General features: G+C 46.1%; 1 protein-coding gene, 3 non-coding genes and 1 pseudogene across 6 annotated transcripts; all 5 read right to left on the bottom strand.

Annotated features, from left to right (window-relative positions):
• Nucleotides 1–3,979: 3,979 nt before the first annotated feature.
• LOC129819061 (uncharacterized) lies at nucleotides 3,980–10,581 on the bottom strand. 3 transcript variants are annotated; one of them, XM_055875587.1, is made up of 10 exons: nucleotides 7,895–10,580; nucleotides 7,441–7,502; nucleotides 7,289–7,363; nucleotides 7,118–7,156; nucleotides 6,932–7,006; nucleotides 6,515–6,619; nucleotides 6,292–6,426; nucleotides 5,822–6,109; nucleotides 5,541–5,680; nucleotides 3,980–4,828 (listed from the first exon to the last, which is right to left on the bottom strand). In XM_055875587.1, the coding sequence occupies exons 2-10, from the start codon at nucleotides 7,492–7,494 to the stop codon at nucleotides 4,783–4,785; spliced, it is 957 nt and encodes a 318-aa protein (XP_055731562.1). In that variant the 5' UTR covers nucleotides 7,495–7,502; nucleotides 7,895–10,580; the 3' UTR covers nucleotides 3,980–4,782. The 3 variants fall into 3 exon arrangements, with proteins under 3 accessions (XP_055731562.1, XP_055731560.1, XP_055731563.1); XM_055875585.1 differs by having other exon boundaries at nucleotides 7,441–10,581; XM_055875588.1 differs by lacking the exon at nucleotides 5,541–5,680 and having other exon boundaries at nucleotides 7,441–10,565.
• A 43,246-nt stretch (nucleotides 10,582–53,827) lies between these two features.
• Nucleotides 53,828–54,001, bottom strand: LOC129819220 (U2 spliceosomal RNA; annotated as a pseudogene).
• Nucleotides 54,002–63,428: 9,427 nt separating this feature from the next.
• On the bottom strand, nucleotides 63,429–63,545 carry LOC129819235 (U5 spliceosomal RNA). The gene has a single exon (XR_008754067.1). It is a non-coding gene; the product is annotated as a U5 spliceosomal RNA (small nuclear RNA).
• A 3,029-nt stretch (nucleotides 63,546–66,574) lies between these two features.
• Nucleotides 66,575–66,692, bottom strand: LOC129819236 (U5 spliceosomal RNA). Its single transcript, XR_008754068.1, has one exon. It is a non-coding gene; the product is annotated as a U5 spliceosomal RNA (small nuclear RNA).
• Nucleotides 66,693–68,088: 1,396 nt separating this feature from the next.
• LOC129819212 (U2 spliceosomal RNA) lies at nucleotides 68,089–68,275 on the bottom strand. The gene has a single exon (XR_008754055.1). It is a non-coding gene; the product is annotated as a U2 spliceosomal RNA (small nuclear RNA).
• Between the last annotated feature and the right edge of the window lie 3,814 nt (nucleotides 68,276–72,089).

Below are 72,089 nucleotides of genomic sequence, written 5' to 3'. Positions count from 1 at the left end.
GAGTATAGAAAAAGAAGTACACAATGTCCTCTTTTGAAAGGCTTGTCCAATTAACCCTAATTAGAAGAGGGAGTGGTTACCAAATTGGACACACCTAGTAAGCAATAACATACACATGAAAAGGTGAAATACTGTAGCTATGTTATCATGAGCATACAACTCCAAGCTAGAAGCATCAGAACACCCAGAGAGGCAGTTCTAACCTTAAATATGACTGGGAGAAGTGTCCAGAACAAGAAAGCAATATATTCCACAGTATACTAGAACACAGCAAAACATGAACAACAGTCCAAACATAGCTGAGGGCAATAGAGCAAAATGTCCACTAGATGACAGCAAAATGGACCCATCACAACCCTACAGGAAGGGTGAGAAATCCATATCTTCATTTAAACCAGGGTACTTAGTGGCCTGTAGTTTGTAAATCCAAAAACTTTCCCTTTGGTTTAACTGTTTGAGACGGTCCCCTTTTCTAATAGAGGCTGGAACATGATCAATACCCATAGCTTGTAGGGAGGCAGGATTGCCATGGTGTAAGGACTTGTAGTGCCTAGCCATGGGGTAGTCTTCATTGCCTACCCGTATGGCGTACTTGTGTTCCGCCAAGCGATCTTGAAGGCGTCTCTTTGTCCGTCCAATGTAGAACACCTTGCACTGTGGACATTCTAATCTATAGAGGACATGAGTGGTTTTGCAGTTAATAAAATGCTTGAGGTAATATTCCATTTTAGAAGCTGTGTCAACGAAATACTTTTTCTGTACAATATTACTGCAATGGTTGCACTGGTTACATTTAAAAGAGCCCTTGGGTTTGTGGTCAAGCCAAGTTTTTTGAGAGTCACCCGGAAGATAACTGTGGACTAATTTGTCATTTAGGGTAGGACATCTCTTAAAGCTTATGACTGGTGGTTCAGGAAAGATTTGGCGTAGTAGCGTATCACTTTGGATGATTCCCCAATTGTTTTTAATGATTCTTTTAATGTTCTCTGCTTCAGTGCTGTATTTTGTAACAAAATACACTCTCTTTGATGTATCACGAGGCACTCCTCTTTGTAACAAGTTCCCTCTGTCAAGTAATCCAGCCCAAGTAATCCAGCCCTTTCACAGCATGTGAAATTTATTGTCAATCGGTGTTGCTTCCTAAGTGGACGGTTTGATTTCACAGAAGTGTGATTGACTTGGAGTTACATTGTGTTGTTTAAGTGTTCCCTTTATTTTTTTGAGCAGTGTATAATAGTCCAAACACACCAAGACAGTCGTGAAGAGGGCACGACAAAGCCTATTCCCCCACAAGAGACTGAAAAGATTTAGCATGGATCCTCAGATCCTCAAAATATTCTACAGCTTCACCATCGAGAGCATCCTGACTGGTTGAATCACTGCCTGGTATGGCAACTGCTCGGACTTTGACTGCAAGGCACTACAGAGGGTAGTGAGTATGTCCCAGTACATCACCGGGGCCAAGCTTCCTGACATCCAGGACCACTATACCATGTGGTGTCAGAATAAGGCCCTAAAAATTGTCAAAGACTCAAGACACCCTAGTCAAAGAATGTTCTCTCTGCTACCGCACGGCAAGCGGTACCGGAGCACCAAGTCTAGGTCCAAAATAAGAATTTTTTACTTGACACTTATTTTTCTTAAACTGCATTGTTGGTTAAGGGCTTGTCAATGAGCATTTCACCGTAAGGTCTACTACACCTGTTGTATTCGGCATGTGACAAATAAAATCAGATTTGAGATGACCTTAGCTGATGAAACAACTTTGTTGACGTCTGGTTTGATGGTAATCACTCCATTTCCATCTGCTCTTATCGTGCTCAACAAGCATTCCTTCTCGTTTTGGCCAAGTCTGAGGAATACAAGAATGCAATGCCACTTTTCTATTCCTGAATTGGAATGTACTTCACAGTTACATACAAAGCAGTGTAATAAGTGCATAGGCTACATAGTGGTTTTCCCCCTTGTGCTTCTCACTTGCCTGGTGGTCCCAGGTCCCCCATGATGTGCATGGTCTGTACAGGTGTGTTGACCACGTGGCTGGTCTTCATAAAGTCCTCCGAGGGCTCCCAGGTAATCAGCCTGGACTTGGGGACGGTGCTGTCACTGCAGACCAACAAAATACCACAAACACATTGAACATACCGGTACACTGTTTGTCTTCAAAGCAGCACATCACACATCAATGTTGCTTCAATTACATTCACTTTAATAATAATTCACTTTGGTGAGTAACAGGGACCTACACTGGGTGTCTGTCATGTCGTCTGTGTCTGACATTGGCCTTCCTATGTGCCAGGAAGGTAGGGTTGGACTTTACCTGCGTCACCATACTCTGGGAATCCTGTAATGAGTATATCAAAAACAGCTTTAAAACACTAATGTTTCTTTGGGACAGAAATTAGGTAAATGCTTTGTTTTGAATAATGAAATTGTCACATCTGCTCCCGCTCCCCCTCTCTGGAGCACGAGGTCGCCAGGCTGCTCATCGTTACACACATCTGTCACCATCGTTACACGAACCAGCGCTTCATCGGACTCACCTGGACTCCATCACGTCATTGATTGCCTCCCCTATATCTGTCACTTCCTCAGTTTCATTCCTGTGTCTGCATTGATAATGTTTTGTTTCTCTTGTCCAGACTCTGTTCTTCTTTAGTTTCATGTCTATTTATTAGTAAATCCTCAGCCTGTACTTGCTGCCCCTCTCCCAGCGTCTGTGGTTATAGAACCATTACAGAAAAGGAGATTCAGTAGAAACCCACCCCTTCCCAATTGATATAGCAGTCAGAATCAGTGTAGGTGAAAATCCTGCAGTTCCGTCTGCCCGCTCCAGAGCCATGATCTCTGTGTGGTATTGTCTCTCCAGTGGAGTCTGGCATACTGACTCACTCTGGAACAAAACCACTTCATATTGCACGTGCGTGCGTACACACACACACACAACTTACTATGCAACATCAAACTATCCTAAACAGTGAAGTCTTATTTGTTATAAGGACACTGGTAGAGGACCTACCTGACTGAACAGCTTCTCCTGCCTGCCTACCACTAACTCCTCCTCACCATCTCCAGGCTGAAAACTAAACCAAGAGGTTCTGGTCCATATCTAGCCACCACGAAAATAACATCTACTCAACTAAGAAGCATCTAACACCTTTCTTTTTCAAAACATCTAACATCATCTTGCTGTTTCAAAACAGTGTTAATACCTGATTGAGCCTGTGAGTTGAGGGTGTCCAGCTCAATGCCTCCCCTCTCCTGTTGAGTCAAAACCTGCTGCTGAAGGTGTTGAGAGAGGGCTGCTGTGAAGGTGACTCTCTGAATACGGATCCTGTAAACACCATTGTAAATATAAACAAATGCCATGTTTTCATGGCAAACTCAGGGACCAGGTCAAGCAATATACTGGGTGTTTATCATCATCTGCTTTGAGAGCTAACATTAGCTAAAGACAGTGTCTTGCTTGTATGGCAATGCAAGGAATAAAAGCCACACAAAGGCCAACTGCAACTTACTTAATTGTAAGGTTTTTGACAGCATCACGGGAACGTTAGGCAGCCTCTCTGGTGTCGGGCTCCAGCCGTCTGCCATGTTGTAACGTTAGGAACTTTATTGATGGCTAACTAACTAGCTGGGTTACCAACATACACACACGCGCGCTATGTATACAGCAGCAGGCATTTAGCCAATCTTGTAGCTAGTACTTTTCACAAGCGTCTGCTCGTTGCATGGTAACTACAGTCTGCCTGCCTGGTTGGGTTTCTGGCGAGCAATCCAACTATTTATTGGTTCACTACCGCCACCTACCGTGGGATACATTCCAGAGCAGCAGAATAACCCCCATCCACTGATAGCAGGTAAGATAATATCAGTACAATAATATTCCCTTGCTGTAAAAAGTTTAAGAACCCCTGATGTAATTAATTAAGACAAAAATCTCTCACAAATAATTGCAATTTAAAAAGCTTTATTGGCAATGCACGTTTCAAACAGCACAATTCAAGTACAGATAAGTGTAGCTACATCAGATACATGCTAATTTAGTTTAAATGTGATCCAGTCCTCCAGTCCCAGTTCTTTGCACTCTTTTGACATGCTTCAGACCAGATGCATGCTCCACTTCAGTGTACAATGGTTCTGAATTTGCATATCAATGTGTTTGAAGCTTTTACTTTCTGCATCTCTCTGCTGTCTTTCATCTGAAGCCATATCCTCCAGGGTCTAAACAGGTGTAGATTTCCATCTCTGTGTGGGAGACCAGATATTGCAAGGAGACCAGTAAGGGGCCCTCACCTCTTCACTTTGGCCAAAGGAGACCTAAGACCCCAATACCAGTGACACTGCTCTAAGGTTGGTGCTGTCCTTTGGATGAGACTGTGGAGACAGAGGTCTTATCTGTCTGGTTACTAAAGATGTCATGGCACTTATGGCATGAGTAGAGGTGTTGACCCTGCTTCTCCTGGCTATATTTCCAAGCCTAAACATGTAAATCCAACTCATTATCATAGGCTGTATGGGGATCAATATCATTTTTGTTTTGTTAATAATGCTGCATGTCTCAAAAGATAAGAATGAGACCAATATATGTATTTTGCTAATCATAGTTCCTGTCTCTGAAATTACATTTGTGTGTGTTGTAGGAGTAACCAATACTCAAAATCTGTGTGTGTGTCTGTGTGTGTCTGTGTGTGTGTGTGTGTGTGTGTGTGTGTGTGTGTGTGTGTGTGTGTGTGTGTGTGTGTGTGTGTGTGTGTGTGTGTTAGAAACAGTAGTTGGCCATTATTTCTTTGAACATCTCAGTTTGGGCAGCAGCCACTGAAGAAACCTGTCAATCAAAAACCACAGGAGAATAAATAGTATTATAAACTGGGTTGTTCGAACCCTGAATGCTGATTGGCTGAAAGCCGTGGTATATTTAAGCAATAAGGCATGAGGGGGTGTGGTATATGACCAATATATCACGGCTAAGGGCTGTTCTTACACACAACACAACACGGAGTGCCTGGATACAGCCCTTAGCCGTGGTATATTGGCCATATACCACAAACCCCCAAGGTGCTCTATTGCTATTATGAACTGGTTAACAACGTAATTAGAGCAGTAAAATGAAATGCTTTGTCATACCTGTGGTACACGGTCTGATATACCACGGCTGTCAGCCAATCAGTATTCAGGGCTCGAACCACCCAGTTTATAACAGACCGTATACCACGAATATGGCACAACATTTCTTTTTACTGCTCTAATTATGTTGGTAACCAGTTAATAATAGCAATAAGGCACCTCGGGGGTTTGTGGTATATGGCCAATATACCACGGCTAAGGGCTGTATCCAGGCACTCTGTTGCGTCGTGCTAAAGAACAGCCCTTAGCCGTGATATATTGGCCATATACCACACCTCCTCGTGCCTTATTGCTTAAGTTTGCACTTACACATCAGATAGCTGCTCTTTCTCTGCTACCTCATTCTATTTCTCTAACTCTCTAGTCTAGTATTCCCTGGTTATGTTCCACTTCTCCCTCCTCTATTTCCTCACCTCTTCCTCAGACTCTTCTTTTCCTCTTCCTTGTCCTCCTCCTTACTTTCTCCAACATTTCCCATCAGTTGTATCTTACTGGCCTCTTGTTTTACTACTTTTTTGGCCTTGCCCTTCTTTTTCTTATTGACCTTCCCTTCCTGAATATTTTGGACAAGGAGATAAAGTAATGTAAGCTTATGGGTTTTCTCTTCTCTTGAGCTATACTATACTATAGAAGGACTTATGCTATACTATAGAAGGACTTAAGGCCAATATTCCCTTCTTGTATTTCCTCTCACCTGTGGGGCCACTCCAGCCATTTCCTGGAGCAGCTTCCTGCCGGTCTCGCTCAGGTTGGTGATGGGAGCCAGGCGAGGGCTGTGGCGGTATGGGAAGTTCTCTGTTCGGGGCAGAGCGATAATGACAGGGCTGAGAGGAGTCAGAGGCCTTGGGACATTTACTGGGTAGGGAGAGCCTACAGCAGAGGGCAGGGCCCGTAGGGCTTCAGCCAGTGTCCGGGGTGCTGAGGTCACAAGAGGAGAGAGGCCATTCTTGACAGATACAGGACCTGAGACCTTCCCTGGGCTCTGTCGGACCAGAAAGTAAAGTAACATATAGGAAAGTGCTATCTTCAACACAATCTGTAGAAATACCTTCTAACTACTCTATACACATTGCAGATACATGACTACACTCAATAAGTAATTACCTGCATCATTTCCAATCCCCCATGTATATATAAAAAAAAATATATATATGCAGAACTTACCAGGAAGTCTGACTCATCGAAGGAGTGGAGAGACAGATCATCATCCTCGTCCATATCCCTCACGTCAAGCTTTGTCACTTCTCCATTCTCAACTTTCAGAGGTGGTGTCCTCCTTTCACGATCCTCATCATCACACTGTGTATCAGAGTCAACTAGTCAGAGACCATCCTCCTCACAGTGATGTCACTCAACAAAGCCATGGACGGTAGGGTACAACTCTTACCTCCGATTCACAGTCAGTGAAGGAGTAGATGGAAAAGTCATCAGAACTGGAGGATGAGATCACGTCATCATTTTTTCTCTCTATCAGCCGAGTCACCCTTCCAGACTGAGTAGACAGAGAAAGGCATGTACTCATGGCAGCCATAGAATACACTGGCATTAACCCTCAAGGAAATGTAGAATACGTAGGCAATCCAACATGGTTGAACAAGTACTGAGCAATACATGGGTAACTGAAAATGCAATAAATGCAACTCCCATAACATTAGGCGTGGGGCTAAAGACCTTCCATAGTATAGGATTCTTTAGCATCTCAAATGGATGATTGTCAATTCAACCAACCCAACCAAAATGGCCATATGAATCAACAGATTGATCTATCTGTTGTGTCTCTATGGGAACAGCAGAGATGTCTGACCTGGCTGAGAGGCTCTGGATTGACGCTCCATCCATCCCCAGATGTTTGGTCCTGCCCATAGCTCACAATGATTGGCTGTTAACAGTAAAGAATGAATTCAACATTGCTTTGCTCATTTTGGCCTTGAATTGTGTATCAATAAATAATATAAGTACTGTTATGTGGTTGAATTTGAATGTAACTTACAGGCCTTTTGTGGATCTGAGGGGTCTGCACTGAAGTAGACTGTCAAGACAGCATTCAATGAGGATAGATAGGGATATCTGCATTTGCTTTAATTCTGATAACTGCAGTTTGTACATGCAGAATGCATAACTAATGTGTATGTGTTTTTGTTTCAGGTCAGATATGACTTACAGGCTTTGGCCTTCTGTGCACCTTGCCGGTTGGCCACAACACGGAATCAGGGCTGTTCACCCTCACTGGTTTCAACTGTCAACACAACACTCAATTTAAAATGTGATAATATAACAAAAACAGGACAAAACAAACAAATATTTTATATTTACCACATAAGGGCGGCGTCTTAAAGCTCTTTTTATTCTCTCATCATTACGATCCATCTTTCTTTCTGAGGGAAACATTTCCATCAATTAATTGACACAAAACACATCCTGACTCACACACACAAAGATGGCATCCCAAATGGCACCCTATTCCCTATATATGTATATTTATGTTGGGAAGGAGGTGCCCCAAAAGGCCAAAGATTACCTGCAACAACCTGAGTGAAGAAAACTATTGTACAGATTAAATCAATCTGAACAGTTTATGTAGTGAATGAATGCATGGTTACGTCATTTTAGGTCACAGCTTTATGACTGCGCATAATACGTCACAAGAAAAAGGCCTGTTTGGAGCCGGACTGGTGGCATCATCTTCTCACTGGTTGTAGCTCAATAACGAACGTGATGTGCTTAACCAGTTATACTTTTGATACCTGTTAGTATTGAACGCCCTCACCTTCTTCATGAAACTGATCTCAAGCAGAGGTCGACCCTCGCTTTTAATTCGCACCTTTTCCGTGTACCCCAGAGAATGAAAATGGTTCTTCAACCCAAAAAATCCACAACATTTTCGACAGCTTTGGCCATTCTACCATTCTGGAGGAGATAAATGCACACTCGCGCTGGTAACGCTAGCTACTGGAGTTCGTGTAATTTATTTAAATTTGCCTTGCTAACTACAAACAAAAATAAAGTTCTAAAACCAAGAAAACTATTTGTAATATACCTCCTCGCTATCCTGTAATTTGAAAAAACGAATTTGAATTGAATAATATAAAAAAAATGCTCAACCATCATTCTTCACTTTTAATCTATATCCAACGTCACTAAATTTCTCACCACATAGAACCCCCATAATGCTCTGTGGCATAACCCCAATACAACACACTAGGGCTGCATTCCCAAACACTTAAAATACACACCTTCTCCCCTCAGCCCTCAAATAAAGTGGACACTTCTGATTTTAAAAAACAACAAGTTTTTCACCTTAATTTAACCAGTTAAGCTAGTTGAGAACAAGTTCTCATTTAAAACTGTGACCTGGCCAAGATAAAGCAAAGCAGTTCGACACATACAACAACACAGAGTTACACATGGATTTAAAAAATATATATATTTCACCTTTATTTTACCAGGTAGGCAAGTTGAAAACAAGTTCTCATTTACAATTGCGACCTGGCCAAGATAAAGCAAAGCAGTTCGACACATACAACAACATAGAGTTACGCATGGAGTAAAACAAACATACAGTCAATAATACAGTAGAAAAATAAGTCTATATACAATGTGAGCAAATGAGGTGAGATAAGGGAGGTAAAGGCAAAAAAAAGGCCATGGTGGCGAAGTAAATACAATATACCAAGTTAAACACTGGAATGGTAGATTTGCAGTGGAAGAATGTGCAAAGTAGAGATAGAAATAATGGGGTGCAAAGGAGCAAAATAAATAAATAAATACAGTAGGGGGAGAGGTAGTTGTTTGGGCTAAATTATAGATGGGCTATGTACAGGTGCAGTAATCTGTGAGCTGCTCTGACAGCTGGTGCTTAAAGCTAGTGAGGGAGATAAGTGTTTCCAGTTTCAGAGATTTTTGTAGTTCGTTCCAGTCATTGGCAGCAGAGAACTGGAAGGAGAGGCGGCCAAAGGAAGAATTGGTTTTGGGGGTGACCAAAGAGATATACCTGCTGGAGCGCGTGTTACAGGTGGGTGCTGCTATGGTGACCAGCGAGCTGAGATAAGGGGGGACTTTACCTAGCAGGATCTTGTAGATGACCTGGAGCCAGTGGGTTTGGCGACGAGTATGAAGCGAGGGCCAGTCAACGAGAGCATACAGGTCGCAGTGGTGGGTAGTATATGGGGCTTTGGTGACAAAACGGATGGCACTGTGATAGACTGCATCCAATTTATTGAGTAGGGTATTGGAGGCTATTTTGTAAATGACATCGCCGAAGTCGAGGATCGGTAGGATGGTCAATTTTACAAGGGTATGTTTGGCAGCATGAGTGAAGGATGCTTTTTTGCGAAATAGTAAGCCAATTCTAGATTTAACTTTGAATAAACAGGCGTACAGTCAATAACACAATAGAAACAAAAGAAAGTCTATATACAGTGTGTGCAAATGGCGTGAGGAGGTAAGGCAATAAATAGGCCATAGTAGCGAAGTAATTAAAATTTAGCAAATTAACACTGATGTCATGCCCTGACCATAGTTTGCTTTGTATGTTTCTATGTTTTGTTTGGTCAGGGTGTTATCCGAGTGGGCATTCTATGTTGTAAGTCTAGTTTGTCTATTTCTATGTGTTTGGCCTGATATGGTTCTCAATCAGAGGCAGGTGTTAGTCGATGTCTCTGATTGGGAACCATATTTAGGTAGTCTGTTTTGTATTGTGGGTTGTGGGTGATTGTTCCTGTTTCTGTGTCTTTTTTTATGTCACCATACGGGACTGTTGCATTTTTGTTGGTTTGTCCATTTATTGTTTTGTAAGGTTATTCAGTGTTATTCGTTAATAAAAGTAACAATGTATTCATATCACGCTGCGCATTGGTCCTCCGATCCTTCTTACTACTCATCCTCAGATGAGGAGGACGACGAACGTGACAACTGAAGTGATAGATGAGCAGATTGTGATGTGCAAGTACTGGTGTGCAAAAGAGATACTGGTGAGAGATACTGGTGTGCAAAAGAGCAGAAAAGTGATGACGTATCATGACGTCTGATGAGTTGACACTTGCAGGGCAAGGGGCGAGGGAAGAATTATTTAATTTTAAATGGACCGCCCAGAAATGTGTCACTTGTTCATCCCACGGTTGTGTTTTCAGTCATCATGGAACTGTTGTGTGTGCCTTATATGCACTACAGTCAATTATGATTGCATTTCATATCTTGGCTAGAAGACAACACCTTCGCAGACATCCAATGTTAGCCATCCTACTATATCAGGTAAATCGAAAATTACAATGTATATGTGTGATGTCAGCGAAAGTTATATGCTTTCGTGTTGTTGACTATCATAAAATGTGAAGACTGTATATTATCAAACCAATTCTCCATGTGTAGTTTAATTACGCAATTAAACTAATCATGTAACTTTAACGAGGAAGTTGGGGCAACACGGAAAATTGTTGTTTATAGAGTGTCAATTTCCCAAATATAACTCCCCAGATATTTTCATATCTTATCAAAACAGTCTCTTATTAATGAATTTTATTACCTCTTCAGTGTCATTACTGAATGTTGCAAACCCTTGGATATCTGCACCAACCTTAGCATAGAATCATGAATCAGCAAAATATAAATTGTCTTAATTATTTATTTACCAACTTAATCAGAGAATTACATAAAACACAATCACAATTAGTTCATACATGGGTTACTTAAACAGGTCAACATACACAAGGCTGCGGGGCCAGACGGATTACCAGGACGTGTGCTCCGGGCATGTGCTGACCAACTGGCAGGTGTCTTCACTGACATTTTCAACATATCCCTGATTGAGTCTGTAATACCAACATGTTTCAAGCAGACGACCATAGGCCCTGTGCCCAAGAACACAAAGGCAACCTGCCTAAATGACTACAGACCCGTAGTACTTACGTCGATAAGAGCTGAATGAGTCAGGTTACTGGCAGAGAGCAATTTCCTGGTTACGCGCATTCCACATGATATCGACCTGCGTTCCATTGCTTCTGTAGACATAAAGGAATTCTCCGGTTGGAACTTTATTGAAGATTTATGATAACAACGCCCTAAAGATTGATTCTATACTTAGTTTGAAATGTTTCCTTCGACCTGTAATATAACTTTTTGAAGTTTTTGTTCAAAGTAATGCTCGACCTGCATGAGCGTTTGGATATGTGTACCTAACGCCCTAACAAAAATAGCTATTTGGACATAAATGATGGACATTACCGAACAAAACAAACATTTATTGTGGATTTGGGAGTCCTGAGAGTGCATTCCGACGAAGATCAGCAAAGGTAAGCGAAGATTTATAATGCTTTTATGAGTTTTGTTGACTGCACAATTTGGCGGGTAACTGTATGGCTTTCTTTTGTGGCTGAACTCTGGTCTCCGATTATTGAATATTGTGCTTTTGCCGTAAAGCTTTTTGAAATCTGACACAGCGTTTGCATTAAGTTCAAGTGTATCTTTAATTCTATGTAAAACATGTATCTTTCATCAAAGTTTATGATGAGTATTTATGTTATTTGACGTGGCTCTCTGCAATTTCTCTGGATATTTTGGAGGCATTTCTGAACATGGCGCCAATGTAAACTGAGGTATTTGGATATAAATATTAACTTTATCGAACAAAACATATATGTATTGTGTAACATGAAGTCCTATGAGTGTCGTCTGATGAAAATCATCCAAGGTTAGTGATTCATTTTATCTCTATTTCTTCTTTTTGTGACTCCTGTCTTTGGCTGGAAAAATGACTGTGTTTGTCTGTGATTTTGCGGTGACCTAACATTATCGTTTGTGGTGCTTTCGCTGTAAAGCCTATTTGAAATCGGACACTTTGGTGGAATTAACAACAAGATTACCTTTAAAATGGTATAAAATACATGTATGTTTTAGGAATTTTAATTATGAGTTTTCTGTTTGAATTTGGTGCACTGCACTTTCACTGGCTGTTGTCATATCATCCCGTTAACGGGATTGCAGCCATAAGAAGTTTTAAGCTGCTGCTACTCTCTGTTTATCATATATGCATGGTCACTTTAACTATACATTCATGTACATACTACCTCAATTGGCCTGAACAACCAGTACTCCCGCACATTGGCTAACCGGGCTATCTGCATTGTGTCCCACCACCCGCCAACCCCTCTTCTTACACTACTGCTACTCTCTGTTCATCATATATGCATAGTCACTTACTTTAACAATACCTACATGTACATACTACCCCAATAAGCCTGACTAAACAGTGTCTGTATATCGCCTTGCTACTGTTATTTTCAAATGTCTTTTTACTGTTGTTTTATTCACCTACACACACACACACACAACTTTTCAAAGCACTTTTCTCTACCGTGTTCTCCACTGCTTAATTTTTGCTGAAAGACGCTTCTGCCGAAGCGGTTATGCCGACTAAAGATCCGGACGCTCCCAGGTGTCCCGAAATGGAATCGCTTGAGCCATCATTGTCCCTTCGTGAGTGTTTGCCAGAATTGCCTTTTTTATGGTAATTGGTTGTCCTGACGCACTTGATAGCCTTGTTGAACCTCACAGTTCCGGGTACAGTGAACTCATTTTGCCGTTTGCATCTGTTCAAAAAACTGGACATGTGTATAGCCTCCAACTGTCCAAGGCCATGGGATGTTATGGAATGACCTAAGGGGAAAGTGTAGACAGAAACCGAAGTGTCACAGTAAGCTGCCAAGCCCCAGTCCACCACGATAACGAGTCCAAAGCTCAGTCCCAAAGTCAAGGTTATGACCGCGACTGTCCTTGTTGTTCACCACCTCTGATATAGGACAGGTTTGGTGTAGCCCGGTCTGTCTGGAGTCCTTCTTTGTCATCAACAGCAGCGACTGGTTGTGCGTTCCGGACCATAAGGAAATCATAAAGACCCCTGAACATATTAACTACATTCGGACATTGAATCTAAACTTTCTTTTTGCAGATCACAATTATGCCCACTACCAGAGCCAATACAGGAATCACGCAAATTAATAAAACCGGGTTAAAAATAGTTGGTCGATCCGGTGTAGGGTCAAACACAACATCGTGAGTGTGGTTACCTAGGAAAATAGGGACAAGACGTTCTTCGCATGTGGAATGAAGAATACATACAATACAAAAATCGTAATTTGAAAAATGAAATCCGTCTTTACACCTACAGGTGTGTCTCTTAGTCAGATCATAATAAGCTCGTGTTTCAAAGTTTAGGTTGGGATCACAGTATGGTTGTAGACGACATATTCTTTCCCGGTTGTACGATGTCATATATTCGTCACTCTTACAAGGTGTACACTGGGGATCTTCACAGGTTCCGCTGTCACCCAACCTGGTCCCAGGTGGACACTTGCAACAATTGTTGTTCAATCCACAGCCTTTGCTCGGGGTAACAAGAAGCACCAGCACCAGTAATGTAAACATGACTGCGAGATGGTTTGAAGAAAGAGACCGCTCTCTTAATCCTAGTGAAATATTTCACAACGGTCCAGCCATGGAGGAACCGTCCAACCAATATTAAACATGTGTAAGCAGAAACTAGGCAGGGATCGTCCAACCAGAAACATCCAGCCATGGAGGAATCGTCCAACAATGTTAACCACTTTGGTATAAGTGGAACGGTAGCGTCCCACCTCGACAACAGCCAGTGAAATTGCAGGGCACCAAATTCAAAACAGAAATTCCGTAATTAAAATTCCTCAAACATACAAGTATTATACACCATTTTAAAGATAAACTTCTTGTAAATCCAACCACAGTGTCCGATTTCAAAAAGGCTTTACGGCGAAAACACACCACGCGATTATGTTAGGTCAGCGCCTAGTCACAGAAAACCATACAGCCATTTTCCAGCCAAGGAGAGGGCTCACAAAAGTCATAAATATCGATTAAATTAATCACTAACCTTTGATGATCTTCATCAGATGGCACTCACAGGATTTCATGTTACACAATAAATGTGTGTTTAGTTCGATAAAGTTAATCTTTATGTCCAAAAACCTCAGTTGAAATTGGCGCGTTATGTACAGTAATCATTGTCTCAAACAAACATCCGGTGAAACCGAGGAACATTCATCCAACCGAGGACCATTTATCCAATTTTGGGCTCATTCATCCAACCGAGGACCAATCATCCAACCGAGGCTCATTTATCTAACCGAGGACCATTTATCGAACTGAGGACTATTTACCAACCACGGCTCATTTATCCAACCAACGGATTGTCTATGGGAGAACATTCACCCAACCATAGGTCATGTGTCCAAACATGTTCAAACTGTACCATATATAAATTCACAGCAACTCAGTTCCACTATTCACAACCTCGGTCTGTATAATGAATTCCCAGTTATTGAAGAGCTACAAGCACAACAGTTATTGAAGAGCTCAGGACCACCTTATATTCTGCGCCGTCGTTTAGGTAGAGCTCGGCGACCTCGTGCCCCTGCAGACACAAGATCTTCCTCTTCTCACTGGTAGACGGGGTTGTATCCAACTCGGAGCCCGATAGCGGACTCTTGTCAGATGTGGGGCATAGCGTTTCAAAGATGTAACAGACCGTCTTTGTACTGACACAGCCTTTGTCTACAATGAGCCCCAACCCATTTAATCTGTTCTGGGCGTTTGACTCAAAGAACCTAGACAGGAAGGTGCGGTAGAGAGATCCCCTGATCCCGCCTAGGTACAGGTACATAGCTACTGTTTTATTAAAGTTGACATTACCGTGCTTATCCAGCATGACCTCGAATGAGTCGTGTTGCTTTCGAGTCATCGGCAGCAGGTATTTGTCCTCATCGGCGATGTCGAAGAACACTCGGAACCTATCCTCACTTGAAGTCAGTTCCCTAAACTGAAGCTTGGTTGGGCGGTTGTCAGGAATGGCAAAAAGCAGCTCCCTGAAGGTCGACATGTGCATGTAGAAGCCATCAGTACGGCCACCAGGTCCGAGTCTCCGGTCCACACAGTCACACTACCTTTCAGAGCGTTTGCCAAATCCACGAGCAGCGTGTCACCCTAGACACGCGTCCCTCAGTGTTGACAATTGTATAGTGTCGGGGTCCGCGAAAGTCGCCAGAAAGACGCCATCGAGTCCCTCAGGCCTGTCTATCGAACCGTCGGCGTAACTGGGATCTACGTCGGACAGCTCACGCTCGGGAGGTTGCATATCTTCGAGCGTGTTCACAAATACGCTTTCGTCCTGGCACTCCTGGTACTCCAGGTACTTCAGGTGGAACGACACCAGGTTATCGACCAAGGTTCCCTCTAGGAGCTCATCCTCGGAGGAGTCTCCCTTCACGCCGGTCACAAGAAACAACATGTTTTTCATACCCATGTCGGCCAACAGCTTCATCATGGTGTATTCTATGGCGCACAGATTACACTTAGAGAACTCTGTGAGGTGCAGGGGGGCGGTTTAGTCTGATCTCCCTCACGGCTGGCTTCTGTGCTCCCACGCCGTCCTTTACAAGCACTACACACCGGCTGCCTGCATTTTCCAAGATGTTACCACACACCAGTGTTCTTGCCATGCTTAATATGGACGCCTGCGAATCACCCTCGATGTAGTCACTTTCCTTGACTTTGTGGATTACCATGAGATGGTCTATCAGAGTCCAATCCTGTCACTGACACGGCCTGTCAATCAATTCAAACGGCGCCAGGTGAGGGTTTGCAAGCACTGCGTGGATAGCCTTGTGTTTCAACCCCATTTCGGTCAAAGTGTTATCCGGTCATCTAAGAGCCAAATGGAGTAGGTCTATAGAAACAGAAACAGTTCCACCACGGGAACTTGTTGCATATACTCTTAGAAATCGTTGGCCTTAAACAACTCCGTATGGTAACCTGGTTGGTGCCTGGTCTGACTATCACCAGATACGCAGCAGACCGCTCTGCCATGCTGGGGTACGTGAGCGAGAACATCAGCCACGTAAGCCACAGTTGCGTGTTGTATCGCCACAAGGTGGCCTGGTCAAGAATGTCTTTGTTTCTGGTCTTAAGCTCCAGCAGTGCTACGTTTCCGGTCACGGTGTCGTGGGCCACTAGGTCCACCTCTGTGTAGAAGCCCCATGTGCAGTGGATGGACTTGCAGCCCCGCGTACAGCCGTTGTGGTACGTGTAGGATCCGGGTTTACGGGACCTATCGGGCGTTGGCACACCGGCAACCTTGAGGCCTGCGCAAATGGGAGCAAGACGCAGAGCCTCGAGCTGCGTGAGAATGAGGCGGGATACGGGGCCTACGTCGCACAGTCTCTTCTTTCCGTTGAACACGCCCTTGCACTGAGAGTCTACCGCAACGCCTATACCGGTAGATATATGGCTCCTGTCCCACAGGCGTCTGCAGGCTTCTGGAGACAGGGCTTTAGACATGAACAGTTGCAGCAGCGCTTCCTTGTGACCGGATGAGCGCTTCCTGCAGCACATGATAGAATCTAGGCTTTTGGTCATACCCTGAACCTTGTACCAATGGTGGTCGGCTGTAGACTTTGCTCACAGTGCACCACGTGAGCCTCGGAACTTGATCACAGGGTCTTGGAGCTTCATTGTATTAAATGTTCTAGGATTGTTAGGTTGCTGTGATAACCGCATCCCTTTGAGTGAAACAGAAAGTGGCACCGTTAAGTTACTCCTAGTGTCGCAACGTGAGTAAGTAAGGAAGGACAACCCAGAAAGGGGGAAACAAGAACTCAGGGATCCCCCAAGAGAGACATGAATCGCAAGAAACCGAGCCTGGGAGGCATCGAGTCTCTGATATCCACGAGCAAGCATCTGTTTAACAGCAGAATGTCAGCCGTCCCTAACGGCATCATCCTGAGCGTGGCGCGTTTCAGCGGCAAGCTCGGAGCCTTCATCGCTGTCATCACCTCTCTCATTGTGGGGTTTCTGACCATCCCTAACAACATTCTGTACTTCATCAACAACAAGCACGGTATGAGAACCACGGGCAAGCTGGACGCAGACTCCACGTCATCACCTCCTTCCGAGGGCAGACCCGACTACGAGTACGCTTACATCCACTCGGGGATAGCCCTCATCACGCTCGGGTGCCAGCATGGCCGTGAGTATAGTACTCAGCTACTTCGCCTCCAAGAGCAAGCGCAAAATGGACGACTCCGAAGGCCCCTACAGGCGTCCAGAGGCCGTCAGGAGCACCAGGACCGTGATTGCGTGCCTCATCATGATGAACATTGAGCTGTTCATGGCTGTGATCGCGGGCTGCATGGAATTGCTGTACCGACCTCTGATCAGCGATGCTGAGGGGCAGAATAACATGGAGTGTGCTATCGCCGTGTTCAACATCATAATCTACATCATGTACGTGGTGACCATGGTGCTGACGTCAACCGTGCTAAAGGGGAAGCATGAAATAATCCCGGTTGATGTTCAGAGAGACATCCCGGAGGCTGTGACCATACCGTCCTCAGCTCGAGACTACATGAGCAGAAGCATCAACCCTTACAATTCACAATCCAGCTTCATGTAAGGAACTCAAGGCTCTAACATCTCCGCCTCCGCCTGAGCTGAGAAACAAAGGGAGCCTAGAGCTGGAACGCACCCGAATCGCACGCCCTACAGGCTGTAATTTTCAAGGAACTCGGAGTATGTCGTGTGTTGTGGTTACAGCCCAGTTGTCAGGAGCTGCATCAGCAATACACAAAAGCAGCTGACCTGACCTGGTGCTTCAGAAGAAATTAAAACAATGTCTACAGCAGTCTCTCCAGGATAGACCTTACGTCTCCTTCGAATTAGTTGTTATGTAACACGTTTTCTTTGTCTTTTTTTTATTAGTTCTTTGAACTGAATAATACACTGGCCACAACAAGGGAACAATCGTCCAAATAGCAGAATAGGGTCCTGTGTGATTGGGCAATCCCCCTTTGTGTTTTCTCACTTGTCACAGCGATATAGACGTGTGTGTCGTGGATCAACCTGTGGTATCTATGGGAATAAATGACAAGGACCCAATTTCTTTGAGTCTGGTCTCTCTTTATTGACACACGTTCAACAGAAAAGAATATGAATAGGAACATAGAAAATATTCACAGGTTTAGGTTCATATGAAACCGTACAGTTGTCCGGACCATATAGCTGCTACACTTCACTTCTTTATTACAACCAGCGAAGCGTTGCAGATATGGCAGTGTCAGATATTGCAGATATGGCAGTGTCCAGACACTCATTTTTGAAGAAAGGGTAAATGCAGCAGCCCACCAGGCATCTAGCGAATGATAGAGATGCGCGTTATTACTTTCATAATGACAACTGGGTACCACAGAAATGAGAAAATAATCATATCAAGACTATCAGTGGAGTCGGCAGTGGAATATGAGGAGCAGAATGAATGGTTTCCGGAGTCTGAATCCAACATGGTTGTGATGAAGAATCATAAAACACGGGACGAGATGTTAAAACTGTCCATTTTCCCAATATATGGTATGCACTCACATGAGATATGCCGTGATGTTGACAGAGTGGCATGGGAGGTTTATTTCTTAGACTGGGTTAAGATGTCAATTTTGGGACACATCCTCAGTAGTGTGCCTTCGAATCAGTGGGTGTTTCGGCCTTTAACTTCTTATGGCTGCAAGGCCGACGTCGGTACACTTATGACAACAGCCAGCTCAAGTGCAGGGCGCGAAATTCAATTATTATTATTTTTTTAAATATTTAACTTTCACACATTAACAAGTCCAATGCAGCAAATGAAAGGTACACATCTTGTGAATCCAGCCAACATGTCCGATTTTTTAAATGTTTTACAGCGAAAACAGCACGTATATTTATGTTAGCTCACCACCAAATACAAAAAAGGACAGACATTTTTCACAGCACAGGTAGCATGCACAAAGCCAACCTAACTAACCAAGAACCAACCAAACTAACCAAGAAACAACTTCATCAGATGACAGTCTTATAACATGTTATACAATAAATCTATGTTTTGTTCGAAAAATGTGCATATTTCAGGTATAAATCATAGTTTACATTGCAGCTACAATCAGAAATTGCACCGAAAGCAGACAGAATAATTACAGACACCAATGTCAAATACCTAATTACTCATCATAAAACATTTCTGAAAAATACGTAGTGTACAGCAAATGAAAGACAGAAATCTTGTGATTCCAGCCAATATTTCCGATTTATTAAGTGTTTTACAGCGAAAACACAATATAGCGTTATATTAGCTTACCACAATAGCCAGAAAGACAAGCCATTTCCCAGCAGTAAAAGTTAGCGATCGTAACAAACCAGCAAAGGATATCTAATTTTTGACTAACCTTGATATTCTTTATCAGATGACAGTCCTATAACATCAGGTTATACATACACTTATGTTTTGTTCGAAAATGTGCATATTTAGAGCTGAAATCAGTGGTTATACATGTTGCTATCTTAGCTACTTTTTCCACAACGTCTAAACAGCAACGATATTTTTCTGACACGTTTTCTGACACACATATTCTGACCAAATAGCTATTCATAAACATAACTAAAAAATACATGTTGTGTAGGAAATGATAGATCCATTAGTTCTTAATGAAATCGCAGTGTTAGAATTATAAAAAATAACTTCATTACGACATCCAGCTTCGGTATAGTTCACATAAACATTTACATTACATTTACATTACATTTAAGTCATTTAGCAGACGCTCTTATCCAGAGCCACTTACAAATTGGTGCATTCACCTTATATTCAGTGGAACAGGTGGATGAACGCAGTGCCCTTGTTTGGGTGTAGGGCCTCATCAGAGCCTGAAGGTGCGGAGGTGCCGTTCCCCTCACAGCTCCGTAGGCAAGCACCATGGTCTTGTAGCGGATGCGAGCTTCAACTGGAAGCCAGTGGAGAGAGCGGAGGAGCGGGGTGACGTGAGAGAACTTGGGAAGGTTGAACACCAGACGGGCTGCGGCGTTCTGGATGATGCACGACAGATTTATGAAATAGCATCATAAAATGTTTCTTACTTTTGGTGATCTTCCATCAGAATGTTGGACAAGGTGTCCTTTGTCAAGAACAATCGTTGTTTGGATTTAGAATGTTCATTTTCCCTCTTGAATTAGCAAGCGCACTTGCCAAGTGGCTCGAAGCTCTCCATCGTCAACAAACGGAGGAAAACATTAACACGGCAAAACTCCCGAATATTTTTGAAATAATCTGATTAAACTATATTGAAAAAACATACTTTACGATGATATGGTCACATGTATCAAATAAAATCAAAGCCGGAGATATTAGTCGCCTATAACGGCAGCTAAACAGAAGGCAAATCCAAGTCCCCTTTCGCGCTCTCCAGAAAACAGGAAATGGGCGGACACGTCATACAAAGAGCTTATATTCCACTTCAGACCAAGATAAACACAAAATTTCTTCTCTCACCGCCTCTTGACATCCAGGGGAAGGTGTATGAAGTGCACGTATACTAATACGTATCATGCCCATGTATAGGCAGGAAGTAGAACAGAGCATCGATTTCAGACATTCCACTTCCTAGTCAGGAAGTTTGCGCCAAATGAGTTCTGTTTGACTCACAGATATAATTCAAACGTTTTTAGAAACTAGAGAGTGTTTTCTATCCAATAGTAATAATAATATGCATATTGTACGAGCAAGAATTGAGGACGAGGCCGTATGAAATGGGCACCTTTTATCAGAGCTACTCAATACTGCCCCTGCAGCCATAAAAAGTTAATCACTAAACACCCTCATCAAAGGTGGCCAGCTAAAGGGTGATCAAACCTTAGCTTGTGTCCCATGCCCAATTAAAATTTCCCACGGGACTATGCAAGGCAGGGGTGTCCTCTTCCCTGAGCCAGCTCCACAGCTGACCGCATACCTCATATGCCCTCCTCAAGTTGGTGGGATCTGAATTGGGTTCTCAGGTGGGGGTGGGGGGTCAAGAAGTTATAGCCCAGCAAGGGTCCTTCCGTTTGATCCAGATCCACTGTCTGCCTCTTTCAGCTGCTTGAGAAACTGCTCTGACGGTCTGCCGCAGAGCCTGTCCATGGATTCCAAGTTCTTTCAGCAACCTGATGGTGGAAGAAGCCACGAATCCTCTGCATCCCAGACTTTTGCATTCCAGCCACGCTGAGTTGCGTCTGCTGCCAACTCTGTGTAACGCAGTTTCTTACGCTCGTAGGCCTCTTCAACAGAGTTTCCCCATGGGACTGTGAGCTCTATGATGTACACAGCCTTTCGTGAAGGGGACCAGAGTACCATGTCTGGCCTAAGGTTGGTAGAAGCAATCTCAGGTGGAAAAATGAGTTGCTGGCCAATATCGACAAGCATCTTCCAGTCCCGGGCCATGCCTAGGTGTCCAGTTTCTGGCTTTGTAGGAGGATGCTTGGGCCTTTTCTGTCCCTCCCGGATGAATGTTGTTGTTTTGACGGGATTGCTTGTTTTTGGAGGTAATGAGTTGGTTGCACTCCTCTTGGTCTGAAGTGCTGCAGCCAGGCTCTTGAGGACCCGATTGTGCCTCCAGGTGTAGCAGCAACGTGAGAGGCTGGTCTTGCAACCTGTCATTATATGCCTAAGAGTCGCTGGAGCTGGGCAGAGGGGGCAGGTCGGGTCCTCGCCATACCATTGATGTAGGTTTTTTGGTGATGGAAGCACATCATAAACAGCTCTTATGATGAAGCTGATGTTGCTTGCCTCCATTTGCCAAAGCTCACTCCAGTTGATCTTTCTCCTCTCCAGGCCTTCCCACCGCGTCCATTGCCCTTGTTTAGCAAGAGAGACAGCCTTTGCACTTCTTGCAGTCTCCTCCTGTCTGCGCACCTCCTCGACCACCAGCTTCCTGCGTTCCGATGTTGTTGCCTTATGGAACGTTGGTTTGCTTGCTGCCAGGCCAAAGCCTCCTCTTCCATGCTGGATATTCCCCACAATGTCTTGGTGTCTCAGGGCTGATGTTGCTTGCTGAAGATGTCCATTTCCGTCCAGTTTGTAGGGGAGGTGCAGCCTTGCTAATGGTCTGATCTTTGGAGTCCCTCAATGTCATCTGAAGTCTTACTTTAGAGCACTTGTACTCCTCCGTTAGACTTATAAGAGGTAGTTCAAGGACCCCTTTGCCATAGAGGCCGATGTTACTCAGGCATCGTGGGACACCCAGCCATTTCTTCACGTATGAGGTAATGGTTCGCTCCATCTTCTCCACTGTTGTTATTGGGACCTCATAGAAGGTGAGTGGCCACATTACCCGGGGGAGAAGTCCAAACTGTAGGCACCAAAGCTTGAGCTTCCCAGGCAGCAGGGTCTTGTTGATGTTCTCAAGACCGTCGGCGATGTCCTGTCTTACTTGCTGCACTTGATCTTTATCCCGGAGGCTTTCGTTGTACCATCTACCCAGGCTCTTGACGGGTTGCTCAGACACCGTTGGTATCGGGTCATCTCCAATGCAGAACCTCACATCTTTAAGCTGTCCCTTGACTATGGAGATGCTTCGAGATTTACTTGGCTTGATTTTCATCCGGGCCCTCTTGATGTTATCCTGCAGTTTTGCAAGTAGCCGCCTGGTGCATGCTGCAGTGGTGGTCAGTGTAGTCATGTCATCCATGTATGCTCGGATAGGTGGGAGACGGAGCCCTTCCTTAGTTCTCTCACCGCCGACCACCCATCTCGATGCCCTGATGATGACTTCCATGGCCATAGTGAAGGCCAGAGGTGAAATTGTACAGCCTGCCATTATGCCCACTTCCAAGCGCTGCCATGTTGTTGTGAAGTCAGGTGTTGTGAAACACAATTGCAGGTCTTGGAAATAGGTCTTTACCAGTGTAGTGATGGGTTCTGGTACGTGGAAAAAGTTGAAGGATTCCCAGAGGAGTTCATGGGGAACTGAGCCAAAGACATTGACCAGGTTGAGGAAGATGACATAGAGGTCTCTCTTGTCCTTCTTAGCTGTTTGGATCTGGTGTCAAATCATACTAGTATGTTCCAGGCAACCAGAGAAACCAGGAATGCCTGCTTTCTGTACAGATGTATCAATGTACTTGTTCCTTTCCAGGTAAGTGGACAGCCTCTGTGCTATTATACTGAAAAAGATCTTCCCTTCGACGTTGAGAAGGGAGATTGGTCGGAATTGACGGATGTCTGTTGCATCCTTCTCTTTCGGGATTAGCACACCACCAGCCCTTCGCCATGCCTTTGGTATTATTTCCTTCTGCCACACTATCCTCATGAGCCTCCAAAGAAAGCGTAGAACATCCGGGGCGTTCTTGTAGAGCTTATATGGTACTCCATTAGGCCCAGGAGCCGAGGCCGCTCTTGCTCGTCGGACAACGTTCTCTACTTCCTTCCATTTTGGAGGGTCAGTGTCCAGATTGAATTCTGGTGGTTGAATAGGTGGGATGTCATGTGGGATGATTATCTGCTCATGCCTTTTCATGTCCTGGTGGACCTTTTCCAGATGTTCTTCCAGTTCTGGCTTTTTTTTCCTCGATCTCTTGCTGCCTCCTAGATTTGGCTGGCGCGGGTGGTGTCTTGCCACTTCTCCTTTCGTTTACTCGAAAGCGCTCTTCTCCGTAGTGGTAGATAATGTCTCCCATCCTTTCAAGCTTTTTCTTTGCTGTTCCTACCTGCTGTTCCAAGATTTTTGTCAGGTCGTTGTTGATTGTTTCCCACTCTCTCTTTTCAACAGCTTTGGGCCACTTCACACTCGGTCTGTACCCTTTGACCTTTTCCTCTTTTAGAGGTCTCTGTGGTTGGGTGAGTTCATCCACCGGCATTTCTGTGCTTGTGTTATCCTCCTCCGTTACAGGGGTGCTGATACTCTGCGAACTTTGGTTTGCGTCCCGTCGCTGTGCTTCATTCGACTGATTTGACTGGCTGCTTCGTAAGAAGTACTGGTCAATGCGAGGTCCCTGTCTCTGCTCTCCCAAGCACCTTTTCCTCCCTTGATGGATCCTTAACCCCCTTGCCGATGTTACTCTCTCCCAACCACAGCTGCACACCTGAAGTGTGTGTCCTGCTGCTGTTATGGTTTACCTCACCCTCTCACCTTCCCCCCCTACTCACAAGGCAGGCAATACGCTTGACCTCATCTTTACTAGATGCTGTTCTTCCACTAATCTCATTGCAACTCCCCTCCAAGTCTCCGACCACTACCTTGTATCCTTTTCCCTCTCGCTCTCATCCAACACTTCCCACACTGCCCCTACTCGGATGGTATCGCGCCGTCCCAACCTTCGCTCTCTCTCTCCCCCGCTACTCTCTCCTCTTCCATCCTATCATCTCTTCCCTCTGCTCAAACCTTCTCCAACCTATCTCCTGATTCTGCCTCCTCAACCCTCCTCTCCTCCCTTTCTGCATCCTTTGACTCTCTATGTCCCCTATCCTCCAGGCCGGCTCGGTCCTCCCCTCCTGCTCCGTGGCTCGACGACTCATTGCGAGCTCACAGAACAGGGCTCCGGGCAGCCGAGCGGAAATGGAGGAAAACTCGCCTCCCTGCGGACCTGGCATCCTTTCACTCCCTCCTCTCTACATTCTCCTTTTCTGTCTCTGCTGCTAAAGCCAATTTCTACCACTCTAAATTCCAAGCATCTGCCTCTAACCCTAGGAAGCTCTTTGCCACCTTCTCCTCCCTCCTGAATCCTCCTCCCCCTCCTCCCCCCTCCTCCCTCTCTGCTGATGACTTCGTCAACCATTTTGAAAAGAAGGTCGACGACATCCGATCCTCGTTTGCTAAGTCAAACGACACCGCTGGTTCTGCTCACACTGCCCTACCCTGTGCTTTGACCTCTTTCTCCCCTCTCTCTCCAGATGAAATCTTGCGTCTTGTGACGGCCGGCCGCCCAACAACCTGCCCGCTTGACCCAATCCCCTCCTCTCTTCTCCAGACCATTTCCGGAGACCTTCTCCCTTACCTCATCTCGCTCATCAACTCATCCTTGACCGCTGGCTACGTCCCTTCCGTCTTCAAGAGAGCGAGAGTTGCACCCCTTCTGAAAAAACCTACACTCGATCCCTCCGATGTCAACAACTACAGACCAGTATCCCTTCTTTCTTTTCTCTCCAAAACTCTTGAACGTGCCGTCCTTGGCCAGCTCTCCTGCTATCTCTCTCAGAATGACCTTCTTGATCCAAATCAGTCAGGTTTCAAGACTAGTCATTCAACTGAGACTGCTCTTCTCTGTGTCACGGAGGCGCTCCGCACTGCTAAAGCTAACTCTCTCTCCTCTGCTCTCATCCTTCTAGACCTATCGGCTGCCTTTGATACTGTGAACCATCAGATCCTCCTCTCCACCCTCTCCGAGCTGGGCATCTCCGGCGCGGCCCACGCTTGGATTGCGTCCTACCTGACAGGTCGCTCCTACCAGGTGGCGTGGCGAGAATCTGTCTCCGCACCACGTGCTCTCACCACTGGTGTCCCCCAGGGCTCTGTTCTAGGCCCTCTCCTATTCTCGCTATACACCAAGTCACTTGGCTCTGTCATATCCTCACATGGTCTCTCCTATCATTGCTATGCAGACGACACACAATTAATCTTCTCCTTTCCCCCCTCTGATAACCAGGTGGTGAATCGCATCTCTGTATGTCTGGCAGACATATCAGTGTGGATGACGGATCACCACCTCAAGCTGAACCTCGGCAAGACGGAGCTGCTCTTCCTCCCGGGGAAAGACTGCCCGTTCCATGATCTCGCCATCACGGTTGACAACTCCATTGTGTCCTCCTCCCAGAGTGCTAAGAACCTTGGCGTGATCCTGGACAACACCCTGTCGTTCTCAACTAACATCAAGGCGGTGACCCGTTCCTGTAGGTTCATGCTCTACAACATTCGCAGAGTACGACCCTGCCTCACGCAGGAAGCGGCGCAGGTCCTAATCCAGGCACTTGTCATCTCCCGTCTGGATTACTGCAACTCGCTGTTGGCTGGGCTCCCTGCCTGTGCCATTAAACCCCTACAACTCATTCAGAACGCCGCAGCCCGTCTGGTGTTCAACTTTCCCAAGTTCTCTCACGTCACCCCGCTCCTCCGCTCTCTCCACTGGCTTCCAGTTGAAGCTCGCATCCGCTACAAGACCATGGTGCTTGCCTACGGAGCTGTGAGGGGAACGGCACCTCCGTACCTTCAGGCTCTGATCAGGCCCTACACCCAAACAAGGGCACTGCGTTCATCCACCTCTGGCCTGCTCGCCTCCCTACCTCTGAGGAAGTACAGTTCCCGCTCAGCCCAGTCAAAACTGTTCGCTGCTCTGGCACCCCAATGGTGGAACAAACTCCCTCACGACGCCAGGTCAGCGGAGTCAATCACCACCTTCCGGAGACACCTGAAACCCCACCTCTTTAAGGAATACCTAGGATAGGATAAAGTAATCCTTCTAACCCCCCCCCCCCCCCTTAAAAGAGTTAGATGCACTATTGTAAAGTGGTTGTTCCACTGGATATCATAAGGTGAATGCACCAATTTGTAAGTCGCTCTGGATAAGAGCGTCTGCTAAATGACTTAAATGTAATGTTAAATGTTGTCTCATGTGCTGTGTTCCTACTCATAGTCGTTTCCATTCCTGGGTCCGTAGCCGTGTCATCAGTCGTTGAGCCATCTTGCGCCCCAGCTCTTGCAGGCTCTAGGGGTATGTTCCTTTGTTGACTTTCAGTAGCACTTAGCGGGTGTCTCCAACATACTGAAGCAGCGTCGGAGACTGCCAACATGGGTAGCTAGCCCATTACAGCCCCTTTGGGGTCTATTCCCTCCGGTCAGCTGTCTCTCCAAGCTGTCACACAGACTTTCCTATGTTGTCAGCTATCCTTTCACAGCAGTCACTGGACGAGTCCAGATAATCAGAATCATAAAACACGGGACGGGATGTTAAAACTGTCCATTGTCCCAATAGATGGTATGCACTCACATGAGATTTGCCGTGATGTTGACAGAGTGGCATGGGAGGTTTATTTCTTAGACTGGGTTAAGATGTCAATTTTGGGACAGATCCTCAGTAGTGTGCCTTCGAATCAGTGGGTGTTTCGGCCTTTAATCACTAAACACCCTCATCAAAGGTGGCCAGCTAAAGGGTGATCAAGCCTTAGCTTGTGTCCCATGGCCTGCTGGAGGTCATTTTGCAGGGCTCTGGCAGTGCTCCTCCTTACACAAAGGCGGAGGTAGCGGTCCTGCTGCTGGGTTGTTGCCCTCCTACGGCCTCCTCCACGTCTCCTGATGTACTGGCCTGTCTCCTGGTAGCGCCTCCATGCTCTGGACACTACGCTGACAGACACAGCAAACCTTCTTGCCACAGCTCGCATGGAGATGCCATCCTGGATGAGCTGCACTACCTGAGCCACTTGTGTGGGTTGTAGACTCGGTCTCATGCTACCACTAGAGTGAAAGCACCGCCAGCATTCAAAAGTGACCAAAAAATCAGCCAGGAAGCATAGGAACTGAGAACTGGTCTGTGGTCACCACCTGCAGAACCACTCCTTTATTGGGGGTGTCTTGCTAATTGCCTATAATTTCCACCTTTTGTCTATTCCATTTGCACAACAGCATGTGAAATTTATTGTCAATCAGTGTTGCTTCCTAAGTGGACAGTTTGATTTCACAGAAGTGTGATTGACTTGGAGTTACATTGTGTTGTTTAAGTGTTCCCTTTATTTTTTTGAGCAGTGTATAATTAGTAGATTTGGATGGAAAACACTCTAAAGTTTCCAAAAATGTTAAAATAATGTCTGTGCGTATAACACAACTGATATGGCAGGCGAAAACCCGAGGAAAATCCTACTCTGACAACTCGCTCCCCGTTCTCACCAAACCCCTCAGATAACCGAAGCAGACCTCCTATCCTCTCCTCCCTAGTAACCCGCCATCTACCCCAGGATCCAACCGAATCGACTAACGCAATGGCCACTTGGTACAACTGCCTCCTCCTGAAGAATAGGACTCTGACAGAATAGGACTCTGACGAGAAGGCAAACCTGGACCGTGTCAACGTGAGATCCGTCATCCACAACAGAGTTGATGTAATGATAGGACCCAAGGACAGTCCCTTCACCAGACACATGTACGTGGAGTTGACGCACTACCACCATCTCGACGCCCTATTAGCCATGATCGCGTGCTACGTCTACCCGACAGTGAAAAGCTTGTATGACTATCCTGTGAGACACGTGCAATTTGCAGCAGCGCAGCGAGTCGTCCACGCATCATGATCAGCTGTCAATTGCAGGGAGAAGAGGACAAGAGTAAGGGAAAGAAAAGACAAGCCAAGAGACATCATGACAAGAGAAGACTAAAAGTAAAGAAGATGATCATCATCACAGTACATCCACCAGTGGAAGGAAATGTTTGACCTGGACCTTGGACCCATAGGTATGTTCAGTGAGCCTTCATGCTGTTACACGGCAAACAGCCATCGTTGGAAACAAGCAACCCCACGAGATTGACTTGACCGCGATCTAGCAACAGCTGAGCCTCATCTCTTGAATCATGACACCGTGCCTGTAAAGCATGTACTATGACAATGAAAAAAAAAACATAATAAATAACTGAAAAGTCTATTGAACACAGCGGTGTCTCTCATTTCATTGAGTATGTGTATCTATCCCTACATCTGTCTCTCCATCACTACTATGCAAGGCATACCGCGCAGTGTTTCATATACCACATAGGATAGTTGCTACACTCGCATGAGTTACAGAGGAGCAGTAGCAATCTGCTTTTTTAATTTTTAATTTCACCTTTATTTAACCAGGTAGGCTAGTTGAGAACAAGTTCTCATTTGCAACTGCGACCTGGCCAAGATAAAGCATAGCAGTGTGAACAGACAACAACACAGAGTTACACATGGAGTAAACAATATACAAGTCAATAACATAGTAGAGAAAAAAGAAAAGAAAGAGAATCTATATACAATGTGTGCAAAAGGCATGAGGAGGTAGGCAATAATTAGGCCATAGGAGCGAATAATTATAATTTAGCAGATTAACACTGGAGTGATAAATCATCAGATGATCGTGTGCTAAAGAGCAGAAAAGTAAATAAATAAAAACAGTATGGGGGTGAGGTAGGTAAATTGGGTGGGCTATATACCGATGGACTATGTACAGCTGCAGCGATCGGTTAGCTGCTCAGATAGCAGATGTTTAAAGTTGTTGAGGGAGATAAAAGTCTCCAATTTCAGAGATTTTTGCAATTCGTTCCAGTCGTAGGCAGCAGAGAACTGTAAGGAAAGGCGGCCAAATGAGGTTTTGGCTTCAGGGATGATCAGTGAGATACACCTGCTGGAGCGCGTGCTACGTGTGGGTGTTGCCATCGTGACCAGTGAACTGAGATAAGGCGGCACTTTACCTAGCATAGCCTTGTAGATGACCTGGAGCCAGTGGGTCTGACGACGAACATGTAGCGAGGGCCAGCCGACTAGAGCATACAGGTCGCAGTGGTGGGTGGTATAAGGTGCTTTAGTAACAAAACGGATGGCACTGTGATAAACTGCATCCAGTTTGCTGAGTAGAGTATTGGAAGCTATTTTGTAGATGACATCGTCGAAGTCGAGGATCGGTAGGATAGTCAGTTTTACTAGGGTAAGTTTGGCGGCGTGAGTGAAGGAGGCTTTGTTGCGAAATAGAAAGCCGACTCTAGATTTGATTTTGGATTGGAGATGTTTGATATGAGTCTGGAAGGAGAGTTTGCAGTCTAGCCAGACACCTAGGTACTTATAGATGTCCACATATTCTAGGTCGGAACCGTCCAGGGTGGTGATGCTAGTCGGGCGTGCGGGTGCAGGCAGCGAACGGTTGAAAAGCATGCATTTGGTTTTACTAGCGTTTAAGAGCAGTTGGAGGCCACGGAAGGAGTGTTGTATGGCATTGAAGCTCGTTTGGAGGTTAGATAGCACAGTGTCCAAGGAAGGGCCAGAAGTATACAGAATGGTGTCGTCTGCGTAGAGGTGGATCAGGGAATCGCCCGCAGCAAGAGCAACATCATTGATATATACAGAGAAAAGAGTCGGCCCGAGGATTGAACCCTGTGGTACCCCCATAGAGACTGCCAGAGGACCGGACAACATGCCCTCCGATTTGACACACTGAACTCTGTCTGCAAAGTAGTTGGTGAACCAGGCAAGGCAGTCATTAGAAAAACCGAGGCTACTGAGTCTGCCGATAAGAATATTGTGATTGACAGAGTCGAAAGCCTTGGCCAGGTCGATGAAGACGGCGCAACAGTACTGTCTTTCATCGATGGCGGTTATGATATCGTTTAGTACCTTGAGCGTGGCTGAGGTGCACCCGTGACCGGCTCAGAATCCGGATTGCACAGCGGAGAAGGTGCGGTGGGATTCGAGATGGTCAGTGATCTGTTTGTTGACTTGGCTTTCGAAGACCTTAGATAGGCAGGGCAGGATGGATATAGGTCTGTAACAGTTTGTGTCCAGGGTGTCTCCCCCTTTGAATGGGGATGATCGCGGCAGCTTTCCAATCCTTGGGGATCTCAGATGATACGAAGGAGAGGTTGAACAGGCTGGTAATAGGGGGTGCGACAATTAATTTCCAAGTTGTAGTGACAGACTGAAGTTAGTGTTTACACTGGGAGGGAAATATAGAATGTCTCCCTTGACAGATACACTTTAAATAGTCAGTCTTGCCAAGCAACTTTCCCAATTCACTCTGCGAACCGGGGATATGTGATGAATGCAATACATCTAAGAATTGTGAGAGTGATTCAGTGGCATAAAGTGTAGTTACAGAGAGAGTTTGAGAGAGAAGAGAATAGCAAGTTAAATGTGCCCCATGAGCGTTTGGGTATTCATTTTAAAAACGCCCCACACCCCCTCTGCCTAACCCTAACCCAAACTAACCGTGGGAAGGAGTTTGATCGTGACACCTAGGGAAAGTGTCACATTCTACCAGCCAATTGTAGACCTGTATCTCTTTGACTCAACTCATTGTTCATGTCACACTTGTAATGATGTCAGAGGAGAGTGGTATAGAAACCGACAACAGCGAGCTCAGCCCGGTAGGATACACATGATTATATCTTAAGTTACACACACCTTGTTTATACATCATGCTAATCGTAATATTTTATCTTGTACGGTTCTGACGGCTAATCTCCACTCCACAGGCATCTAACATAACCCTGAGCCGTTCTGTAGGTACACAGATAGATTGTGAATGACGATTTCGATCACGTTTCATGTACTGTTATACCATGTCTTTGTAATATTTCTATCCCATGCACACTATCCTCTGACGGAGAGGGACCTGAAAACCCTGTGGTACAACATGAGCGTACACTGTTGCCCCCGGAGGTCCCCAACCATGCCCCAGTTGAACAGTGGTAGAAGATGACATGGTAGATCTGTAAATGTATAAGGTGATGACACTTTGCCTGTGTGTATGGCCTCTTGGTAATGTGATTATTTGTCTTTCTCTCAAGTATATGGCCGATGACGAGGAAGAGCAGGGGGATGACGATGTTTCACTGTAGTGAGGACTAAGGAGAAGAACCCGTTTTATTCCTTTCTGGGCTCAATAAAGTTCATGTTCTTTGGAAATGAATGCTGCCCCTGCTTCCCTGGTTGTGGACAGTGACGGTTTGGGTATGGATTTATTGACAAAGTGAATGCTTCTAATGTACTCTGTCAATAAACGTGAATGATCATTCGGTTTCAGAAATACTTTGTCTTTATTCACATATTGATATGGGCATTGATGACTACAACACAAGGACTTTTGAAATGACATAGTGAAACAGGGATAGAACAGTGATTACATATGCTACCAACTTCCATCTGTAGTAATCTACAGATTTCTTGTCGACTCTGTGACACGCGGTGGACCTTCCATGTCTTCATCCCCGACGCGCGGGTTTGCTTGCATCGTGGAACAGGGTCGAGTTGCAAAGGTGACTATTTCAACCATGAGGATGTAAGACAGTACACTTGTGATCTCGGAGAAGCGTGCACTTGTCCAAAGCGTAAACCCCAACGTATCAAACGTCACCTTGAATCTCTTTCCCTTGGCAGTTACAATCTTGAACAGGTATCCCAAACTCTCGTCATCCATATAATGCATTGCTACACCTGGGTCGGCGTACAGTTTATCCTTCATTCGTAGATGCTGTATCACTTCACGGTGCTCGGGTGACCTTTCAGAACTGCCGTATGAAGCTCCCCACCATGCACCTTTCAGCCCCTTTATCATCTAACACATCTCTTCCACTATATGTGTCACAGAAAAGTAGTCAGGGTTCTGAGGTATTTTCCTCCGTCTAGGCAGCAAGTGCCCTTCTCCCAGTTTACAAACGAGATCTCTTATAATGTCAATAGGATTTGAAAATTCACCTTGTACCAAGTCGTTACATGTGTAACTGCCTCGATGGATGAACACAGCAAATGTCACGACTGCGTCGTTGGTCTTCACCATCACCAAACACACTACTCCGGGCGTGTCACCAAAGTGTGCTGCGATGACAATATCTCCACTTGAATCTTAGGTGTATCCATGAAAGAGCTAATCTGCTCTTCAGAGACCGAGCCCCACCAGCCCTCACCCAGCCATTCTAAAAATGAAAGCCGTGATCTGTTCAATAGTGACCAATTAAGCTTACGTTGCATCTGCTATTTTTGTCTCGCATCTTCCTCAGCACCAACCGTGTCGTCAACCTCGTCGTTGTCGTAAACCTTGTCGTCTTCCAGAAGGTTGTTGTTGTAATTGTATTGGTGATGAGTTTCGGCTTCGTGGTCTCTGGTATCCTCCAAGTCATCACCCGGAGTTTCGTGTTCATGCTCATCGTCCTCTTGCCAGTATCCGGGATCATCCTCACACATTCAATCATTGTTTTCACTGGACCTTGTTGCTCGCCAAGCTTTCTCAGAATCGGGCGAGTTGGAGGCTGAAGATTTGAATGTTTGTGGTGTAACACTGTTCCCATTTGCAGCTACTTTGCAGTAACCATAACAAGACTGCATCTGAGGCCTCTTGACGCAAACAACTGTCTCAATGGTTCCCACGATTCTCCAAATAAATCCCCTTGTTAGACACCTGTAAACCGTTACAACTGTATTCAGTTGGTGTAGAATGCATATATGCTTACACCCAAACAATCTGCTGCTGCTTGAATCTCCACTTCGGTCACCCAACTACCTAGAGAGCTCATTTTGGATTTACTAATATATTCTGACACTGAACGGAAACCCATTCTCTAAATGTTCCTATATGCACTGTTGCTTTCTAGCTGCTTCACCATGACATTTCGAATTGTTCCATGATACTCATCTGTACCAGACACCGCTTCACTGACCGTTCTCCGTTTATTTTTACATTCTTACAAGGAGCCCCTAACTCACCAGCAGCTGTAAGAGTTACAGACTGCTGCTTGCACTGCACCTTCAGCCTCTTACACAGAAGAAGCTGCGCAACTGCAGCTCTAACAGGGTTGAGCTGCAGCTCTCTACATGTGTTGCCACTAACAAACTCAACGTCTGAGTCATCGCTACTGTCATTCCCCTTTCTTGTATCATAATACCTGAGTTTATCAAAACACGCTGATGTAACATGTGCCATTATTCACTCTATTCTGCGTTGCCTTTGCTACTGTCATTAATATATTGTGTTGGGCACCTATCGCCAAGGACCCCTGCATCCTGTACAGAATGTCTCCACATTCCCTGAGTTGTGGACTGTGTGTGTTTTGGGTATGTATTTTAAAATTCCCCCCTCCAAGACTAACTTACCTAGTTGTGGACAGTTGTTCATTTTGCCATTTTGCCACAACTTTGGAAGTATTACTTGGGTTTCATTGTCCATTTGGAAGACCCATTTGTGACCAAGCTTAACTTCCTGACTGATGTTTTCAGATTTTGCTTCAATATGTGCACAAAATTTTCCTTCCTCATGATGACATCTATTTTGTCAAGTGCACCACTCCCTCCAACAGCAAAGCACCCCCACAACATGATGCTGCCACACCCATGCTTCACGGTTGAATGGTGTCCTTCAGCTTGCAAGCCACCCCCTTTGTCCTCCAAACATAACAATGGTCATTATGGCCAAACAGTTTTTTTTTGTTTCATCAAACCAGAGTACAATTCTCCAAAAAGTAAAATCTTTGTCCCCATGTGCAGTTGCAAACTGTATTCTAGATTTTTTATGACGGTTTTGGAGCAGTGGCTTCTTCCTTGCTGAGCGACCTTTCAGGTTATGTCGATATAGGACTCGTTTTACTGTGGATGTAGATGATTTTGTACCTGTTTCCTGCAGCAAAGTACGTTCATGTCTAGGAGACAGAAGGCGTCTCCTTTCTGAGCGGTATGACGGCTGCGTGGTCCCATGGTGTTTATACAGATGAACGTGGTAGGTTAACGATTAACAATTAACAAGGAAATTGCTCCCAAGGATGAACCAGACTAGTGGAGATCTACAATTTTGTTTCTGAGGTCTTGGCTGATTTCTTTCGAATTTCCCATTATGTCAAGCAAAGAGGCACTGAGATTGAAGGTAGGCCTTGAAATACCTCCTCAGGTACACCACAAATTGACTCAAATTACATCAATTAGCCTATCAGAGGCTTCTAAAGCCATGACATAATTTTCTGGAATTTTCCAAGACGTTTAAAGCTACAGTCAACGTAGTGTATGTAAACTTCTGACTCACTGAAATTGTTATACAGTGAATTATAAGTGAAATAATCTGTCTGTAAACAATAGTTGTGTCATGCACAAAGTAGATGTCCTAACCGACTTGCCAAAACTATAGTTTGTTAACAAGAAATTGGTGGAGTGGTGTTAAACTAGTTTTAAGACTCCGACATAAGTGTATTTAAACTTCCGACTTCAACTGTACATACTGACCCACAAAGGCAGTTTTGGAGGATCCCGTATGAGAGATTGGGGGCAGAGGAACAGTTCAAGTGGATTTCGGTCAGCAAATTCCTTTGGTTCTGGTAATGACACATTTCCATCTAGATCCGAACATGGTTCATGTGGACAGAATGATGTAAGTAAAATCTGTAATTATTGTCAAGGTAAAGGTCACTGGAAGAATGAATGTCCTGTTCTTGGTAAAAAGGTCAGCAGATTGGCCAGCACAAATGTTAAACCTGTTGCGTTAGCTGGGCCTGTTCCTCATGTTAATCCTGTTGCGCAAGCTCAAGAATTGTCCAAACCTTTTAGTACTGATTCTTTGCAATTTGTCACAGAGGGTTGTTTCACTATTGGGAAGTGATGTGCCAGTAAAGATTCTGTGAGACACTGGTGCCTCTGAATTGGTTGTTTTGGAGTCTGTTCTGCCTTTCTCTTTGTAGACAGATACAGGAACCAGTGTCCTGATTCAAGGGATAGGTTTGAATACATTGTCTGTACCCTTGCACAAAGTCAAACTTATATCTGACCTAGTGCAAGGTGAAGTTTCCCTTGGGGTGTGTCCCTTTCTGCCCATTAATGGTGTTCATGTGATTTTGGTAACAACTTATCCTCTAGTCGTGTCTGGCGTGATGTACCTCCTCTGGTGGTTTCTCATACCCCATCCCATGTAGGGATTATTGATGAAAACGTACAGAGATTCCTGGAGGTATTCTCTGCATGCACTGTGACTCATACTATGAGCCGTGCTGACACTACGGTCTAAACGGAATTTACACAACACATAACCGAACAGTTAGATAATCCATTAAATTATTTACCTTTGCCTATGTCCTGTAGTGATCTTGTGATGGAGCCGTCCGCTGATCCTACCTTAAGGTTTATTTGATCAAGTACTTCTGGTTGAGGTAAGAAGTGTTGCCCAGGGTTACAATGTTCAAGATCAGTTGTTGATGAGGAAATGGACGCCTCACAGCAAAAGTTGTGGGTGATGCTATTTTTCAGATCGCAGTACCTTCTAAGCTTTCTGATCTAGTTTTGAAAACATCTCATGACGTTTCTGCTCACTTAGGGGTTAGTAAAACCTATGATCGAATTGTGCGTAATTTTTATTGGCCTCGTTTAAAGACATTTCCGCTTACATCAAAACATGCCATGTTTGTCAGCTGATTGGGAAGCCTAATCAGATGTTAAGGCCCGTCCCGCTACAACCTATTACTGTTACAGGCCAGCCATTTGAGCATTTCCTTATTGATTGTGTTGGACCCTTACTCCGTTCTAAAGCTGGTAGCATCTACATTATAACTGTGATTTGTCAGGCTACAAGATTCTGCACCCTATCCACTTCGCAACATTACGACTAAATATGTTGTGAAGGCTTTGTCACCGTTCATATACATTTTTGGAATAGCTCAGTTCATTCAGAGCCATCAGGGTCCCAACTTCACTTCGCACATATTTTTACAACTCTTGTGACAATTGTGTTTAAAACATAATCAGGCCAGTGCTTATCATGTGCAGAGTCAAGGGGCCCTTGAGCGTTTAACAGACTTTGAAGTCACTGTTACGTTCTTACTGCACTGAATTAAAAATTGACTGGGAAGAGGGGTTACGCTGGTTGCTACTCGCTGTTAAAGAAGTATCACGAGAGCACTGGTTTCAGTCCTAATGACCTTGTTTTTGGTCATACTGTGCATGGTCTTCTTGCTGTATTAAAGGAGGATTGGAAGGTGGTTGAGCCTCCCCCAAATTTGTCGTCATATGTTAGTGTTTCTGACACCGGTTGTATGTAGCTTGTGAAATGGCTAAAGAAAAACTAGCTTCCTCTCAGGTGAGGATGAAAAGGTTGTTTGACCGGCGAGCTGAGCCGCGACAATTTAGTCCAGGGGACCAGGTTCTGGCTCTGCTGCCCATTGTTGGTTCTCCTTTTCAGGCCAAATTCAGCGGCCCATACACTGTGGTTCGTCAATTGTCCGATCTGATTGCTACCCCTGAGCGCAGAAAGGCGAATCAGCTCTGCCATGTCAATTTGTTAAAGCCCTATTATGCTCGTTTGTCTTCTGAATTGGCTAAATCAGAACTATGTGCTAAAACTGACGTGGTTAGTCCTGTTCTTTTGGTGGAATCTGTTGATCTGAGGTCAGCCACGTCACCTTCACATGCAGTGTGATTAACAGGGGGTGCCGGGCCCTGGTGGTGGTATTTTGCAGGGTAGGTTGAATTCAGAGTCCCTTGCATTCTTGGAGAGTTTGTTGGGTCACCTGTCTGATTGTCAAGCAGAGTTAACTGATTTGATCACTGATTTTCAGTTTGTTTTGCTGACACATAGATATGGTAGGAGAAAATCCAAAGAAAAATCTTTCCGTATGAAATATTATAGTTTAATTACATTTTAGGGTACCTGAGGAATAAATATAAATGTATTTTGACTTGTTGAAACAAAGTTTAGGCGCAGATTATCGGATTCCTTTCTCTGCATGTTGAACGAGTGGATTAGTCAAATCGATGGCGCCAACTAAATCAACTTTTTGTGATATGAAGAAGGATTTTATCTAACAGAATGACACTACATGTTATAGCTGGGACCCTTTGGATGACAAATCAGAGGAAGATTTTCAAAAAGTTAACCTGTTATGGACAGGGGGCAGTGTTTCCACTTTGAACGAATTGCGTACCCAAACGGAATTTCCTCCTACTCTGCCCCAGAAGGTAATACATGCATATTATTATTACTATTGTATAGAAAACACTCTGAAGTTTCTAAAACTGTTTGAATTATCTCTGTAAGTAGAACAGAACTCATTTGACCTGAGAAGACTTCCACACAGGAAGTGAGAACTCGATTTTCAAAACAGTGCCAAATGATACCCCTTCTAGTTATGGATAAGCAAAAACTTCCTAGGGCTTCCACTAGATGTCACCGTCTTTAGATTTTAGTTATATGATTCTACTCTAAAAGAGGGGCTCATAGGAGCTATTTTAGTGAGTGGTCGTCAGAAATCTCAGTCTCGTTTTGCGCGCGAGCGAAAGAGAGTGCTCTCGTTCCAATGCTCTTTCTTCAGACAATGAAATTCTCCGGTTGGATCCTTATTGATGATTAATGTTAAACACATACTAAATATGGATTGCATGCATCATTTGACTTGTTTTTACGACCTGTAACGGAACTTTTTGAGTTTTTGTCTGGAGGGATTGCTCGTGCGTCATGAAAATGGATTCGTGGGCTGAACATGCTAACAACAAGTGGCTAAATGATGGGCTTTATGGAACTTTTCAGTCATTTCTGTCGAACTGGGAATCCTGGGAGTGCCTTCTGATGAAGTTCTTCGAAGGTAAGTGCATATTTATAGTGTTCTTGTAGCTTCTGTTAACGCCAAAATGGCGAGTATTTCTTTGGCTGGATTGTGCTCTGAGCGCCGTTCTCAGAATTATTTTTCCGTAAAGTTTATTTTGAAATCTGACACAGCGGTTGCATAGAGGATAAGTTGATCTTTAATTTTGTGAATAACACTTGCATCTTTTATCAATGTTTATTATGAGTATTTCTGCAAAATCACCGGATGTTTTGGAATCAAAACATTACTGCATGTAACGCGCCAATTTGTTTTAATATATATATGCACATTATCGAACAAAACACACAATACATGTATAACATGATGTCCTATGACTGTCATCTGATGAAGATAATTGAAGGTTAGTGATTCATTTTAGCTATTCTGCTTTTTCTAACTCCTATTGTTGGCTGAAAAAATGGCTGTGTGTTTTTGACTTGGCTCTGACCTAACATAATCATATGTTGTGCTTTCACTGTAAATCATTTTTGAAATCGGACACCATGGGTAGATTAACAAGATGTTTATCTTTCATTTGCTGTATTGGACTTGTTAATGTGTGAAAGTTAAATATTTAAAAAATAATATTTTTTAATTTCGCGCGCTGCTTTTTCAGTGGAATGTTGTGGGTGATCCGCTAGCGGAACCCCGGGGCTAGAAATTAATATTGAATTGCTATTTGTGATTTTATGAAACCTGTGACAGTGGAAAAATATGTTGATGTGGGGCGACGTTCTCAAACAATCGCATGGCATGCTTTCGCTGTAAAGCCTACTGTAAATCGGACAGTGCAGTTAGATTAAATTATTCAATGGGGGAGAAAGAGGCCCTTGCTTTATTCTGGGTGTTGCAGCATTTTGAGGTATATGTGTGGTCCCTATTGTGGTTTACACTGACCACAACCCCCTTACTTTCCTGCACACCATGCTTTTCCCAAATCACAGGATTATGCGCTGGTGTTTGTTCCTGCAGGCGTTCCATTTGGATGTACGACATGTAAAAAGTGTGGATAATGTGGTGGCTGACGCGCTTTCCCGTGTACCAATTTAGTCGATCTTCGGACGCCTTCGTTGTTGGTTTTTATTTTCGGTTGGTGGTCTGTACAGGGTTTATTTTGTCCTTCCTGTTGCTCTGGCTTCTGCTCTCCTGTCGCTTGGTCTCCATTTCTTTCTCTTAAATTGTTGCTTCCAGGTACCAGGGTTGCTGAGGTTGGATGGGGTCAGGTGAATTGGTTGGGCTGGTATCATGGGCATCCGGTGGGCCTTTTACCTTTATAATTTGTATAGTATTTTGTGTCTGAACCTTTATTAGTTATGTTTTTTGATCAGTATATTGGCTTATTTGTGTGGTTGTGGGTTTTGTTTTCAGGTCTTTGAAAGTTCCTGATTTTCATAAGTGGGGGTGTTACACCCCCTCGGTTTCCCTGCCTCCTTCTCTGTGTTTGTGTTTATATTTGCAGATTGGGGACAGGTGGAGCTGATTGGGTCATTAAGGTGACAAGTTGCACCTGGGTTTGGGATCAACTAGGTGATAAAAGGTCCTGGTGCCCAGTCCTGCATTTCTCTCTCTCTCTCCACAAGCACCATTTTGTTTTGGGATCTGGTTGATTGTTTTTGATTAGGTGCAACTTTAACACTTACACACATTTTACCTTCAGTTTTCGGTTTTCTTGTTCAAATCTAGGCTAAGCACTATGCCTCCCTCAACAGTCATATGTCGAGTAATATCCATAATATCCCTCCCAGGAACACTGTGCATCCGACTCAGATATGACACTCCCCATCACTTTATTAACAAGGTTAGCAAAAACCCTTGCTAAAATCAGATCAGTATTCCGTAAATTTAAAGGCCTAACATTTTCCAGCTTCTCCCTACTCCATTTGTTTTATAATATTTAACAATCCCGTGGACAATGATTCTGGAACGATCTGTGCCCATTCCATGTACACATACAGGTCCAACAATACAGATGCAAAAATATCCACAAATTGATGATAACTCACTTTAAAACCCATCTGATCCCTGACTTTTTTTCCCTATTACTGGCTAAGATATAGCCTCCCATATCTCCTTAACCGTCATATCTTTGTCATTCAGCATCAGATAATTTAGCATCAATAAAACCTAAAATCTCCTCACTACAGCCTTGATCGCCAACCCCAATTGCCCACATACATGCACTCTTTTCAAAGTTCTCTACAGCAGCCTGAGCTTCCATAAAGCCTGCCACATCATAACCCTCCACCGTATCAACTTTTTCCAGCTCAATGTCAAGTCGTTTATTCAAAGCTATCCGCTACCTCTAAAAGAAAATTCCCCCGTCTTGCATAGTCAACACTCGACCGTCCCACCACAATCCAATATAAACACATTTTAAAATCACTCAACATTTCTGTTTAACTTCTTTGGGGTACCCCTCCTTCTCAATTTCCGCCTAAAGACATACCCTAATCTAACTGCCTGTAGCTCAGGCCCAGAAGCAAGGATATGCATATTCTTGGTATCATTTGAAAGGAAACACTCTGAATTGAATGTAGGATAATATAACACAATATATCTGGTAGAAGAAAATACAAGGAAATGAACATACGTTTCTGTTTTTTATTGTTGCTGCATCTTTCAAATGACCAAGAACAGCCAAACATACAGATAAGATGATTTGAATGAAGAGCATAAGATGGCAACAATAGCTGAGCAAAGTATAAAAAATGAGCGAGCTACATGACATAAAACATGAAGTCAACCAGGTGTCCCACACATGTACCCAAATATACCCAAGTGGCCGAATTGGTACAGTGATACATTTTGAAGGAAAGAACTATATACACTGCTCAAAAAAATAAAGGGAACACTAAAATAACACATCCTAGATCTGAATGAATGAAATATTCTTTACATAGTTGAATGTGCTGACAACAAAATCACACAAATTATTTATGGAAATCAAATTTATCAACCCATGGAGGTCTGGATTTGGAGTCACACTCAAAATTTAAAGTGGAAAACCACACTACAGGCTGATCCAACTTTGATTTAATGTCCTTAAAACAAGTCAAAATGAGGCTCAGTAGTGTGTGTCGCCTACATGTGACTGTATGACCTCCCTACAACATCTGGGCATGCTCCTGGACAGTCTGTGGTGCAACGTGGTGTTGGTGGATGGAGCGAGACATGATGTGCTCAATTGGATTCAGGTCTGGGGAACGGGCGGGCCAGTCCATAGCATCAATGCCTTCTTCTTGCAGGAACTGCTGACACACTCCAGCCACATGAGGTCTAGCATTGTCTTGCATTAGGAGGAACCCAGGGCCAACCACACCAGCATATGGTCTCACAAGTCTCATCTCGGTACCTCTGGCGAGCACATGGAGGGCTGTGCGGCCCCACAAAGAAATGCCACCCCACACCATGACTGACCCACCGACAAACCGGTCATGCTGGAGGATGTTGCAGGCAGCAGAACGTTCTCCACGGCGTCTCCAGACTCTGTCACATGTGCTCATGTGCTCAGTGTGAACCTGCTTTCATCTGTGAAGAGCACAGGGCGCCAGTGGCGAATTTAGCAATCTTGGTGTTCTCTGGCAAATGCCAAACGTCCTGCACGGTGTTGGGCTGTAAGCACAACCCCCACCTGTGGACGTCGGGCCCTCATACCACCCTCATGGAGTCTGTTTCTGACCGTTTGAGTAGACACATGCACATTTGTGGCCTGCTGGAGGTCATTTTGCAGGGCTCTGGCAGTGCTCTTCCTGCTCCTCCTTGCACAAAGGCGGAGGTAGCGGTCCTGCTGCTGGGTTGTTGCCCTCCTACGGTCTCCTCCACGTCTCCTGATGTACTGGCCTGTCTCCTGGTAGCGCCTCCATGCTCTGGACATTACGTGGACAGACACAGCAAACCTTCTTGCCACAGCTCGCATTGATATGCCGTCCTGGATGAGCTGCACTACCTGAGCCACTTGGGTGGGTTGTAGACTCCGTCTCATGCTACCACTAGAGTGAAAGCACCAAAACCAAAACCAAGTGACCAAAACCTCAGCCAGCAAGCATAGGAACTGAGAAGTGGTCTGTGGTCACCATTTGCAGAACCACTCCTTTATTGGGGGTGTCTTGCTAATTGCCTATAATTTCCACCTTTTGTCTATTCCATTTGCACAACAGCATGTGAAATTTATTGTCAATCAGTGTTGCTTCCTAAGTGGACAGTTTGATTTCACAGAAGTGTGATTGACTGGGAGTTACATTGTGTTGTTTAAGTGTTCCCTTTATTTTTTTGAGCAGTGTACAAAATACATAAATGCTATTCTAAAACACCAAAACAACAAATAACAAGGGTAACTATTTACACATTTTCCATTTACAATATTGTATATTTTATAAATAAATAGATAAATATTGTGAAGACCCTCAGTCCTCTACACAATATTGTGCTGCTGGTGCCATGGCCCATAGCAGTCTATTTCTGCTGTAAAGCAGAGGCTTACTGTGCAGGTGATGGGGCATTTCCTGTGACAAAGGGCACAACGTCACCTCCCCACTGTGCCCTTTTTGCCCAGAGGCACATTCATTTCTGCAGAGATGAATCTGGGCAGGTGAACACCACTGGTTGACGGAGCAGAAGGTGCTGCAGTGGACTTGCTGTAGCTAGCAAGCTCCTGGATGAGCAGCTCCCTGAAGGTTAGCTGTGAGATGGGGGGCTGTCTCTATCTTCCTCTATAATTTGGGTTAAATCTGTATACCTAGACTTTGTTTTAGCTTTTCCTGATTTTTATTCGCCATAATTTTAATATATAAACTTGTTAAATGCTATTGAATATGTTCTGCTATGCGTAACACTCGTGGCTCCGTCAAGTAGGATTTGCAATGGCGAATGAACCTCTTTTACACCAGAGTTTACGACAAAGGCTGGTCTTCAAACGTATAACCATTACATATTGCCGTTTACCTCAGCTCATTGGCTATCTTCCAAGCTAGATTTCAAGATCAGTGGTCATTGGGCCAAAATAGTCAATCAACGATAGACCGGTCCTACCATTGGTGCGCAATGAGGGCATTGATTGGTGTCTTCAAATCGGTTTGTTTCGGTCAATACTTCCCGGGAAAAGAGCCATCAGTTGTGGTTGTGTTAGTAACAACCAGAGGATTGCAATGAAACCAACCATGACTGGATAAACGTTTGTTTAGTGTGTGTAATTACCACGAACGCTTTATCCAAAGTTGAATGAGACGGAAATCACGAAGCAACCAGTTTACAAATGTTTCGTGTTAGCCTATAAAAATAGATTTTATCAAACAAAACAAACATTCACTGTGTAGTTAGGACACTTGGCATTTGCCAAGCATTGCATGTCGTGACGCTAATGCTTGGTTGGAAAATGCTACTAATACTTGTGTGTGTGTGGAGCGCCGTCCTCAGAAAATCGCATGTTTGCTTTTGCAGTAAACCTTTTTGAAATCTGACAGAGCGGCTGGATTAATAAAACGTTAATCTTTTAAATGATGTAAGATACATGTATTTACAAGAATGTTTAATACAACAAATGCTGTATTTAAAATCACCGGATGTTGGCCTGGTGGGACGTTAGCGTCTCACCTACCCTAGAGAAGTTAATATAATCGGCAATCATATCAATATATTTTTCTTCTTTTAGTAGCTCAGCATTCAAACACCATACACCACCCCCTCTAGTAGGCACACTATGACCCAGCAGGAACCCAAGAGAGGCATGATCACTTACAACATGTAAATCATACCTAATCTTGTGAACATATTGCACCACATTTAAAGGCGCTAAACAATAGTCAATGCGGCTTTGCCTGAGACGGTTTAAAACAACCTGCCTCCTCGAAAGCTCTCACCTGGATGCATACCCCGACATACATCACTCAATGATCCTTCATTACCCCCAGCAAGACTAGCCTAGACCGATCAGAGCACAACAATGTACTCCTTGACGTGTCCAGTTTAGTCAAACAAACGTTAAAATCCCCCAACCTATATACAGTTACCCACACAATGTTGCTCAAGTGACTGAGAACACGGCTCGGTCAATCTCATTATTAGGTGCATAAACATTTTTTTTTAAATTACACTTAAAAAGCCTACCCTCACCCGTGTGCACTTCTCTAATATTCTGCACACTATCCCGCTTAATTAAAATAGTAACCCCACACGTCCTCTCCCTACCATTATTCAAATAAAGCAAATCCATCCACCGCTTTCTTACTCCATCATACTGTCAGTCCAGTGTTTCTTGAAGGCATAAAATATCAGCCTGAAGTAGGCTTACTGTCTGGTCTAACTTTTCCATTTGTCTTAGTCTCATTAATATTGACAGATGTAACGCTCACCATGAATAGGAGTATGTTTATTGTTTCCATCATATGGACTGCGTCTGAAGCTGCTGTTTTGGCAGATGAGTACAGTCGGTCGGAAGTTTACATGCACCTTAGCCAAATACATGTAACATCGTTTTTCACAATTCCTGACATTTAATCCTAGTAAACATTCCCTGTCTTAGGTCAGTTAGGATCACCACTTTATTTTAAGAATGTGAAATGTCAGAATAGTAGAGAATGATCCATTTCAGGTTTTATTTCTTTCATCACATTCCCAGTGGGTCAGACGTTTACATACACTAAATTAGTATTTGGTAGCATTGCCTTTAAATTGTTTAACTTGGGTAGCCTTCCACAATAAGTAGGGTAACGTCATGACTGATCCTGTCGAACGCCTTCTCCTGATCAACATTCAACACACACAAAGGTAGGTTTCTGTCTTTGGCCCAAATTATCACATCCCTGGTTAAGGGAGGATTGGAAAAAGCAAGAATGGAGGAATTATTAAATAATATAAGCAAAAAGCTGAACAAATTTAGAAAGGGAGGTATCCAAAAAGGAAATAGAGGAGATATTGAAAACTCTGAAAGCCGATAAAACACCTGGGAGTGATGGATTACCAAAATAATTTTGTCATTTTTGAGGAATCCTAGGTGAGGATTTACTGGAGGTGTATAAAGAGTTCTTGGTCGATGGGATGATGCAGGAATCTTTGAGGTCTGGTGTAATAAGCTTGATAGAATTCCTGAGCGTGAGTCATTATCTTATTTTTTGATAACTTTATCCCTACATATTCATGATATGGAAATGAAAGACTCTTTGTTTTTCTTTAATACTTTGAAAAAAAAAACGTTGAACATTTTATCTTGCTCTTTTTCTGCTATTTTGGCCAAAAATGTAAAGTTCTTGAACTTTGTTTCAATGTTGTTCTATTTTCTTTTGGATGTTTCTGTATTCCTCCCCGCACACCTGCTTACCATTTATTTCAGAATATATGGCCTGTAATTCATCTTGCAGTTTTCTCAAGATGCCTCTTTTTTTCCCTTTTCTATAAATTTGACTAAAATACCTCATTTAGATTTTTACAGCCTCCCACCATTCAGCTGTGTTTTTAAATGCCCATTTCATATCCCTCCAAGAATTATAAAAGGTCGTAAACTTGGCTCTAAATTCCGCACATTCCAGCTCCTTCGTGTTTAGGATTCATAAATCTTCTTATCTCCACCCCTTTAATTTCACAAGAAGCCCCAATTGTGTCGTGGTCTGAACCAGTTTGCATATATGAAGAAACTCAAGCTTTGGATGGTCTTGGAAACAAACAGATAATCTAATCTTTTGCTTGCTCTTGAGTTTCTCCATGCATGCCCTATACCTTTTTTATTATGTCTTCTATATATGTCTGCCAAGTTGTAGTCACCCAAAACATGTTTTAAATGTGCAGTAAAATCATATTCCCCTTCTAAGTATGTGTTGAAATCCCCCCCCCCCCCATTATCAGTATGCGGTTTGTGCACAGAACATTGGGTTAATGCTTAAGAAATCTAAGCTTTCTCCTTTTAATGCAGGAGCGTACATGTTTACCAGGCGCAGCTTGTTGTTTAGCCTGCCATCTACGTATACAAGCCTCCCTGGAATAGGGCATAGACAGAGTGGAGATCGTACTGTCAATATCCTCTAGGGGCACAGGGACCAATGAGTCGTTCAAATACAGGGGGGCCACCTCAGCGGCACTGTCTTAAACCCCATCGCTCGCTTGCCCGCCCCCTCCCCTAAGCCCCCCACCTCACTCTGCCCCTCCCCCTTCCGCTTCACCCTTTTCTTCTTCATAGGAGTCTGGCCTCAGCTCTGATTGTCCCCTCAACTGTCAGCTCCTCCCCATCCTGCCCGGGCGGGACCGACATAATGGAGGTAGAGGTCTCCTCCCTGCCCTTGATCCCAAGACCGGCAGATTCTCCACCATCTCTACTAGGGTCCCAAGCCCCTCCACCTCATCCAGTGAAGACCCCAGATCCTCCGTTCTGCCCCAAACCACCACCTCCGGCTGCTGGATAGTGTACTCCTTCCTTCCGCTGGCGCCAATGGTCGCTCCTGATCTTTCCTCTCTGGGCACTCCTCCCTAGCCCCAGGGTCCTTCCTCCCTGCCGCCGCCTCGGCATACGACTGCCGACGGGACGGGCAGTCCCGGAACAGGTGCAGCCTACTACCACACCCGTGGCATCCTTCGGCTCCCTACAGTCCTTTGCCTCATGCTCCCCCGATTTGCAAAATCGGCATTTCTCCGCACAGCAGGCAGCCGTGACGTGCCCATACTCCCTACACTTCTTGCAAAAAGGGGGTTGACGGGTGTAGAAGAGCATCCCCCTGTCTGAGCCCAATGAAAGACCGCCGGGGGATGGAGGAAGCCGTCAACCTCTTATCTGGCCTCAGCAGTACCTGGAACTGGCGACGGCCATTCCAGAACCCCAACGAGTCCTTCATGTACCTTGCCCCCGACGATACATCACAATACTGGCCCAGGAACGCTCCTACCGCAATGTCCGCCACATGCGGATTGTACATATGTGCATTGATCATCCTAAAGTTCGTCTTTTCCAGGCACGTTATGTCAAAGAATGACAAAGGCCTCAACCCAGCTGCCGCTTTTGCTCTGTCCATCACCACATCTTCTGTGTGAAGAGTCACGTCGTATGCCTCCTCCATAGAGTTGCCCTGGAGAAACATCACCTCTGGGATTCTAAGTTTCAGGGCCCCCATCAGCACGGTTCTCCCAAATGTATCTCTTGGCATTCGTACTTCTTCTTCCAGGCAAACCGAATAGTGTTCTTCAGTCAGTCCTAGGTATCAACCCAGTGCTGCTGTTGTTGGCCATCTCCTCACGAAACAGCTGTAAATCCACGTTTCTTTCTGGAAAAAAATAAACGTAATCTACCTCTTACACCCTCCGGCCATTGGCTTTTAACTCAGCGAGCTTTGAGGCACCACAGTACGAGCTTGATCTGAGCCAAAAGGCCGAGAAGCGATAACCCACAAATTGACCCCTGCACCCGCCGGGCACCCGGGGGTCTCGGCGGAACTCAGCTCCTCCCCACCCAACGTTTCCCTGGCGACAGGCAGGCGTATGTTTTTAAAGTCGCCAATGCGCCTTTAAGTCACTAGCTCTTTACGCCTAGTGCGACGACTATTTGTTTAAAGCCCGGCAAATACGCCAGTCATCGTCGTCGGGCCTGAACTCAATTGCCCGACTACTTCTAGTGGAAAAATACACTGGTCGGTCAGATCGATTTGAAGTCAAACGCCTGAGTAAAAAGTCTCGGCATCATCTCTGTCAATTTCTCTTGAAACAAGATACACCGGGCTCTGCCAGAAGCAAAGCCCTTCCAAAAATACGTTGAACTCATGAGTATGCCTCTCCACAGAAGTCTGCGTGCCGTGGCGACCCACTCGTACCTGCCACCCCACATGAACTGAAACACAAGCCTCACTAGAGGCCTCCTCAGACAAGCCGGCAATGGGTAGATATACGCCAAATACAAAAGAGACGGCAATACATCCACCTTGAGAACCAGGACCTTGCCTATAAAGGACAAAGACCTAGCCCTCCACATCGCTAGCTTCCTCTGTACCACTGCGTTACCCATGTTCCAGTACAGCGTCGCTGAGCCGGAGGTCTTAAAATGGACCCCGAGAATCCTCAGGACCCCGTTAGAGAACCCCCCGGGCACATCCGTCCTACCACGCCATCTTCCGAAAAACAGTGTGGTTAAGAACCGCTTCCGACGCTCGGGTGAAGTCCCCAATAATGGCAAGGGACCTTGTCAGGCACAAGTCCTTGCAAAGCAGCAAGGAAGTATCAGCGTACTGCGTCATCTTGACGCGCAAACCACCGCTTCCAGGGATCAGCAAGCCCTCCACCCCTGTGTCTGCCCTAATGGCAGCCCCCAGAGGCTCCATGTACAGAACGAAGAGGAGAGCCGAGAGCGGGCACCCCTGCCTGACCCCTGACGAGAGGTCAAAAACATCACCTATGTGACTGTTTACGCTTACTCGGCACCCCACTCCGACATATAAAGTACGGATCCATCCTATAAACTTCTCCCCAAATCCAAATCTACCTAACACCCTGAAAAGAAAGGATCTATTCACGCGATCAAAGGCTTTCGCCTGATCTAGCGCTGCTACCATTAAAGGCAGACCTCTATCTTCTACCCAAGCGATGGAGTCCCTGATCAACTGTAGGTTCCATCTAATAGAGGGTCCCTCTACCCCGCACGTCTGATCCTCATGGCTGACGTAGGGAAGGGACGTGCGCAACCGGTCTGCTAAAACCTTAGCAAGTAGCTTGTAATCTACACACAGCATGGTCAACGGCCGCAAGTTGCCAAGGTCAGTTGCTTCCCCCTTATAAAGAAGTGACAGCACACCAACAGCCATTGATCCCCCCGGGACCCCCGTCTCAAGGATGGCCTTCAAGACTTCGAGGACCACCGTGTTACGCAACTCCCTGCTGCAACTCAACTCTCCGTGAAGCGAAAGAGGTATGGACCGTAGGTGCGAGAAAGGACGGCAAAGGCAGAATTTACCGTTACTAGGATTTAATTCCTACACGGTACAATGGGGAAATGGGGCTGGCCAGAACCAAAGGAAAGAAAGTAAATATCAAAGCTCCCCCTCTCCTATCTAACCTGCCTACCCACTTAACTTACCACCACCTGGTGCCCTAACCAAAATACAGGGGGTGGTCCGCCCAGGTTTTACCTAGTGTGCCTAGACATTGAATATACTACGGGTATATGTATGCCCTCGGGCCTCTTGCCTAAGCGCCTTCCCCTTCCCCCCTGGGAACAAATGAAACAGAATAATTATTAACAATTTCAATAATCAAAACAGTGCGTCCTATAACATATAACAGACATAACCAATCAGCTCCCTCAGCAACAACTTACATAGTACATACCAAATATCTTTGAGAAACAACCAACACTTTATCACTATCAAATTCTCCAGAAAAAAAATCTCTTTCTCTCTAATCTCTCAAATATTCAATCTTCTCTCTCTCTAATAATTTCTCTTTCCTTCTGAACAGAACACTGGCTTTTATATCTTCTGGTGGCAATGGTGATTAGAGTCAGCTGCTTCTTGACGAGGGGGCGGGGTCAGCTCCAATCATCAATTAGCCTGGGGTCGACCGATCAGCTGTTTGGGGAGGCTTCCAGGAAGCCATCGCCTGAAACACACACACTCAAATACAACACAGAAACTGGGGAACGTAACACACCGGTCCAAGTATACCCCAAAACTTGAGGTAAAACTCAGCCGGCAGCCCATCCATGCCAGGCACCTTCCGTTTTCCCATCCTCCTAAGGGCGCTCTGAGCCTCCATCACGTCTCTAATGTCCTCCGGCATTCGCCTGGACAAGTGTTCTAAAAACACATTTCCCTGCTCTACATCTATTTACCTCTCCTTAAAAAAAACTCAAATGGTCAGTTGTCACCCTGACCATTTCCTCCGGTTTTCTAACTATACTACCATTAACTTCCTCCTCTGTCTGGCCCTAACCGACTTAAAGAACATAGCGGAACAAGTCTCATTATGTTCTAGAAAGCAATTATGCGCACGCTCCAGGAAAGCTCGAGCCTTCCGCTCCTGCAGTTCCTTGAGCTGCGCCTTCAGGGCTGCGGATCTCTCCCAGTCAATCGACCCGCCGAGGTTGCCTGCCTCGTAATTGAGTTCTAGCAACCTTTTGATACGATCCACCTTCCTCCTTTTTTTCCTCCTGCAATACCCTATTATAAAAGCCCTAATCTTCACCTTGACTAAATCCCACCACTCCAACACCCCCCCACACATGGACCGGAGGCCTTCAAGTCCCCGAAAGAAACCAAAAAAGGCGTCAACGAAAGCTTGCACATCCCGATCTAACTTCCAGTGCCCCCTACCGAAGAGGCAGACTGGCGACCCCACCTGCAGGAGCACCCCGTCGTGGTCCGAAAAGAAAACAGGCAACAGCCGACCAGACCACTGACCCAAAGACCTGGAAACAAAAATGTAGTCGAGCCTCCGCGCAACCCCCTGGAGTTGCGCCATGTAGGACTTGCCATTGTCGGAGTAGTGTGCAGGCCACCATCAATCAGACCATGGCAAGCCATTAGCCCGGTGATGGCCCCTGCACTTCCCTCCCCTCCTACCCCTAACAATATATTAAAATGACCAATCACCAAGTGCCTATTTGTAACACACAGGGGCGTCAGACAGTCCACCATCTCCCTCCTGTCTGCTGCCACCTGCGGCCCGTACACCCCCACTAACCTATACCTACTATCCCTAAAAGTGACATCCACCCCCAAAACCCTTACCTGCATTACAACAAAAGTGCCCTCTACCTTCACCTCCCTATTCCCAAACACAATTCTCCCTTATCCCACCCCTCCTATTCCCCAATACAATTCTCCCTTATCCCACTCCCTCCTAAATCTATTAACATGAACCTCAGATGAACCTCCTGTAAAAAAACAAAAATCAAAACCAACGCCCTCCAAATAGCTAAAAACCGCCCTCTTTACAAAATCCTTAAACCCCTTACATTTAAACTAACAAACTTAAAATTAGACCCCATGATACAAATAAAATGAAAAACCAACCTTCACCCAAAATAGAAAACAAAACAGGAGGCTCCCCTGCTTCATCTCCACCGGCAGGGACGCCATCTCCTCTCCCGACGTCCCCCCGTCTTCCTCCATCTCCCCGATGCAGGAATGGTATTAGGTACCCGAGTGCCCTGCATCCTAGATTGACCCTCCAAACCCTCTATTTCCTCTGCCCCATCAGTTCAGCAGCTGGGGAAACCAGCGAGGACACAGATGATGCCTCGACTTCTTTTTCACCCATTATCCTCTTGGCCTCCCCCTCCTCACCTCTTTCCCTCTTGTTGCCTGTGGATAGCCCCCTCTTCCCTTTCCTCTTCAGTGTAGGCGGTAAAGGCAGCACATGGGAAACATTTCTCCCCCGCTCCGCCAGCTCCTCCAACATCCCCCTCATTTCTTCCACCAATGCACTCGTTGTTCCTTTTCTCCCCAATCCTTCCATCCATCTCTCCTCTCCTCCTCTCCGTCTGGTCCTGCCACCGCTCCTTTCACCTCTTCCTCTCGCTCCGCCGTCACCGTCTCCTGCCTCTCCACTCCTTCTCCTCCTTTCTGCTCCTCTCCTCCCAGTGCCACCTTTTTCCCTTCCTCCTCCCGTGTGGATCTTTCTTCTGGGCCTGTTCTAGTGTCCGGGCCTCCTTTTCCTCCACCCCCTCCAGCTGCAGACGCGTACGACCTCTGACGAGCCGGGCAATCCCGCCACAGGTGTGCTGATGAGCCACACCCGTGGCACACCTTGGGCTCGTCACAGTCCCTAGCCTCGTGCTCACCTAATCCACAGAATCTGCACTTCCTGATGTCACCGCACGAGGCCATGGTATGTTCGTAGGCCATACAACGCCTACAGAGCGGAGGCTGACGGGCATAATACAACATACCCCTGTCAGCCCCCAGGGAGAACATTGCAGGGGGATGGAGGTACCCTCCCAGGCCCTTTGGGTCTTCTTTAAGGAGAGCCTGGAAACTTCTCCTCCCATTCCAGAAGCCAAGAGAATCCCTGAAGAGCCTTGCTGAGGAGATGTTTTCCATATATCTCCCCAGGAAGACCCTCACATCTTCGTCCTTTACATGCGGGTTATACATGTTTTGTCACCACCCTGAAATTGTTCTTAGCCAGGCTGGTGACTGCATAATGGCCCATCGGCCTTGCACCTCCCACTTCCTTTACCATCTTCATTGTCCCGTCGTGCTTCTCCTCGGTGTAGAGGGTCACATCGAATGCCCCCTCCGTCTGGTTCCCTTGGAGACCGAGCACGTCCTTCACCGCGAGCTTCAGGACTCCCATCAGGATAGGTCTCCCGAAACTCTCTCGCCCAAATGGCTCCATATCCTTCTCCTTCCAAGGAAACCTTATCGTGTTTGCTTGCCCGATCCCAGGGACCATCCTGCTTGCTGAATTTCGTGCCATTCCTCCCTGGTAAATGGCGTAATTGGAAAAAACAAAATCAAAAACCGTCCCTCTTCAAAAAAAAGAAACCGTTGAAAAAATTTGTTTTTGGAAAAATGAGGGAAAGAAAATAACCCGGTTCAAACAAAACTTTGTACTCCCTCCTACTTCGACTTTCGACTCAGCGAGCTCTGGGGCACCTCGGTACCAAGCTTGATCTGAGCCAAAAGGCCGAGAAGCGATAACCCACAAATGGATCCCTGCAACCGCCGGTACCCGGGAGGTTTGGCAAAATTTGGCTCCACCCCACCCAACGTTTCCCTGGCGAAAGGCTTTTTTTTTTTTTTTTTTGTCGCCAGCTCTTTACGCCTAGTGCGACGACTATTTGTTCAAAGCCCTGCAAATACGCCAGTCGTCGTGCTTGACCTCAATTGCCAGAGCGACTACTTTGAGTGGAAAAATACACCGGTTGGTCGGCCCGATTTGAAGTCAAACGCCCGAGCAAAAAGTAATCTCTGTCAATTTCTCTTGAAACAAGATATACCGGGCTCTGCCAGAAGCAAAGCCCTTCCAAAAATACGTTGAACTCGTGAGTGTTCCTCTCCACGGAAGTCTTCAGTAAAAGGCGAAAGGCTTGTGTGTAACAGTATAACTTTAAACCGTCCCCTCGCCCCGACACGGGCGCGAACCAGGGACCCTCTGCACACATCAACAACTGACACCCACGAAGCGTCGTTACCCATCGCTCCACAAAAGCCACAACCCTTGCAGAGCAAGGGGCAACACTACTTAAGTCTCAGAGCAAGTGACGTAACTGATTGAAATGCTACTAGCGCGTACCCGCTAACTAGCTAGCCATTTCACATCCGTTACATGTGCGTAATGAAGAGAAACCAGGGTCGTATGGAAGTCAGAGGTCGGGGCCCGAGACACACTGTGCACTCTAGGCCGGTAACTCACGGGTGGTCACCCAATCCACTCTGCCAACTTTGAGGGCTGTGGGTAAAAAGTCAGACAGACAGAGTCACTCAATCACTATCCTGGCCAATGTTATTAAAACATTTTTTAAAGAAAGATGGCGGGAAACGGGGGAACCCACGAAGAGCGCTTCGCCCTACTTTCACTTTGGATGTTTCCTCTTTTTCCTTTCCTTCTGCTGCTGCTGCTGCTAGCTAGCTGTTTACATAGCTTTGTGTATTTTTATGTCTTTGATAACGGGAGAAATGTGTTGCACCGTTCCCGGAGGTACTGCAATACCGGGTCGATGCGTGGAGCGGACGGAGCAAGCCCCACTTCCGACTCCCTGTTCGAAAAATCCATTTATTATGTTGTCCACCGATAGGGGACGTATCACATATTAAACTGATAAGAACAGATTTATTTAGAAAAAATAATATTACCATCAATACCATTCATACAATAAAAACTCATAAATTCCATTCAAAACTCAATTTACCATACAAAACAAAAAACTCCGGAGAGCATCTTCCCTCCCCTTCATCCTACAAAGTACCTTTCCGTATCTCCCCGTCCCTAATCTATACCCTTACAAATCTAAATTAATCCCAGCCCTAACCCCCTTTCCACCTCTCCCGAGCAGCATGCTGCCCCCACTTCCTCTCCTTCCTCTTCATCCTCCCCCTGAAATCTCCTTCCACCCTCCTCACTATCCCTCCCACCCCCCAATCTTTCCCTTTCTTAACTAAGTTCTGCCTGGCTTCCCACAGCCCCCGCTTAAAGAGACTCATGAGAAGCCAGAGCAGAAACCTATCCCTATCCTTCCCCCTCGCTTTCCCTACACCTCTCTCTAACCTAGCCCACGTCAACACAAAATCCCCTCTTATCATTCCTAACACCCGTGCCCTAGCCCATACTACTCCGGTAAAGCGCACAGTCTCCTCCCTGCCACGAGGATCTTGGACAGGTGGGAGATCGCGCCAAACTATGCCGGTATATGATTGAACGACCGGCAAGCACTTGTGGAGGCTCAACCAATTCAGGTCCTTGAGCCTGTTGTCCAGGCCCCGCGCCTGCACTCCTCCCAGACCTCCTCCGAGACGCCCACTACAGGCGCCGGACTCCCTGTCCGTCTGACTTCCTCGTACAGGTGCCTGTGATCTAAACCTACTCGGGCAACTTCAACCTCGGGGTGCGCACGCAGCCACTTGGCCTCATGGCCAAAGTGCCACGGCAGCTGTTCCGCCCGAGAACCAGTGTTTGGACCACACCATTACGCTTCTCGCCTGATACGAGAAGAACACCCGCAGGAGATAACCGGACGGGTGTATCACTGGATGAGCAAGCTCTGTTAACAAGAAAGAAACAAAAATTGCGTCCAGCTTGAGGGGGAGAAATCAAATCAAATTTTATTTGTCACATACACATGGTTAGCAGATGTTAATGCGAGTGTAGCAAAGTGCTTGTGCTTCTAGTTCCGACAATGCAGTAATAACCAACAAGTAATCTAACCTAACAATTCCACAACTTCTACCTTATACACACAAGTGTAAAGTGATAAAGAATATGTACATAAAGATATGAATGAGTGATGGTACAGAACGGCATAGGCAAGATGCAGTAGATGGTATAGCGTACAGTTTATACATATGAGATGGGTAGTGTAGGGTATGTAAACAAAGTGGCATAGTTTAAAGTGGCTAGTGATACATGTATTACATAAAGATGGCAAGATGCAGTGGATGATATACAGTACAGTATATACATATACATATGAGATGAGTAATGTAGGGTATGTAAACATTATATTAAGTGGCATTGTTTAAAGTGGCTAGTGATACATTTTTACATAATTTCCATCAATTCCCATTATTAAAGTGGCTGGAGTTGAGTCAGTATGTTGGCAGCGGCCACTAAATGTTAGTGGTGGCTGTTTAAGTCTGATGGCCTTGAGATAGAAGCTGTTTTTCAGTCTCTCGGTCCCTGCTTTGATGCACCTGTACTGACCTCGCCTTCTGGATGATAGCGGGGTGAACAGGCAGTGGCTCGGGTGGTTGTTGTCCTTGATGATCTTTATGGCCTTCCTGTGACATCGGGTGGTGTAGGTGTCCTGGAGGGCAGGTAGTTTGCCCCGGTGATGCGTTGTGTAGACCTCACTACCCTCTGGAGAGCCTTACGGTTGTGGGCGGAGCAGTTGCCGTACCAGGCGGTGATACAGCCCGACAGGATGCTCTCGATTGTGCATCTGTAGAAGAGTGCTTTTGGTGACAAGCCGAATTTCTTCAGCCTCCTGAGGTTGAAGAGTCGCTGCTGCACCTTCTTCACAACGCTGTCTGTGTGGGTGGACCAATTCAGTTTGTCTGTGATGTGTACACCGAGGAACTTAAAACTTTGCACCTTCTCCAGGACTGTCCCGTCGATGTGGATAGGCCCTCACCACCTCCCTGTAGGCCGTCTCGTCGTTCTTGGTAATCAAGTCCAACCCTGTAGTGTCGTCCGCAAACTTGATGATTGAGTAGGAGGCGTGCATGGCCACGCAGTCGTGGGTGAACAGGGAGTACAGGAGAGGGCTCAGAATGCACCCTTGTGGGGCCCCAGTGTTGAGGATCAGCGGGGTGGAGATGTTGTTACCTACCCTCACCATCTGGGGGCGGCCCGTCAGGAAGTCCAGGACCCAGTTGCACAGGGCGGGGTCGAGACCTAGGGTCTCGAGCTTGATGACGAGTTTGGAGGGTACTATGGTGTTAAATGCTGAGCTGTAGTCGATGAACAGCATTCTCACATAGGTATTCCTCTTGTCCAGATGGGTTAGGGCAGGGTGCAGTGTGGTTGCGTCGTCTGTGGACCTACTGGGTCGGTAAGCAAATTGGAGTGGGTCTAGGGTGTCAGGTAGGGTGGAGGTGATATGGTCCTTGACTAGTCTCTGAAAGCACTTCATGATGACGGAAGTGAGTGCTACGGGCGGGAGTCGTTTAGCTCAGTTACCTTAGCTTTCTTGGGAACAGGAACAATGATGGCCCTCTTGAAGCATGTGGGAACAGCAGACTGGGATAAGGATTGATTGAATATGTCCTTAAACACACCAGCCAGCTGGTCTGCGCATGCTCTGAGGATGCGGCTGGGAATGCCGTCTGGGCCTGCAGCCTTGCGAGGGCTAACACGTTAAAATGTTTTACTCATCTCGGCTGCAGTGAAGGAGAGCCCGCAGGTTTTGGTAGCGGGCCGTGTCAGTGGCACTGTATTGTCCTCTCTCGCTTTCTTCATTATCTCATGTTTTTCTTCTTCATGAAGAGTCACGTCGTAGGCCACTTCCATCGGGTTCCCTTGTAGGCATAAAACATCTTTTACCTCCAGCTTCATAATCCCCATCAGAATTGACCTTCCAAATGTCTCTCTCCCAAAAGGCTGCGTCTCCTTATCCTTCAATGTAAACCTCACTGTGATCTCGCCATCCCAATCCCTGGGACTGACTTGTTGGCGTGTACCGAGCCAATTCCACCTTCAATATCACACATACAACAAACCAACAAAATGAAATAGCTCTCTAGACAGAAGCCACTGAAAAAAATTTTGGGGGGGCAAAACGTTTCCTTCAAAACATCTTACCGCCCGTCGGCTTCCAGCTAAGCGAGCTTTGAGGCACCGCAGTACCAAGCTTGGTCTTAGCCGAAAGGCCGAGAAGCGATAACCCACAAATGGACCCCTGCACCCCACCCCCCCTTTTTCCTTAAAAACAGCTCGTACATTTTATACATAATTTCATACACATAAAAACGGCAAAGCATAAAACACAGCATTTGAACGTTACATTTAAATTTGTTAAAGTACAACCATGAATAAAAGTACTTTTCTTGTAAAAACATCAAATCTGTAAAAGCCATTTAAAATGTGTACTAATGATCTAACAAAGGTAAAACGTTTTTAAGACATGAAAAACATGTTAAAAAGTAACTTTGTTAAAAGGCTGTCTTCGGTCCTTTGTACAGGAGCGGGGTGAGTCCTTATCAAACTCGCCTCATCCTGCTCCTCTGGATAAACTACCGTCCCGTCCTTCGGGGCCCAGAGGAGATCCCTCTCCTAGGCGCATCGCCCTAGGCGCCGCAGCGCTGTCAGGCCGTGGCCGCCGGGACCTAGGGTGTTGTGGGGGACCCTTCGCCTGGGGTCGAGGCCCCCTTCCGTACCACCCCAGGGCTTCCGTGGCTACCATGGCCACTGCCTGGGGGGTGATCTCTACACTTTTCGCTACCAGCAGGTTACGGGAGGACCACAGGGCGTCCTTCAGGCACGTGAGGGTGGGCCAGAGCTTGGTGAAGGCCTTCGATGGAGTAGGCCTTCGGCCCACCCCATACAGCACGAGCTGAGGCGTTAGGTCCTCCCCTGCTGGCAGACACGGGGTGATCAGGGGGCCTGCTTCCTTTCACAGGTCCCTAGCGGCTCTGCACTCCCAGAGCAGGTGCCTCACCGACTCCTCTTGGCCGCAGCCTGGTCGGGGGCACGCGGATATCCTCGCCATGCCCCGTGAGTGCATTACGGCCCTGACCGGGAGGATCTCGTGGGCGACCATCCAGGACAGGTCCCGATTCAGGAGAGCAGGATGGGCCATGTTACGCCAAACCGTTGTGGCCTCGCCTATAGCAAGCCCGCGTACTGGACACACTGGTTCCCGATCCTGCACAAGAGAGAGAAGAGAGCGGTGTTAAGTTAAACCCGTTCCTGCACGAGAGAAGGGTTTAGTTAAAACCGTGACTGCTTCTTTTTCCAGTTTAAAATGTCTTAAACATTTCTGGAGCTGGGCGTAGTGAGTGGGGAGCAGGAAAGAGACTGGGGCTCGCAGGTCGACTGGGATCAGCCCCAGAGTCCTGAGGTAAGATCCCAGCCAAAACCGTGCGAGGGCCTGAGTCTTGTTGACCGGGAGGTGGCAAGAGTCAGATGTAACGCTGTGTAGCGGCTGCGCAGGAACAAGTAGAGGTCAGGCAAGCCTTTCCCCCCCCCTTGGACCTGGGCCTCTTGACCACCTCCCTCCTCAGCCTCTCCCACTTGCTTCCCCACAGGAAGTAAAAGAGTATCCGCTCCAGGGCTAAAATACTCATTCGTGGGGGGATAAAAACAGAACTGATTAATAAAAGCACAGGTAAAATCACAGCTTTAATGATTAAAAATTTGCCCACAAGTCAGCTGTTGTAGTCCACCCAAAACCCAGCCTCTGTCATACTGTCCCCAGGATCCCACTCCAGTTACCGCTCCCTCCTCCCGCCCGGTCAAACTTTACCCCCAGTACCCTTATGTCCGTCGTTTTGACTGTCAGAGGTAGTCTGGTCAAGTCTGGGTCTGCCCACGGTCCGAAAAATTGGGCCTCTGTCTTGTCTCTCTCTGTTCAGTCAGAGGCCCAGAGGCTCGTCCGTACCAGTCAGTCCTGTCCAGGGTCCTGTCGACGGATAAAAGGTCGGTACATAAAATGTTGACGTCGTCCATGTAAAAAACGCACTTGGCGGTCATCCCCCCACTCCCCGGGATACACACCCCACTGATCCGTTGGTCCCTTCTCAAGACCTGTGCCAGTGGTTCAATGCAGGCCACGAACAGAAGAGGAGATAATGGACAGCCCTGACGGACACCGCAGTGTACTCCCACTGCTTTTGACAGATGCCCATTTACGAGGATTTTGCTGGTGATGTCCCCGTACAGCAGTCCCACCCAAGCTAAAAACCTGCCCGGGAAACCCATTTTTTGCAGTACCTTAAAGAGGTACTGGTGTGAGACCCGATCAAAGGCTTTTTCAAAATCTAAATTTAGGACTACAAGCCGCATGTTTCTGTCTCTCGCATAACAGATGGTATCTCGGATCAGTATCAGGCTGTCCGTGATCTTCCTTCCGGGAACGGCACAGGTTTGGTCCGGGTGGATCACCTCCCCTAAAACAGAAGACATTCTGAGTGTTAAAACCTTGGTAAAAAGTTTACAATCAAAGTTTAAAAGGGTAATCGGTCTCCAGTCCTTCAAGGTCCGTCCTGCCATTTTTCTTATATAAAAGAGTCACGATCCCCACTCTAAAACTGTCAGGTAGTCTGTCCAGATGTTCAAAGTCAGTAAAAACAGTCAGAAGTTCGTCGGCTAAAACATCCCAAAATGTCAGATAAAACTCCAAATGGAGGCCGTCCTCCCCCGGTGATTTACCCCTCTTAAAATGCTTCAGTCCTTGGTCAACTTCTGTCCTTGTCAGGTCGTCTGTGTTGGGTAGGGTCTTGTCGATGTAGGTTAAAATAGTCTCTTCACACATCTTTTACCCCAAACAGCTCCCCATAAAAATCCTTGACTACTTATTTTATTCCCTCTGTATCTATCTGTTTTTAAAACCCCATCTTTATTTTTTAAACTAGTCATTATCCTACCCTTACTAACTATTTTCTTAAATTCTCCCCCTCTTCTAATTCCCTTTCTTTACCTTTCTTTACTTTACTTTGCTTTTCTGTTCTGCTAAAAGTGCCATTTCCTTCTTTAATTACTTGGTTAAAATCAAGGCCCTGTTGGCATAAATTAAAATACCTTTCCAGTCGCTTTTGCCATCCCACCATACGTCTATCTTTTTCTCTGCTTTTTTACTTTCCTATCTTTCTAAAGAAGGTCCTCGTCCTTCCCTTCACCATTTTCCACCACTGTGCTCGTGTGTCAAAGAAGTCCTGTAGCGTCTGCCACTGGCTGAACTGCTCCATCATCTTCTAAAAGGGAGCAGTTCAATTTCCAGGGCCCTCTTCCCACAGTCACACCCGAAGTTAGTGAAAGGGTGCACGTCAGCATTACGTGATCTGAGAAGAAAGCAGGGGTTATTCTAGCATCAGTTGGGGGACAGTCCCGGGTAAATAGATAATCAATGCGAGAGGCTCTGGTGCCGTCGCCACTGGTCCAGGTGAAGCCCTCCTCTCTTGGATGCAGGGTTTTAAAACAGTCAGTCAGTTTAAAATCCCTGCACAGCCCTTGCAATAAAACACTTGACCTGTCTACCTTAAAATCCTCTCCTGCCCCTCTCCTGTCTGCTCTACTTAAAACACAATTAAAATCCCCACCCACCACTAGAGGATCCCTCCCTAGCATGTGGGACTGCAGGTTTTCTAAAAGTGCGCACCGGTCATGTTTGTCATTAAAACCATACACATTTAGCACATTCAAATCCCTCCCCATAAAAGTACAATTGGCTAAAAGAGGACACCACCGTGCTCCCCCTCACCACCACCTGTGGGGTCTTGATTAAAATGGCAACACCGTCGTTGTTGTTAAAATTGGAACCACTCCAAAAGGAGGGCCCGTGCTGCCACGTATCCTCCCATTTCCTGTAAGAAGATAAAGGGTAGACCACACTCCTGTAATACAAACACAGAGTTAAACCTTTCTAAAAAGGATAAAACCGACTGTGCTCTTGTTGCTGTTTTTACACTCCTAACATTTATTGTGGTGATTATAAAAGCCATAAAAGGGGTGAGTAAAAACCGTGCTAAAAGAAAAGGCATTGAACAGTTAAAAGGGGGTTACTTTTCTGGTGATTTCTCTCTCTCCCTCCGGGGTAAGGGGGGGGGGGGGGGTGGCAGGGAGAGGAGGTTAAAACAGGACTTAAAAAGGAGACTTGATTGGGGGAGTTGGAGGGGAAGGTTCTGGGTTTTTCCTCCCCCTGGGAGCTCTCCTATTCCAACTTTCCCTTCATCACCCTGTTCAGGGTCAGAGCTCCTCAGCATTTATTTTACGTGGAGGGAGGTGTTCCTTCAGAATCTCCCCCCCCTTCTCCCGTATCTCCTGACACCGTCTCCATGGTGCTTTCCGACACCGTCCCTATAATGTCTGACCCACTTGGAGTTTTGGCTAAAAATCTCTCCAGAGCCGTCTTTCTCGGCCCTTTTTCCTTCAGGGGTCACATTAGTTGGGGGATTGGGGTAGGGAGGGTTTTGTCCTCTCCTCCCACTTCTTCCACCACTGTACCTTCCGCGCCCTCCACTACAGCCTCCACTACCACTGGCTCCACAACTGCCTCCTCCACCACCCCTGCCGGCTCCACTACTGACACCACCACCGGCTCCTCCGCCACTACCTTGGAAACTGCCGTTCCAGCCCTCTGGCGCTCGGAAGCCCGGTCCGCGGCCTCCCCCTCCCTCCAGCCTAGACCCTGTTGGCCCAGGAGGGGCAGTCGCGGATGAGGTGGGACCGCTCGCCACAGAGGTTGCACGACCTTCCGTTCGTGCACTCCTCGTAGCGGTGGCCCATCTCCCAGCACTTCATGCAGACAACCTTTTGACAGGCGTCTGCAAGGTGGCCATGTGCAAAGTGGCCCTCGCCTTCCCACCACTCTTTTCGGTCCCACCTCCAAGCCATCTCCGTCTCCTTCCTCTCCACTGCTGTCCCCTCCGTTCTCTCCACTCTCACCATCTCCTCTCTCTCCTCCACCACCATCTCCTTCCTCTTCTCTCCCTCTGTTCCGACCACCTCTCCTTCTGTCTCGGCCCTCTCCTCCTCTTTCTCTTCTTCTCTCTCTCCGTCCTTCGGTGCATTTTTCCCCTTGTGCCACCACCATCTTCCTGTTCCTCTCCTCTTCTTCCCCCATCCCCCGCTCTCGCTCCCCCACCAGCTGCAGACGCGTATGAACCCCGCCGAGCCGGGCTGTCCCGCCACAGCTGTGCTACCGAGCCACACCCATGACATGCCTTAGGCTCGGCACAGTCCCTCGCCTCGTGCTCACCAGAACCTGCACTTCCTAGCACCACACGAGGCAAGGCTATGGCCATAGGCCATACAACGCCTGCAAAATGGAGGCTGACGGGCATAGTGCAACGTCCCCCTGTCAGCCCCCAAGGAGAACATTGCTGGGGGATGTAGGTAACCCTCCAATCCATCTGGGTCCTCCCTGAGAACAGCCTGGAACCCTCTCCTCCCGTTCCAGAATCCCAGGGAGTCCATGAGGAGCCTTGCTGAGGAGACATTGTTCATATCTCCCCAGAAAGGCCCTCACCTCATTATCAGTCACATGGGGGTTATACGTAGTCACTGTAACCACGCGAAAAGAAATTACTTACTTCGTACAGGCACATGGGCCTTGCCTTACTCCCTTCCTTTGCCTTCTTCAATACTTCCTGATGTTTCCCTTCACTATGAAAGGTCACATCATAAGCCGTCTCCATTGGATTGTCTTGGAAACATAAAACATCCTTTCCTTCCAGTTCTAATATCCCCATCAATACGTTCCTTCCCGAAATCCTCTCTTCCAATGGCTCCATTTCTTTATCCCTCCACGCAAACCTAACCGTATTTGCCAACCCTCTTCCTGGCACCGACTTAATGAAAATGCACGTCCAACCCAGAAAAAACACCTTCTCCAAAAAGGAAGCCTCTAGGAATACACAAACCACTATCACTATTGACTCTGAGCCACAACAACCTTATCGCCCTCCTATCTCCGACCTTTCGACTCAGCGAGCTCTGGGGCACCTCGGTACCAAGCTTGATCTGAGCCAAAAGGCCGAGAAGCGATAACCCACAAATGGACCACTGCACCCTCCGGGCACCCGGGGGTCTCGGCAGACTTCGGCGGTTTGGCAAAAGGTGACTCCTCCTCCTCCCCACCCAACCTTTCCCTGGCGACAGACACAGACTGACAGACTGACTGGTGTTTGTTTTTTTAAGTCACTAGCTCTTTACGCCTAGTGCGACGACTATTTGTTTGAAGCCCGGCAAATCTGCCAGTCGTCGGGCTTGAACTCAATTGCCCTTAGCAACTACTTTGAGTGGAAAAATACACTGGTCGGTCCGATTGAAGTCAAACGCATGAGCAAAAAGTCTCTGCGGCGGCGTCATCATCTCTGTCAATTTCTCTTGAAACAAGATACACCGGGCTCTGCCAGAAGCAAAGCCCTTCCCAAAATACGTTGAACTCATGAGTGTTCCTCTCCACGGAAGTCTTTAGTAAAAGGTGAAAGACTTGTGCGTAATGAAGAGAAACCAGAGTCGTATGGAAGTCAGAGGTCGGGGCCCGAGACACTCTGTGCACTCTAGGCTGGGATCTCGCGGGTGGTCACCCAACCCACTCTGTCAACTTTCGAGGGCTGTGGGTAAAAAGTCACACAGACACTCACTCCCTATCTTGGCCAACGTTTTTTATTTTTTAAGTAAAATGGCGGGAAACGGGGGAACCCACAGAGCGCTTCGCCCTACTTTCACTTTGGATGTTTCTTCTTTTTCCTTCTGCTGCTGCTGCCGCCGCTAGCTAGCTAGCTGTTTACATAGCTTTGTGTATTTTTATGTCTTTGACAACGGGAGAAATGTGTTGCACCGTTCCCGGAGGTACTGCAATACCGGGTCGATGCATATCTACCTCCTCTGCCCCGGCCACCTCTCCTTCTGTCCCGGCCCTACCCTCCTGCTCCCCATACAAACCCTTCTCCTTCTCATACTCCATCTAAACCCTCTCAAATTCCCCTGCCCTTCACCGGCCCCTTCACCCCTATCCTCTCCCTCAATTTTCCAAGGAGTTCCTTTTTCTGTCCCATGTCCAACTCCTCCACTTCTGCTTCCTTCCCCTCCTCTCCCTCTGTCCCGGCCACCTCTCCTTCTGTCCCGGCCCTCTTCTCCTCTCGCTCTTCCTCTCTCGCCGGCTGCTCCTCCCGTGCGTCCCTACCCCCTGTTCCACCTCCTTCCTGTCCTTCTCTTCTACCCCCATCCCCCGCTCCCCCCCAGCTGCAGACGCGTATGACCTGTGCCTGACCGGGCAATCCCGCCACAGGTGTGTCAACAACCCACACCCATGGCAGGCCTTCGGCTCGACACACTCCCTCGCCTCGTGCTCGCCCGACCCACAGTACCTGCACTTCTTTTCGCTGCACGAGGCTAAGGTATGGCCGTAGGCCATACAACGCCTACAATACGGGGGCTGAACGGCATAATGCAACGTCCCCCTGTCAGCCCCCAGGGAGAACATCGCAGGAGGATGGAGGTAACCACCTTCCCCCTTCGGGTCCTCCCTGAGGGGGGCCTGGAAGCCTCTCCTCCCAGTCCAGAACCCCAAGGAGTCCCTGAGGTGCCTCACCGACAAAACATTATCCATAAACCTCCCCAGATATGCTCTTACGTCCTCATCCTTAACATGTGGGTTGTAGATGTTGACTGTTACAACCCTAAAATTGTTCTTTGCCAGACTTGTGACCTCGTAGTTGCACAGAGGTCTCACACTTCCCACATCTTTCACCTTCATGGTTTCCTCATGTATCTCCCCGGTGTACAACGTAACGTCAAAAGCTTTCTCTAACGGGTTATCCTGAAAGCACGAAAGGTCTTTTACCGCCAATTTCAGTGTCCCCATCAAAACCGTTCTGCCAAAACTATCTCTCCCGAGTGGCTCCGTCTCTTTACTTCTCCATGCAAACCGCACTGTATTAGCTATCCCAATCCCAGGCACCACCCTTGGTACCTCTTGTGACATCTTCTCCGTCATCAAGCTCTCTTTAACAAGAAGCTTCTTGCAGAAACAAGACTACTAAATCCCAATCTCTACACAACAAAACAACAAACTTTCCTCCCTCCGGGCTTCCTTCGACCTTCTGACTCAGCGGGCTTTGGGGCACCTCGGTACCAAGCTTGATCTGAGCCAAAAGGCCAAGAAGCGATAACCCACAAATGGACCCCTGCACCCGCCGGGCACCAGAGGGTCTCGGCAGACTCTTCTCAGGCTCCTTTGGTGCAGTTCTTCCCCCTCTGCCACCACCTTCTTCCTGCCCCTCTCCTCTTCTACCCCCATGCCCCGTTCTCGCTCCCCCCCCAGCTGCAGACGCGTATGACTTATGCCGAACCGGGCAATTCCTGCCACAGGTGTGTCAACAATCCACACCCGTGACAAGCCCTCGGCTCGACACACGTGCTCGCCCGACCCACAGTACTTACACTTCCTTTCGCTACACGAGGCTAAGGTATGGCCATAGGCCATACAACGCCTGCAATACGGGGGCTGACGTGCGTAATGCAACGTCAGCCCCCAGGGAGAACATCGCCGGAGGATGGAGGTAACCACCCACCCCCTTTGGGTCCTCCCTGAGGAGGGCCTGAACTTCTCCTCCCCGTCCAGAACCCCAAGGAGTCCCTGAGAAGCCTTGCTGAGGATACCCTATCCATAAACCTCCCCAAGAAGGCCCTCACCTCTTCGTCCTTGACATGTGGGTTGTACATCGTAACCGATACTACCCTGAAACAATTCCTTGCCAGGCTTGTAACGGCATAAAAGCACAACGGCCTTTCTCTTTACAGTTCCTTCGCGCTCTTCATGATCTCGTCATGTTTCTCTTCTGTAAAAAACGTTACATCGAAACCCCTCTCCAACGGGTTATCCTGAAAGCAGAGGACATCGTTCCCTGTCAACTTCAGGATTCTAAAAAAAAAAAAAAAGCCTCTCTCCTAAAAAAGCCTCTCTCCTAACTGGCTCAACTTCCTTTTGCCTCCATGTGAAACGCACAGTGTTGGCTAATCCAATACCCGGGATCGCCCTTTTCTCCATGTTATCCATCCCAATTTCTTTAATTAAGAAGAAAAAAACAAAACAAACTTTCCTCCCTCCGGTCTTCCTTCGACCTTCTGACTCAGCGGGCTTTGGGGCACCTCAGTACCAAGCTTGATCTGAGCCAAAAGGCCGAGAAGCGATAACCCACAAATGGACCCCTGCACCCGGGGGTCTCGGCAGACTTTGGCGGTTTGGCAAAAGGTGGCTCCTCCTCCACCCACCCAACCTTTCCCTGGCGACAGACAGGCGGGTGTTTTTTTTTTTAAAGTCGCCAATGCGTCTTTAAGTCACTAGCTCTTTACGCCTAGTGCGACGACTATTTGTTCAAAGCCCGGCAAATACGCCAGTCGTCGGGCTTGAACTCAATTGCCCTTAGCAACTACTTGGGAGTGGAAAAATACACCGGTCCGATTCTAAGTCAAACGCATGAGCAAAAAGTCTCTGCGGCGGCGGCGTCATCATCTGTCACTTTCTCTTTAAACAAGATATACCGGGCTCTGCCAGAAGCAAAGCCTTTCCAAAAATACTTTTGAACTCGTGAGTGTTCCTTTCCACGGAAGTCTTTAGTAAAAGGCGAAAGGCTTGTGAGTAATGAAGAGAAACCAGAGTCGTATGGAATTCAGAGGTCGGGGCCCGAGACACACTCGGTGCACTCTAGGCCGGGATCTCGCGGGTGATCACCCAACCCACTCTGCCAACTTTGAGGGCTGTGTGTGGGTAAAAAGTCAGACACTCATTTACTCACTGTTATGTTCCCCAGTTTCTGTGTTGTATTTGAGTGTGTGTGTTTCAGGAGATGGCTTCCTGGAAGCCTCCCCAACAAGCTGATTGGTCGTCCCCAGGCTAATTGATGATTGGAGCTGACTCCGCCCCCTCGTCAAGAAGCAGCTGACTAATCACCATTGCCACCAGAAGATATAAAAGCCAGTGTTCTGTTTTGGAGAAATCATGAGAGGACGAGAAGATTGAATATTTTGGAGAAATGATTAGAGAGAGAAAAGATTGAATATTTTGGAGAAATCATTAGAAAGAGTTCTGTGTTTGTTGCTTTGTCAAAGCTTTTTAGTTAACTCAGTTTTGTTGTAAAGTGTTTGTGAAAATGTAGACAACTCCCCGTAAACAACTCCCCGTGAAGCGAAAGAGGTATGGACTGTAGGTGCGAGTAAGGATGACAAAAGTCAGAATTCACCGTTTACTAGGATTTATTTCCTTAAACGGTAATATGGGGAAAAGGGGCTGGATGGAACCAAAGCAAAGAAAGTAAATATCAAAGCTTCCCCCTCTCCTATCTAACCTGCCTACCCACTTAACTTACCTAACTTAGCACCACCGGGTGCCCTAACCAAAATACAGGGGGTCGTCCGCCCAGGTCTTACCTAGTGTGCCTAGACAATGAATATACTACGGGTATATGTATGCCCTCGGGCCTCTTGCCTAAGCACTCCCTAAGTGCCTTCCCCTTCCCCCCTGGGAACAAATGAAAGAGAATAATTATTAAATTTATAACACTTTACAACAAAACTGAGTAAACTAACTCAGGCCACTAAAAAGCTTTGACAAAGCAACAAACACAGAACTCTTTCTAATGATTTCTCCAAAACATTCAATCTTCTCTTTTTCTCATGATTTCTCCAAAACAGAACACTGGCCTTTATATCTTCTGGTGGCAATGGTGATTAGAGTCAGCTGCTCCTTGATGAGGGGGTGTAGTCAGCTCCAATCATCAATTAGCCTGGGGTCGTCCAATCAGCTGGTTGGGGAGGCTTCCAGCAAGCCATCTCCTGAAACACACACACTCAAATACAACACAGAAACTGGGGAACGTAACACTCACTCACTCACTATCCTGGCCAATGTTTTTTTTAAAGTAAAATGGCGGGAAACAGGGGAACCCACGAAGAGCGCTTTGCCCTACTTTCACTTTGGATGTTTCTTCTTTTTCCTTTCCTTCTGCTGCTAGCTAGCTGTTTAGATAGCTTTGTCTTTTTTTCCTTGACAACGGGAGAAATGTGTTGCACCGTTCCCGGAGGTACTGCAATACCGGGTCGATGCGTGGAGCGGACGGAGCAAGCCCCATTTCCGACACCCTGTTCGAAAAATCCATTTAATATGTAGTCCCCCGATGGGGGACGTATCAGATATTAAACTGATAAGAACAGATTTATTTTTTATTTTTATTATTACAAAAATTTACAATTTACTGTGACATTCTTTTTCCATCAACACTTTTCCATTTTTATACAAGTTTTACACTTCCCCAAACTCTCTTACAAACGTCTTCCCCGTGCACGTATTTGTCCATTTCAATCACATTTATTAACTTACATAAAAACAAATAGAAGGCATCTGCTGGTACCGTTGTGTCTTTCTCCTTTTTAATACAAACATTCCTTTTTTCCCACAGTACCAGCTTCCCCAAACTAATAACACGCCACACGGCTCTAAACTGTTCGGATCTCCTCTCCATACACTATATTCTTACCATTCAAAACAATCTTGTTGCAGACCATGTTAATAACGGGTGCGCACTTTCCCCAGAAAACTCTTGCAAAACCACACTCCCAGAATACATGCATTACTGTTTCACCTTTTTTGCACCTGGGGCACTCTGCGTTCACTGCACAGTTGTGCCTATGCATCCTCTCCTTTACGGCCAACCTATTTACAGTTTTTTTTGATCGCTTAAGCACGATTTTCAAAACAGGGCCCGTGTTTTCAAAACACTACACACAATTAGCACAACCACACCCAATTAGCAAAACACTACAGATCCTTTGCAAAATTAAACACTATACACTTCTTTTTAAAAACCACACTTTGTTACCATATGAAACACACACGTTTCACATTACTATACTCTGTTTGCACGAGTTACACTCTGCTGTGATAAACCTAAAACACTTTTAGCACTTCTACTTCCCTATGATTAGAGTAGGCTACTATCAACAAAGTACAAATATAATGTAAATTCACCAAACACTACACAAGACCAATGTTGCAGACTGAAGAAACTCATTTATTTCTCAACACGCCCAAAATGTTAACATGGAGATTCATAATACTGTAACCAAACGTCACTTTACGTAAAAAAAAATAACTAGACATTGTCTCTTTGCCTCGCTGGATCTGGCCAGAGAATTTCATCAACATCGCAGGCAATGTTGTCATTAGCAAGACACCTTGGAAAGAAACGTCTTGAATGACGAATCCATCCTTGCATTGCTGCTACCTCCATCTGGTCACAGGCCTCTTCCATGGCTTGGATGAGGGGTACCTCAGCCTGGAGACGGAGATCATATACCTTCCACCGCCATGCAGAGAAAAACTCTTCTATAGGGTTGAGGAATGGAGAGTATGGTGGAAGATATAGGACGGTGAAATGTGGATGTTGCTGAAACCAGTTCTGAACCAGAGCAGAGCGGTGGAAAGACACATTGTCCCAGACAACAATGTATTGCATATGATTGATTTGATTTGCTGCTGTTATGTTGTGCAATTGGTCCAAGAATGTAAGTATGAGTGCTGTGTTGTAAGGGCCCATATGGGCATGGCGGTGGAGGACCCCATTCTGTGTAATGGCTGCACAGAGTGTTAGATTACCCCCACGTTGCCCTGGGACATTGACTATAGCCCTGTGGCCAATGATGTTTCTTCGTGTTCTCGTCAGGTTGAACCCAGCCTCATCTACGTAAATGAACTCATGCTGGATCTCCCCTCCATCCATTCGTAAAACTCTCTGAAAAACAGTGTCAGGCAAGGTTGTGTAGTTCAGTGTAGATCTAGTATACATATTACAGTACAGTAAAAGATTATGAGACAGTATGCAAGATCACACTGCTAAAGTGAATACATACCTCTGCCGCAGTCGTTTCACCCTTTCGGAATTGCGCTTGAAAGGCACTCGATAAATTTGCTTCATTTGAATAGTTTTTTTTTTTAGGATGCGTGCCAGTGTTGATGTAGAGACCTGATGGATATCGTTGAAAATGGCGTGGTTATTGACAATGTTAGCTTGGAGCTGCTTGAGTGTTAGTAAACACGGTTTTGGCCAACAATGCTATATCTCCCTCTCTTGCTGTTCTGTGAGCATCGGAGGCCTTCCCCCTTGTCGTCCCTGACCTTCAATCCTATGTAGAAAAAAACAGTATACAATAGTACAGTAATTTCACAGGAAAAGGTATCAGAAGTGCATAGAATACAGTCCTGTAAGCAGTTACTGAAACCGTGCAGATGTTTTTGATATGATGATATTTTTACAATACCTATTTTCCAGTCAATGTTCTCATCACACTTGCCACTGTATATCGGCTTAGATTTGGCTGTACTCGCAGTCCAGCCTCCCTCAGCGTCAGGCCGTGGTTGACAACGTGGTCAACCAGTGTTGCGCGGATCTCATTTGTCAGATTCTGTCCTCTTTGAGCACCTTCTTGTCTTCATCCTCCTCCTCGTTCTCCTCGTCGTCTGACTCTTTCCATTGTGCTTGAAGACCGATGAACTCACCTGCTGCTTTTTATAGTGCTTATACACCTGATTGGTGTGTCTACAATTAAGTAAACGAGTGTTTGCACACCTGATGACTGTGTTGAACCAATTGGTTGGACGGTGTGGTAATTTGACAGTCAGTGCTTTGGTATTGCAAGGACGTGACTTCATGATAGATTTTTGTGTGTAATGTGTTTAGTGTTTTGCAACAAGTGTGAAGTTGACAATGTGCTTATAGTTGTGCAAATATGGGCTGACTTTTTGCTTCTTGAGTGTAAGGTTTTGCTAATAGTGTACTACTTTTAATTTTAGTGTGTAAGCAATCCAAAAAAACTGTAAAGCACACAGCCATCCAGATTTTAAATTAAATAATAATAATTAAACCAAACCATTCCTTTCACTTTCATTCCTTTCACTTCACATTTTCCAAAATACTGGACATTTCAAGACCAGGCTAACAAAAACCGAGACATGGAAATAACAACACAAACGAACAGAAATTACACTTTGGCCCAACCACTGCAACAAGGCCTCTTACTCATAAAGGTACTTCCAGCGTTCCTTAGAGGCATGGAAGCCGTATTTGTCCACATCGAAATCAAACCTTTTTCTCAGATCAGCTCTAACCCTACTAACCACTCCCTTCACACCCCTCCCTTGGGCATACCTTGACCTTTGACAGGCCGTGCCTGTAAAGGACCTCCCTAACTGGCAGACGCCCATGTAAACACAACCAATTTAGATCCTTCAACCTGTTAGAGAGACCCTTCTGCTGAATCGCCTGCCACACCACCAGCCCCACCCCATAGACACCGACAGGACCCCGCTTAGCCACCAAGGTCCTGTATAAAGCCCTGTAGTCCATGCAGAGCAGACCCTCCTGGCACTCAGTGTGCCTTCTGCTCCACTTCACTGCATGTTGGAAATGAGACGGGAGGGTTTCCGCCTTAGGTCGGGAGTTGTCCGAGGCTACCAACTTTCGCAGAGGGAAAGATAGCCAAAACAAAACAAAAGCCTTGAAGCCATGGTTGCAAGGGTTAACCAGACTTTTACATATTGAAAAACTGATTGCACCATCCAGTCCCTTTTTACATACTCATAGCCCTCCCAAACAAAAGGAAAAATGGTTTGCACTAAATCCTTCCTGTAACGAGGAGGCAAAGGAAAAACATAGGCCAAATTAACCAAGGACGGAAGAATGTCTGCTTTAATGACCAGAACCCGTCCACTCAGAGAGCCTACGAGCTTTCCACAGGCCCACCCTGGTGGGTACTTACGCGATCCTCTGTCTCCAGTTGATGCCCTCACTACCTGTCACTTCAAAATCCACTCCCAGGACACTCATAGGCCCTGAGCAGAGCGGGAGGCCACTGAGGCCTTCCTCTCTCCCAGCCCACAGTCCAAAAAACTTAGCTGAGGATTTCCCCAGGTTGAACCTAGCCCCGGATGCCTGTCCGAACTCCCCCAGGACCTCCACCGCCCTTGCGACACTCCCCTCGGATGACAGAAACAGAGTCATGTCATCC

Source organism: Salvelinus fontinalis, chromosome 21 (genome assembly GCF_029448725.1).
Source record: "Salvelinus fontinalis isolate EN_2023a chromosome 21, ASM2944872v1, whole genome shotgun sequence".
Lineage (NCBI taxonomy): Eukaryota > Metazoa > Chordata > Actinopteri > Salmoniformes > Salmonidae > Salvelinus > Salvelinus fontinalis.
Note: the sequence above shows the minus strand (reverse complement) of the source record. Positions and strands in the feature narration are given on the sequence as shown.

Coding starts and splice junctions, on each gene's coding strand:
- LOC129819061 (XM_055875585.1), bottom strand. CDS start 7,521: ATGGAAATGTTTCCCTCAGAAAGAAAGATGGATCGTAATGATGAGAGA. Junction 7,007..7,117: donor CTCAGATCCACAAAAGGCCT/GTAAGTTACATT, acceptor TACTGTTAACAG/CCAATCATTGTGAGCTATGG. Junction 6,427..6,514: donor TCACTGACTGTGAATCGGAG/GTAAGAGTTGTA, acceptor TCTGATACACAG/TGTGATGATGAGGATCGTGA.